This window comes from Berghia stephanieae, chromosome 4 (assembly GCF_034508935.2).
Source record: "Berghia stephanieae isolate SIO BIC M18660-M18661 chromosome 4, UCSD_Bste_1.3, whole genome shotgun sequence".
In the NCBI taxonomy this organism is placed as follows: Eukaryota; Metazoa; Mollusca; class Gastropoda; order Nudibranchia; family Aeolidiidae; genus Berghia; species Berghia stephanieae.
This window is the reverse complement of record NC_088363.1, coordinates 65,134,734-65,194,733: the sequence shown is the minus strand read 5'-3', so window position 1 is coordinate 65,194,733 and position 60,000 is coordinate 65,134,734. Positions and strand designations below refer to the sequence as shown.

Below are 60,000 nucleotides of genomic sequence, written 5' to 3'. Positions count from 1 at the left end.
CCAAGCTTATCTTAACGATTGCCGAGAGTTTATTGTCATCAGAAATCAAATGACGATTTATTTGCCTTTGTTTACCCCCCCCCCCTTTTTTTTTTTTTTAAACACTTTACATGAAACCATTTTCAAACGTCAATTAAAATGTTGTCCTAGCTATTGATACTCTGATGATACACAAATCTATGACTCTGGCTCGATTGAAAATATTGACAATCTTCTTAAAATTTTGATAAATGTTTTGGTCACGTATAGTCATGGATGGATCAGCACAAATCATGTCTTGATGATGATAAGATTAACATTTTACTTGGAAGGCTTAAATATTCTCAATAAAATAAATTAAATAAGCAATAAATATTGGTGATTTGATTTAATCTCATCCTTTATTGACAAATCATGTTATTTATACCATACCATCAAAAGCATGTACATAGAATTAAGAATCTTCGTTATTTAATTCCTACCAAAAAAAAAAAAAATTGCTCAAATTTCATTTAACTCATTTGTTTTATCGAAAGTGGATCATTGCTATTTATAAATAGCCAGTGTAATTGAGATACAAATGGAAATCCCCCTGTTGCTCAGAACAATCTTGATAAACTTATTTTAAACCATAGAGACACATCTCTACCACCCACCCTTTCCCTACAATAACTTCATTGGTTGCAGTTGAAGAACAGTAGTTTATAAGATATGTACCGTCATTTTATTCAAGGCACTGAAGCACTGAGAGCAATGGATATAGTAGAGAACATTTAAATGTTAATGCCTCTAAAAAGGAAAAAATAAATAAATAAATAAAAATTATTATTATTATTATTATTATTATTATTATTATTATTATTATTATTATTATTATTATTATTATTATTATTATTATTATTTATATTATTATTATTATTATTATTATTATTATTATTATTATTATTATTATTATTATTATTATTATTATCTATTATTATTATTAATTAATTATTTATTATTATTATTATTATTATTATTATTTATTATTATTATTATTATTATCATTATTATTATTATTATTATTATTATTATTATTATTATTATTATTATTATTATTATTATCATTATTATTATTATTATTCCTATTATTATTAATGAATTATTTTTATTATTATTATTATTATTATTATTATTATTATTATTATTATTATTATTATTATTATTATTATTTATTATTATTATTATTATTATTATTTATTATTATCATTATTATCGTCATCATCATCATCATCATCATCATCATCATCATCATCATCATCATCATCATCATCATCATCATCATCAATCATCATCATCATCATCATCATCATCATCATCATCATTATTATTATTATTATTATTATTATTATTATTATTATTATTATTATTATTATTATTATTATTATTATTATTATTATTATTCCTATTATTATTAATGACTTAATTCATTATTATTATTTTATTATTATTATTATTATTATTTATTATTATTATTATTATTATTATATTATTATTATTATTATTATTATTATTATTATTATTATTACTATTATTATTATCATCATCATCATCATCATTCGAAGAAAAGAAGGAGAAGAAGAAGAAGAAGAAGAAAGAAGAAGAAGAAGAAGAAGAAAGAAGAGAAGAGAAGAAGAAGAAGAGAAGGAGAGAGAGAGGAGAGGAGAGGAGGAGGAGAAAGAAGGAAGAGAGAGAAGAAGAGAAGAAGAAGAAGAAGAAGAAGAAGAAGAAGAAGAAGAAGAAGAAGAAAGAAGGAAGAAGAAGAAGAAGAAGAGAAGAGAAGAGAAGAAGAAGAAGAAAGAAGAAGAAGAAGAAGAAGAAGAAGAAGAAGAAGAAGAAGAAGAAGAAGAAGAAGAAGAAGAAGAAGAGGAAGAAGATTACAATAAAATACCTAAATAATATAATATTTCTTAATCACGCGGTTTGAAATTGTCGATACTAATTATTAGTCACAATCACAACCGCATCAACTGTCATATGTCGGCCAACTCTACAATCAAGAAGGCTGCCAGATGGCCACAGATATGGCCAATTTGGTCAAAATTGGTCACATATGTAACCTTATTTCTCCTTTTAATCTTTGTTTTTATTCATTTATTTTTCAATGTTTACTAGCCATTTTCCCCAGAATCGATGAATTTTTAAAAGGCATCAGAGTCTTAGTAGTGTTTATCTACGCGAGCTTTATTCGTCCTTTTTTAAAAAATCAAAATTGGCCACAAAAGCCTCAGGAAATCTGGCAGTCCTGACACTCGACTTGCCACTTGAACTTGAAGAACATCATGAAATGGCATTGGGAATGAGAATCGATTGAATGAAAACCCACCTTTAAATAAGACGCCGCGAGGAATTTATCAAAGTATAAATGTAAACTATTGTTATTCTATTGATATCTTATTGAATCGCTTTTAAAACGACACCCTTCTGATTACCACTTGTAATTTGATTGATTGTGACAACAATGACACTCGCTTTCGGATCAGCAGAAGGTCCTGGCTCTGGATTCGAGTCTCGCTCGACACATAGTTGAGTCATTGGAAACGGGTCTTTACTCACATTCTCTCTCCGTATTCGGGAGACATTCCGAAAGCTCCTAGTGCTAGCATTTTTTTCAATTTGTATTTTCACCGTGGGTCTTCTGTCAGGCGTTTATTTTTATTTATTCAATTTGTCATCATATATCTAGATAGATAGAAGCATTTAAAAAACTCTAGAACAAACCTTGAGATGTGAAAGTTTAAAATTTCCTAATTTGACTATTGTTTTGATTTGTGAAGTAGGCTATTGAAAGGTAGTGCAAAGCAGTCATAGGGTTTCTTTTTTCTATTAGGGTTAGCTCGAGGTTGGGGAGCGTTCACATATTACGTCATCAGCTAGGGGGGGAGGGGGGATCTACCAAATGTTGACATGTGTTGACATGGGGGAGGGGGGGGGGTCAGACCCAAGATGATGTCATCAAAACATAGGCAAATTAAGCCTATTTCAAAGTTTGTTCCTTTCAAAACAGCTAAAGATAAATTGCTATGATAAGTATTGCCCATCTCTCAAGAAACAAAATGGGAAAGGGGTATCACTTCTCAAAAGGCGAACTTGCCCTAAATGTTCATTGTATCACTCCTCGATCACAGCAATGAAAGACCATTCACGAAAATGCGGCATACATGAAGAACAGCAAATGGGAGAAAATGATGACGATGAAGATGAAATTGATGATACTATTTATAGTACATTGCCAGAGGTCCAAGGCAGAAACATTTTTGAATCAATTAATTTTATGTTTGGAAATTGAAACAGAAATTCATTCCACTAAAAGACTAATATGCTATAAAATAATTTGCCTCCTATACTATTTTAAATTACACTTTCTGAATTTTTTTTAATAGCACCTGCACCAAGTAGCCTAATTTAAATAATGTTTGTTAGATTTTATCTTTGCAAATTTAAATTTTATGTCCCCATTGTATCGTAAAACATAAATTATCAACAGTTTCTGAAATTAATAAAATGTCTGAATGTGTTTTATCAAACGTTGATAATCAATGTTTATGGTTTGAAAAATGAATAATAAATATTGTGAAATTAAAGTTATCTTTTAGTTTTTATTAAATTAGATGACGTCATCATCTGTTGGGGGGGGGGGGGGGGGGTCAGGTCAATGATGACAAGTGATGACTTGGGGGAGGGGGGGGGGTCTAAAAAGGGCAAATTTTTGATGACGTAATATGTGAACGCTCCCTTGGAGGATATGGGTTAGTTATGTCTTAGTCAGTGATAGGGTGTTTGTTTTTCCTATTAAGGTTAGTTAAAGGTACTAGGCTGTATTTTTTCTTAGGGTTAGATGAGGGAATATTTGAGTTGTTTCCCTTAGCACTAGGAGCTTTCGGAAGGCCTCCCCCGTATTCAGGTGTAAAATGAGTACCTGGCCGTTTAGCAGTGTTGTCTCTGTCAGAAAATTGTAAAATTGCCTTACAGGAGCCATGTCTTTTTCTACATGTTACTACGTGTTGCTGTTGGTCAGGGGCCCTTTGTAAAGCGCCCTGGCCCTGAGCACGTTTAGTGGATATTGCGCTATATAAAAGCTCACTTTTGTTTTGTTTTGTTTTTTTATGCAAGAAATCGTCGACTAACAATACACTAACTAAATCTAGGCAGTTAAATGAAAATTCAGTTTTCAACTGACGGTTTATTATGATGCAGTATACTATCCTATTAATAAAACCATTTGAATTTTGTCTCTAGGATTAGGATAGAGCAGAGTTAAAAACACCACAAAACGTATATATATATGTAACAATATATCAATATAAATAATTTAAAGGGTGGGGGTTTGGGAGGGGAGTTCCTTTTTGTATTTTTTTCAAATGGGACTTTTGCCTTTCACTGCTAGGAACTTGTGGAAAGACCCTAGGCCAGACTATTCAGAATAGCAGTAGCCATACATTATACTAATAAATGCATGAATAGATATATGATACATAAGTATTCAATGGATTCAAAAAATTTGAAATAACCGGGTAGCGGGTGGTTGGATGGGAGCATCACCCTTGAATCATATACCTATGATGTTCGCATGGGTGTACGATCCGATAGTGATGTCGTTTCTTCTTCTCTTTACTAGCCTATCCTGCTTCTTTGGTTTGTGATTGTATTTTTGACAGGGGATATTTTTTTTTCCTGTAAATCTTCTGCCTGTTTGTTCTTGGTTATTTATAATTTAGCTTATGATATCTTTAGGTTATGATTTTGATTTACATTTGTACTATTTTTGTTAGATTGCTTGTTTTTTTTTGTTTCAGCGGTCTCTCATATAACCTCAATTGTGTTGGAAGAGACCTAAAGCAACAAACAAAAAAAAAAATAAAAATAAAAAAAAAATAACCGGGTGTCGAAGATGTAATTTTTTAAAATTTTTTTTTTGTGTGCGTTTTAAAAATATTTTTGAGCGTTTTGTTTTTCATTCCAAATTGTTCAAAGAATTCAGTTCGGGATGCCGTGTTTTTTACATATCTCCATCTTGCTCAACTCTTTTTCATCAACTTCACATAGTATTTTGATTTTAAACTCCAACGTCTAAGCACAGTGCTTATTTTTAGTAAAATGTAAAGCTAAAATAAGATAGAAAGTTCTTGTGTAATAATTTATAATGAATGATGCGCAGTGACTCAGAAGTGAAGTGAAATGGAAATGAAAAGGCTTGTCATGCTAAGCTGTCTACTACACACCTCTCTCTTGTTGAAAAGCCATTAGGTCCAAAGGCCTAATTACATAGAACCACCCCCCACCACATACACACACACACACATTTAAACAAAGTGGAAATGAAATGGCATGTCAATGGTAAGTTGTCTACCACCCCCACCCACCCCCCTTATTGCTGTGTTGAAAATCCAGTCAGTTCCAAAGCATCAACACACGAGCAAGAACATCTCGACTGCGTGATTCTACACCCACACCTCCCCCTCTTTCCTCCCTTTTTGCCTACCAGTCACCCGTTGTCTTCCTTTTCCAGTCTGTGCGATCGTGGTGTTGGCCAAGCCCAAGTGCAGTGATTGAAGTGTTTACCTACCTCTCACCCCCACCCCACCCCCTCATCTTATACTTACGCTCTTTGTTTAATATCGCCCGGAATTATTACGTCTGGCCACCTTCCCGAATTTTTGAAGAAAAATTGAGAGAAAAAAGGGAAGGTACTCTCAAGTTTTTTTTTTGGTTTAAAGAAAGTCCTGCTTAGAAGTATTTCGGTTCATCGTAAGAATTAGTACAAAGATAATGAAGAAACTCGTACAATTTATTAAATTCTTTGCGGTTCATCATATTTTTTGGTTTAGCTTCTTTCGGTTTAAAGTAATTTTACTGTATATAATATATATATATTTACCTTTACCTTTAAAAAGTTTAGATGTGAAATTATTTTTTCTCTTTCATATAGAATAAATTAAATTTATCCTTTTTTTTTGTATATTTGTTCCTTAATTATATATTTTCAAACTATACTTTCAGAGTGTAAACCCCCTCAAAAATGTCATCTGAAGCATCTAATGTATTGCAAGACCCCGCAGTTCGTCGATTTGTTACTGAGGAAAAACAGCGTCAACGTTTTCAATTCCTTATTTATGAGATGACTAACCGCTGCTGGGATACTTGTATGGGCAACCCAAGTACAAAACTTGACTCAAAGACAGAAACTTGTATAAAGAACTGTGTTGAGAGATTTCTTGACACTTCCAACTATGTAGTGAATCGTTTGGAGTCTACCCCTCTTACAACAAATATCACACCAATTAATCAATCTGAATCACCACCTCCTGCAAAAAAAGGATTTTTTTGGAACTAGATCTTTATCCAAATCACATATTACATGCATGTCCTTACACTTTATTGTATGGAATACCTCTTGATTTATAATCGTGTAAGATATTCGGTTCACTGAATTTACCATTAATATCAATCGTGTATAATGAGAGAGCTGAGAAGAATTTCTGTGAATTAAATATATTTGCTTTCCTTTACCCGATGTCTAAGTTGAAGAAATTAAAGAGTGTGACATCTTTATGTGTGGAAGTTGCATGATGTCTTGACTCGGAATAAAAAAGAAATAATCAGATCCTGATGTACAAGATTTAGTTGACTGACAATTATTTGATTTAATAAAAGATTTTTAAAAATATTATTATAGATTTTTTTTCATCGCCTGTCAGTTCTGAAAAATATGCACATATTAATAGTTTGATGTAAAAATAAAAATGAATAAAATGAACTGTAAATTAAAAGAGAATGATATAAAACATCTTTTAAAGTATTTTGATAATTTAGAAATCTATAACCTATATAGTATTGCTCAACTTAATGGAAAAATGAGAAATTTTAAAAATAACATTGATATAATATAATATTCTAAAGTCTTTCCCTAATTGGCTCAAAATGTTGTGCACTTAAAAAATCTTTTATACATGACATAAAATTATATCATGGTCGATTTCTGCTTATTTTCACAAAGAAAAAAAAAATCAAGTATTTTGTGTGCAATCATTCTTTCGAAATGATTGTCTTTTGAATATTCCACCTCAAATATGATGGATGATGAAGCCTGATACTTTGCCTTTAAGAATTTACTTTTACCAAATTTAGTTGACAGTAAAGTGCACAAGAACTAAATATCACCAGTCTCCAGGAATTAAAGTAATGAGTACCGTAATGAAAAAAAAAAAAAAACAGGTAAAGAGAGAAAACTTGAATCAAAAGGGAAAAAAGTGAAAGAATATAAAGGCATGATAACATGTTGATGGTATATATGTGAAATTGCTCAAGAAAAACTTAACTACATGGACTGTGTAATTGAAATAAACTCATTATAATTATATAAGTTGTTCAAAAAAGCGTGGAAAACTACCTTGTTATCAAAGAACTGTATTAAAACTTATGAATCAAATGTAGAAGAATAAGCATGACATACTGAACGAGAAAGCAAGCTTGTGAGTTTTAACCATAGCTTTTTAAGATTAAAATTTCAGGAGGTTTCCATTATTTTTAGCAATACTATTACTATAATAATATTGGTAGACTTTAATAGACTTATAAAGCCCATGGAGCTGGAATTAATTTCTGTCAATTAGACCAATTGTTACTATTTAATTAGGATATTTGTCTATACAAAAGTACTTTCCATCACATTGAACAAACCCAGGGCAGAGGGGTTAGAATTTTTTAATTAAAAAAAAAAAAGTCAACTCAACTCAGAATTGGCACGAGTGTTTGTTTGATTAGGTGTGTGTTGAAGGAGGGGGGGGGGGGGGGGGGTCCTGACAAGGTTAAATCCATCCATTCAATGCTTTTCTCTGAGACGCTAGGGCCTTTGTCCTCTATTATTATTTGACCCCCTTTTTAGTCTTTAAGCAATCTGCACATTTTTACACATTTCATATTTTATCATCTGAGGAGGCACTTTTGGATTGTCTATTACTTTTTCTGTTGCAAAGCATGTCATAGTCAATAACAGTAAGTTGATTCCGCTTTTTGATCTCAAATTCCTCTTTTTATGTATCCTGATTCCTCTTTGGGGCTAGGAACCTCTGATGACCACTACAGGGGCCTCTAATTCTCTTGTCAATTTGACCAATGCGACCAAGCAACGTCAACGGAAAGTGCGACATGAAAGGCCATACTTATTCTAGATTGGCTTGCTTTGTTCGCACACATTTTTGCTCCTTTGGTTACACTCCGCATTGTCACTGACATAAACCACTACCACAACAGCATCATCATCATCACCACCACCACGAGTGCATTATTTCTACTACAACCTCTACCAACACTAGCATCAAAACAAGTACCATGGTTGGGTCTTTTGATCACTTCTTTGGGGTGTTTTTAATTGCAATTGCCCTCGGTATTGCAATTTCTGAGCCTTATTCTAATTTAAAGTGATTGATTACTTATTTTGTCTTGGTTTTTCTTTTGTGTTCCAGATCTATGCTTCTCTCTATTATTATCCTCTTTTTTACTGGCGCTGAAATGACCTAATAGTAATAGTGTCACAAGTGCTGTAAAATCCCTACCCCCTCTCCTGAAAGTAAATCAAAAACAAAATGACAAACAAAAACAACAAACTAGCAACAAAATAGATTGCTCATGGAATATTCTGTTCCCTTTTACAACCAGTTTTCTTTGGTGCTTTTAACTTCAGATCTACATCTTTCCCCCTATTATTCTCTTTTTACTGGCGCTGGAAGACCCAAAAGTGTTCAAGCGCCATAAAATCCCCCAAAACAAATCAACAAACTAATTTATTGAATTCTGATTTAAAAATTAAATTGTTGCTCTTTCTCCACTCTCTAATCAAATCTGTCAACTAAGGGATGGCTGGCCCTGCGTTTTTTTGCACAGCTTCAGCCACAAAATTAGGAAAAATTTTCTGATTTGCATTGCAACCGCAATATCTGCACGTTTTTCAAATTTTTGACAAATTCTTTGATTCTTTTTTTTTGTGTGTATTTTTGCTAAATTTGCGTTCCACGCAGTGATGATGTTGCCATGTGCTCTGAACGTTATGGGGTGCCAGGACTGAATGATGTCCCCATAGATGAAATTTAACATTACACCAAAGAAACTAGCACCAGTTGCCCTTAGGAACAGTCCAACACAAGCACTAAACTTGCAGATTTTTTGGGATTCTTGCCAGGAATCTGTGCCTTCCCTCACACACAGCTTGTGCATGCTGCATGTTATATGTTTTCAACCATCAGCTGTGCTGTTGTTGAAAGGAGTTTTTCTTTGTACAATAAGATTTTAAGTTATCGAAGGAGAAGTTTGGGCCAGGCAACCCTAAAAGCTTTGATTTTTCTTTATTATAACAATTTCATAAAAGGCCATATCCGAATTTTTTAAAAAAGAATTTAAAAATTTGCAAAACGTGCAGATTCTGCCGGTGCAATGCAAATCAGAAAAATTTCCCTAATTTTGCGGCTGCAAGCTGTGCAAAAAATCACAGGGCCAGCTACATCTACCCTAGTTGATCTCTCTTTGCAAAATATTCAGGTAGGTGAACCAAATCATTTTATTCCAGAGCTGGGACACAAAGTCGAAACAGAAAAGATAAAGGGGTAAAAAAGAGGTAGCCGGGTGGTGAACTGAATACTCCACCGGCCCAAAGGGTAACCAACATTTCCACTTTCTAAAGGAAAATACACCCACCTTCCTGACTGGTATGATTGATATGAGATATTGATTTAACCATTAGATGTGGCTGCTGACATTTGATGGAATTTTGTTCCTGATTAAGCAACATGCAATCGCCTTAAACAGTAAAATAAATTTAGGACTGGCCACCTAATGAAGTAGTCACCTCATGCTCGTAATAATGCTAAGCCGCCCGGATTTTGGTTTAACAACTGAATTGTTATAATTATTATTTCTGTAAGTACGTACTGTATTTAATCAATTCAAATGAAAATCAAAGATGATTTTGTTTCTTTGTTTTTGTGAGTTCATGACATTTACAATAATACAGTGGAACCTCCCGATTACGACACCTCCGAATAACGACAACCTCCTGATAACTTTTTGATAAAACCTCCGAATAACGACGTCATTTTGGCGATTTTCGGCAGTTTTCGTAGATATCTGATACTAAAAATACCGAGTATGAGTACTCAAAAGTTTATAAAAACGATTTCTGCTTGAACCAATGAGAACGCAGCTTTTTTTGACGAATCTTGGCTGATATGCATTAATAAAAACCAAGGTATAAATGTAAGTGTAAGCAAGTAAACACAAAATCTTGGAAAATGTGATATTATGTGGTGATAGAAGTAGTAGTAGTAGTAGTAGTAGAAGTAGTAGTAATAATAATAATAATAATAATAATAATAATAGTAGTAGTAGTAGTAGTAGTAGTAGCAGTAGTTGTAGTAGTGTTTTTGTGGGAGGAGGAGGAGGAATTTTGTTTGTTTTAAAGGGTTTTACAGCGCCTGTGACACATCTATGTCATATCAGCGCCAGTAAAAAGAAAAGTGGATAGTAAAAAACATTCTATATTTACAATTGAAATGACATAAGAAAAAGTAAGACAAAGGGGAATGGTTTAAATAGGGAACAGATGTAGATTCCAGGAGCACACTATCAGTGTACTCAGTTCAGATCACCTAAAAGTCTCATCCAGACACACGCACAAGAACCCTCTAAGAGGAATACACTACAATGTTTTGTTTGTTTTGTCAATGTTAATAAAACCTGGTCCCGCGGGCCTTACCACGCCCACTTTGTTCGCCATCTTGGAAACCTCTAAATAACGACACCTCCGGATAACGACATAAAAACTCGGTCCCGTGGCATGTCGTTATCGGGAGGTTCTACTGTATGTACTTGTACTTGTGTAGCACTTGTCAGCACCAATGATAGAAAGATGATCGAATAGAATAATTTAGATGAGGAGATATTCTGCTGTATCTGAGAAAACATGAGGCCGAGGCAACTTGATCATGAGAACAGAAATAGGTCCAAGGGCAGTGTATCCTATCCAGCCTGAAAATACTCAGTAACAGAGAAGTGGTTGTTTTTGTTTTTAAGGGTTTTACACATTTAGGTTATATCAGCGCCAGTAAAAAGGAAGAAAATGGAATAGTAAAAAGTTCTAGAATTACAATAAAAGCACCCAAGAGAAAGTAAGACAAACGGGAATGGTTACAAATAGGGATCAGATGTAGATTCCTAGAGCATATATTACCAATGTACTTAGTTTGAGATCACCTATAAGTCTAAAAAGAAATTGAGCTTTATATAGCGCAATATCCACAAAATGTGCTCAAAGCGCTTTACTACTTGGGGTCCCTGGTCAACAGCAGCATTTAACATGAAGGACGGGACATGACGCCTGTTAGGCGATATTACAATTTTTCGGACAAAGACAACGCTGCTAACGGCCAGGTACTCATTTTACACCTGAGTGTGGTGAGAGAATGTGAGTAAAGAGCCTTTTCCAAGGACTCAACTATGCGCCGAGCGCGATGCTCGAACCCAGGACTTTCCAATCCGAAAGCGAGTGTCATACCACTAGACCACATAGCTACATGTCTCATCCAGACACAAGCACAAGATCCAACAAAGAGGAATACGTAAACTCGAATGCTTACATTTACATTATACATTCAAAATAACATATAATAATAAATAACGGAGAGATGATTTACAAGGAAGACTCCGGCCAGGGCCAGGACAAGACCAAGTACAGTGGACTCCGGATAAGACGATGCCCAGGGGAACCGAGAAAAAAATCGACTTATCCGAAAATCAACTTAACCGGAGTGTAACCAAATGAGCAAAAACGCGTGTGAACAAAGCAAACCAATCTAGAATAAGTAAGGCCTTTCATATCGCGCGGTCTCTGTCGTGGTCATCAGAGGCTTCTACCCCCTGTAGCCCCATAGAGGAATCAGAATACATAAAAATCGGAATTTGAGATAAAAAAAAGCTGAATCAACTTACTGTTATTGACTATGACATGCTTTGCAACAGAAAATGTAATAGACAATCCAAAAGTACTCAAATGATAAAATTTAAAATGTGTAAAAATGTACAGATTGTGTAAAGACTAAGAATGGGGTCAAATAATAATAGAGAACACACAGGTCCTGGCCATCTGAGAGCAAAGCATTGAATGGATGGATTTAACCTTGTCAGGACCCTCCTCCCCCCCCCCCCCCCCCACACACACACACACCTAATCAAACAAACGCGCGTGCCGGCACACACACACACACACACACACACACACACACACGTACACAGGGTTAAAATTAAACAGGGAAGGAAGCTGACCGTACTCAATAATATTATTACCGATTGAAGCCAACATATAAATTGAAGACAACATTAATATAATATTACCAAGGTCATTGACCTCACAAATTGGAATCACCATACTTGGGTCAACCCCCCTCCCAAACATATAATATTATCCGACATCAGCAGCACACACTTTGAAGGGACTAATCAGACACACAAAATGTGTGTTGATTGACCATAGTGGATGCTGACGAAATAAGCTATAACTCAACTTTTTTTTTCACTAGAGATTTAAAAAAACATTTTTTTTCCTCGATTGGAAAGGTGAAAAGCGGAATTGTTGCCTTGAATGTGAAATGTATACCAATTAAGTGAAATTATTCCGCGAAAAGCAGAAGGGTAGGAGCCTCTAAGTCAAGGTCATGCTTCTTGTAAATTGTCGAGACAGAAATAGCTGGTATGCCAATTTCCGATGCGATGATTTTCCCTATTCCGCGATAGGTTTGCCATTGTAGTTGTAGACTTGACTTGAATTCTTGATAAAATTGATACTAATTAAGAGGGCCATTACATAGGATGGCCTGGGATTAGAACCAAAAAATGTAAAATTTGAGATGGAGAAATTAAAACTATTCAATACTGCCCATGTACATTGAACACGCGGATATTCTTAACCACTGAACATTCTTACTGGTAGCTTTTTTAACCAATGGAAATACTTGTTTATTTGTGATTTTTTTGTAGTCATGAGTGATAAGAACATCGACTTAAGCGACATCGACTTATGTGGAGTTTGTTTTTTTTACTAATGTTATATAGGAAGAAGGGGGAGGGACCAAGAAAAAAAATCGACTTGGGTAAAAATCGACTTAGGCAACGTCGACGTATCCAGAGTGCACTGTTTTGTTTTTGTTTTTGTTTTTAAGGGTTTTACGGCGCTTGCAACACATTTAGGTCATGTAAGCGCCAGTAAAAAGGCAGAAAATGGGATAGTAAAAAGTTCTAGAATTACAATTAGAGCACTCAAGAAAAAGTAAGACAAAAGGGGAACTGGGAACAAATAGGGATCAGATGTAGATTCCAAGAGCATACCACCAATGTACTTAGTTTGAGATCACCTAAAAGTCTCATCCGGACACAAGCACAAAATCCAACAAAGAGGAATACACTCAAATGTTTACATTATACATTCAAAATAACATATAATAATACATAAGAGAGATGACTTACAAGGAAAAAAATATCATCTCCCAAAACAATAACTATACATTTGACTGTTTCCCTCCCAGCTAGGACTCCGGCCAGGGTCAGGACAAAACCAAGTAATCTCATTCCAAGACAAAGACAGAAAGCAAGTTGGAAAACAGACACAGGGTGATAGAAGATGCAGTAAGTACCTCCCTGCCCACTATGGGAGGTCAGGATCCCCACCCAGTGAGTGCACTGTAATCTCATTCCAAGACAAAGGCAGAAAGCAACTTGGAAAACAGATACAAGGGGATAGAGTAGAAGACACAGCGTGACCTCCTGCCCTCTATAGGAGGTCAGAATCCCCACCCAGACAGAGAAGAGGGATACATTCTATTACTCAATTGATCACAAATATATATACTAAAAAGACAGAAGAAAAACTTATAAAATAAAAGCATGGCATCATCAATTTTAATAAAGCAGCATGTGATAATCATTGGGTAAAGTAAGCAAAATAACAGCACAACTCGTATCATCAGCAATTAAATTTACATTGAAAAGCATTTTATCGGGTAACGGACAAGAGGGACACATTCCAATAATTATAAGGTATCAATAAATAAAACATTAAACATAAGAATGAGAAAGAAAAAAAAAAAATTTCCTCAAAAAATGGAACACAATTTTAGTTTCCCTCTTGGTAAAGAATTCTAGCCAGAGCCAGGGCAAAATTATATACAAATTACTAAAATGATAAAACGATATTAGCATAACCACCCAACAAGTTAAACAACTACCATTATATTATATTACAATGGCAAAATGAATGGGATCAAGAAAGGAACAGGGACAAATTTACCAGTAAGTCATTTTTTTTATCTTCGAGACCAAATTGAATTGCTGAAATTTTTTTTGAAAGTGCCAACCAGGTACTACATTTGACTTGATACACTTGATCGTACATCAAATAAAGGGGTGGGGACATTAATCTGTCCCTCCAGGAAAATGACAATTTATTTCCCAAATGATGCCACAAATGGTATACAGGGAATTGGTATTCTATTTCGGGTTAGGCATACCTAAAAAACGTTATGATTTTCCAGGGGCATTATTATTCCCCTGCTATTATTAGTCAACCCACTGCCAAACACAATGCATCGCATTAAATACTTCATCTTTGTGGTTGAAGTTGTGTAGTGTGTTTGCATGAGTGTGTGTGTGCGGGGGGGGGGGGGGGGGGGGGGGGGGGGTTATAGATAGAATGCGCTTGGCCAAGGAGTTCACAACATTGCCATCCGGAAGTATAACGGACCAACACACAAACTCTGTGTAACCATGAACTTTTATAGTCTGTTTAATACAGTTTAGTGAGAACAACTCACAAACGCGGATGGCAAAAACCATAACAAAGGCCTGAGTGACGTCATCTGCATACTATATATACGCCCACAAACGAACTTAGTCATTTTTATGGAGTTACAACATTACTACTCTTAATAACTCTTAATCAGCACATTGTATTCTCACCATCAATCAAGGGGGAAATTTTGGATGATAGGATCCGGCGTTGCAAAGTAACTGTATCTGATTACTCAAATCTCAAATTAAGTACATTGATTACTGAGTCTGAGATCACATAAAAGTCTCATCCAGGCACCAGCATAGGATCCCATTAATTAAAAGGGAACACACTCAGATGCTTACAAAATATATTTAAAACAAAATCTAACGATCAGTAACAACGCTGTGAATGGCCCAGTACTCATTTTACACCTGAGTACGGTGAGAAAATGTGAGTCTTTTCCAAGGACTCAACTATGCGCCAAGCGAGGCTCGAACCCAGGACCTTCCGATCAGAAAGCGAGTGTCATACCACAAGACCACATAGCTGCTTAACATATAATATTTATCTCACATTGGGCTCCATAAGATGCTTTCTGTCATGTAGTATCAATTTAAAAGTAAATAAAAAATTTTAATCAAATCAAAATGTCGCACAGTATCAAATTTCAACTCGGGAGAATCAAAAGAATTTTAAAAAATAAAATTTGTCTTTTCAAATGACAATAACAGAGAAAGCTCTAACTTCTGCATTTTAGATATGAAATAAGTAGAAGAAGATGGTCATTACCAAAAAATAAATAATAATAATAAATTTTATAGCCTTTTTACTTAATGAAATTATGAAAGCAGGTATTTTTTAAAAACTGGAATGAGATGGGAGCTCTTTGAGTTAAATTTGACTTTAAAAGGATACCAAGATCAACTTACACACTTAAAAATTATCTTCTTTTTAAATAACTGTGTAGAAAAATTAATAATGCACAAAGACGATACTTGCATCAAATAATATCTTGTAAGACCAGTTATCTAAACTTGAGGATTTCTATAGTGCAATATCCACTTAACTTGCTCAAAGCACTTTACAAGGGGTCCCTAGGTTGTAGCAAAACAGAACAGGCAGGACAAGACATGACGCCTGTTAGACGATATTACAATTTTTATTTTTTTTACAGAAACAACGCTGTTAACATCCATTTACTCATTTTACACCTGAACACAGAGAGAAATAATAATAATAATGCTGAAAACTTATATAGCGCTATAACTCAGAGACACCAGACTCTAAGAGCTTAAATTACAAATTACTTTGGCTGAAACATACTCAATCACACACACATACAACACAACACAAACCAGACGCCTATCTTTCTTCTCATATCAACTAAAATAGTACTGTTCGTCAGTATTGGCCACTACTCACTTCGTAATAATAATAATCATAATGACAACAATCATGATAATGATATCAATACACCCTAGCACGGTTTCCTCGAACTCATTCGAATGTCTCAAATTTTTTCTCTATTATTCTTTGTTATCATTCCATTCCTTCTTTGAACTAATTAATGTAGCAATGACTATGAAAAATGTTTTTTTCTCTTTCTGAGGAAAATTTTTGTCTGAAATCAAAGCCCTATCTCCACTGAGTAAAAATCATTTTGAATTTTGAAAATCCATTCATAAATAAACAAGCTATGCAGTTTCAAAGGTGTCATTTATTTGGATGACCCGCAAAGAGGAAAAAAACGCGAAAATATGGGACGCTTTTTCGGCATTTTTTTCGACCTTTGGTTGTATCTTGCGTAATATGTGGATTAAAATATTGAAATTTGGCAATTTTATGGCAAATTTGATAGAGAATATGATGAAAACATTAGACGAGTTCTAACTTATATATAAACATACACACACACACACACACACACAGAGAGAGAGAGAGGGATTGCGTACGTAAACAAAAGAAATATAGAAGGAAAAGAGAAATTGGACAAGGGGACAAAGGTTACTGATAGAACGTGACTTGGAACACAATAATTAAACTCATGCTGAGATTGTAGATCATATTGCAATCGAAAACTTTTAACTATAATTTCTTAAATTCTTGTAAATTAAACAGTCAAATTATCAGCTGTTTATTGAACCCAAACGCAATGGCAGACGATAAACACCCCTCTGCCAGTGAGACCGCGCAGACATTTTGACTAGTCATGAACTTTAAAACGAGGTCAACCAATCAGAAAGCGCTTTGCCACGACTTGCTCAGCCGCTGTTTGGTGCCAAATCGTTTTGAACTTGTGATTCGGGCTGTAGGGGGGAAAAATGGCTTTGTCTTTTACAAATGAAGAACAAATTAGGATAGTGTTTTGAAAAATACGGGAAAAGTACTCGTCATATTCATATGAAATTTTACAACCTAAAAGAAGAAATGTTCATGTATTACCCTGTCAGCGACAAAACCTACATGCCCAGTAGTTTTAGAAATATTTTACTCCAAAGAGTAAAAATCTATTTTTAACGGTCTTCTGGTAATCGTACAAGTTTTGTCGCTTGACATAATCTAAAATGACCTTTTTTCTAGCTGTGTGCCAACTTTCAGTCATATTCATCGATAAACAGCGTCGTAATTAATTTTTTAAAATAGCATATACCAAACGACTTCGTCCCATATTTTGTCGCGAATTTGGGCACTTCGTGAGCGAAAAAGAGGCCCAAAGATTTGTGCGGGATAGTCCTTGCTAATTAATGTCTACCCCAGACATGGTTTCCTCCAACTAATTTCACCCAGATAATGAAAAAAATGTAATTAATTAACACACACTATAGACATCAACCCCTTGTAACATGTCTTGTAGAAAGTTGTCGTCCTCAACATATCAATAAAGTAAATAAATAATAAAGTTCCCTTTAGTCATCCTCAAGCAGAAATTTGTCTTAGGATGTATTCCAAGGGAAAATTGGAATAACATGGGTGTCAGCCACACATCAGTGCCACAAATTGAGCTAGGGAGAGGTGGCTTGCTGAAGGTCACAAAACGATGGATATTTAAACTAGGTCTCTTTCGGGTACAAAGCAAAGATTATACCACTGAGTCACACTGGCCCACACCCTCCTCCCCATCAATTTGTTATGGCAAGGCAGGGTTTCCTCAACATTTTTGCATGCCCCGAAGAGTTCGAGAAAACTGTGTTGGAGTGTAATATAATGATGTAAAAAAACATTTTTTTGTTGAAAGACGACGATGACGACAACAACAACAATAAGAAGAAGGAGTAAAGTAATAATAATAATAATATAATAATAATAGTAATAATAATAATAATAATAATATATGATGATAATAATAATAACAATAATACTAATACTAATAATGATGACTCTCTCTCTCTCTCTCTCTTCATTCTCTCTAGCTCTACCACTGTCTCAATGATAAGAAACTACATCTTGATCACAACTCATCTTTTAAAATAGTACTCATCATAACAAGGCCTACTTTCTCAGCAACTCTCTTACATCCAGTACTGGAAAATATTTTCTCAATTTCCGGGGTAAACATTAACTCTGCAACAACTTGATCAATGACATCGTTAGGTATAGAATCACGGTGAGTATAAAACCTGAGGGCTACCAAAGAATCTGTGATGCATTGACGAATATGAGGTCTTTCCAGAGGCAAAAAGGGAATGAAAGCCGTCACTAGGTGATTACTTATCACTTGACTGTGCCATAACCCATCTGTGAATCGAAACAAGTATAAAAAAAATAAAAAGAAAGATATTTTTAACCTTTAGCCCTCTCCTTAACGACCATTTTCAGTATTTTCCCAAAATGGCAGGCTTACCCAGCAGAAAAATTGATTTTTTAAACTCAAACAATCTCTCTACAAAACAACTTTATGTTCTTATTAATGGACATGATCTATATTAACTTTCCATGTGCTCAACGTCGGTCACATTGCAAAATGTGCTCAAAGTGACTTACATAGTGAAAAGTGTTCACACATTTTGAACTATCTAACATTACGATTGGTCATTGTGTTCAGCTTGAAACGTGTATGTTTACAACTTTCATAAACAAAGCAGCGTGTTTACATTTGTTCAGAAATGACCAATCATTGGACAGCAACAAATCACGTGATTGATGACTCGGTTGGACGAAAACATGAATATAGATCGCTCCCATTAAACAAAGATCATTGTGATGTGCAAAATAAATCTGAATAAGAAAAAATGTATACTGTGTCACAACAAATGTGACAATTCTGCTGTAGGTTGTAAGGAGAGGGTTAATGGCGATAATGATTATCAAATAATAATTTCTTTCTTTACTTTCCTGATTATAATTTTGCAAATTCCATACTTTTCAACAACAGCATGGACAACTTTTAAAAAATGTTAGTCTGTAACTATTTCAAAACTTATTTTAATTTTTTCAGTCCTCTAAAATATCCTCCATGTAAGTGTAAGTGTGAGAGAGGCGATTTTAAGAAAAATATAAAAAACAGTGCAGCTTCTGCAATAAAACATGGCATGTGTGTTTAGATCACATGACAATTCCAACTTGTTATAATTTAAGTGATTTGATAAATAATACATGTATCTCTAATAATTTGTAAAATATAGTACTCGTATATCAAACAAAGGCAAAAAGAGTATAGTAAGCTGAGCATCATTGCTCATTGTAATATAATGTCTCTCTAAAACTGATGACTTCTATAACCATAACAAAGAATGAAGTATTAGCTTTTTTTTTCACTCAACGCCAGTCTGGATTATAACATAAGATTCCATGAGGCCTCATCTCGGTATTATTTAACATAAAACATATCATAATAAGGGTTGCTTAGGCAATAGCTTTACATACCCTGTAAAAAAAAAAAAAATAAAAAAGAAAAGAGTTTAGGTCAATAATTCCCAAACATTATCATAATTAGGGTCATGATTTACATCAGAAGCAAACGAAAATATATCAATTAAAAACGTATTCATCAAATTCATATTTTAATTTATCGAGCTCCCTATTGACTGAATTTTTAAAATGATTATACTTTTGGAGTCTTCACTTATAAATTCAAAACCATTCCATGTACTTACTTTACTTAAAAATTTTTTTTTAAATGTTGCCGAATAATTGTAGATGAATGTGTTATTATTATACAAATTTTGTAGTTGTTTCCGCAGGTTAATTTTACATGGGAGTACTTATTTGAATTCATGCTTTAATTATTATTATTATCATTATTATTATTATTACTATCATCATTATAATTATTATTATTATTATTATTATTATTATTATTATTAATGTTACCATTATCATTATTATTACTATGTTACTATTATCATTATACGGGCAATATCTGAAATTTTACTTTTAAAAACAATGATATACATTTCTTTTCATCTTCTATCGACTTACTTTGATTTTTGTCATTAATTGCTGAAAGCATGATATCATTTTCAATATCTCGGAGTTCCATTTGTTCACGTTTTTTCCCAGATCTCCAATGCTCCAACATTCGTAGAGAAATCGTTCTACTCCCTGTGTTGCTGGAAATAACAAAAAGTAACAAAATTAATAGAAAGGAAAAAGGAAAAACACAACAATAAAAATTGGTTTCTTAACCACAAAGAAATGTCGATTCAATCATTCAACATTGGTAAAGTAAAAATGATGAGCAACTTAATATTAATAGTTCTGAAAATTTACAGTGTTGGGGTGGGGGAGGGAAAGCATATGGTCAAATTATTTTTAAGTAAGTAATTTCTTATAAACTTCCAACAATTTAACTTTACCATGATACTTATGGTAAACATTTAAGCATTGTCTTATAAAAGCGAACATACTCCTTGACCAAAACAGAAAACAGACAGTGATGATATACAATGTGGTCCTTTTATTTAGATAGGGGTGAGAATAACTGGTATTAAAATATAGGAAAATTATTTAAAACTATTGCTACCCATGTTGCAAATTTCATCACACTCATGCTCCTAACACATTAATATGCCAATCAAAATCAAAAATGAGTTTCACAGAAATTTCAGAAACCATTCGGAACTTAAATAGTTGGAACAAGAATTTCCGTTTACAATCAAAACTGATAACAAAATCCAAACTATAATGGATAACAGCATATTGACATGTGATATGTCAACAGCCAACGTAACCCTCATCCCCTTTTTCATATCACAAGTAGAAACAAAAACACCAAAACCAAATGGAAAAAAAAACAATATCATTTTAGTGGTAGTAATGATGATCATGAAATGGTGGTTGTAGTTGTGGTGGTAGGTATGATGTTGATATAATAGTGGCTGTAGTGGTGATCACTTTATCCCAAACAAAAGAAAACAGCACTCATACCAGGTCCGGCAGTCACGAGTTAATGTTCATCTCAACTCGTTTATTCCAAGCACCATCCGAATATGGAATTCTCAGCTCAAAAATATTTTTTAAATGACCAAATTGAATTTGACAGAGAAACCGATAAAATCAAAATAAAAACCTTGGCACATCCATTTGTTCTCACCATACTCACAAGCACCATCCGAATATGAAATTCTCAGCCCAAAAATATTTTAAATGGCCAAATTGAATTTGACAGAGAAACCGATAAAATCAAAATAAAAACCTAAGCACATCCATTTGTTCTCACCATACTCACAGTCGCGATTATCTTTGATGCACAGAGTTGCGACTTAATGACAAAACAAGACAAGAGGATGATGATGATGATGATGATGATGTAAAGGTGGTGGCAGTAGTGATGATAGGGATGATGATAATGAAATGGTGATTGTACAGTGGTGGTACTGCAAGAAAACAATTAGACAAATAAAAGATATGCTATGAAAAAAGATCAATGGACAAACGATAAACAAGATCAGATATGCAGATGACAAAAGCCCTGTGGCAGAGAATTAGAAAGACCTACAAGATTTGGTGGATAAGATGGTCACTGAAAGTAAGAAAAAGGGCATCAGCCTAAATGAAACAAAAATGGAAACTATGGTAATTGCTGGTTCCTCTGTGACCGCTTGTTGCTATGACTATAACTGGAAAGCTATTAATATGGATAAGTTTTTTTACAATTATCTTTTAGTATGAGTCCCAGGTTATTTAATCAAAACACAGTGCGAGGAGTGCAATAGTAAATTTGCTGTCATATTGTGAAGAAAAATAGGTATCACTGCAAATTTTAGGTGTCGCCTTTAACGTAAGGGAGAAATTCAAACTATGCTAGAGAAACAAAATTTCAACGAGAATGGACTACAGATGGCAATTGGAATTTTTCATTTTTGTCTCATACTTTTCATTTTATGGCATTTAAAGATGGTGCACTTTATCAAGGTAGACCCTGTATCGGGTTACTTTTATCAAATGTCACCGAGTATAAAAATGAACCAAAAATAACGTCAATGACAGAATTAAAAAAGACCTCAACACCATAGTTCCTCAATGGTTATGGATTCAATTGAGATTTGAAACTAACCTTAAAAAGATAAATATAGCTCTACGGTAGTTAACACCTCCCAAGTGTTGATAGTAATCCAAATATGGTTTGATAGCATCCAGCAGCAGGGAAGGCATTTTATCGATTTCATCAAAAATAAACATGGACTGTTCACACATTGTTACATTGCCCTCAATCCAGCCTTTCAATTTCTCCTGGAAAAAAAGAGATTTTCTTTTTCAATGAGGCCAATCTGTCTTAATTGGACAGGAAAAAATTATCATAAAACATGTTCTAAGGTTTCATAAATCTACCCAGTCATGATCATTACCTATATAAAAAAAAACAAAAAAAAACAACAACAACAACAAAAATCACAGCCTTATTTCAACATTCTAACTTTCTCAGCTTTTCTTCTACTCTAATACAATCATATATTTATCTGATTATTATACCAATTTAAAATAATGTTTTCAGTCTGTAAAGATTTTGCATTAAAGAAATGACTCCAAGATTTGAAAATGCTTATCTCATTTCGACGTTTTAAAATGTATGAAGATCATATTGGCCGACTGATGACATGTACACAAGCCATTGAAACTGGCTGCACATATGTTCTGTTTTATTCTGTTAATGCTCTAAATAAATAAATTTATTGTACATTGTTTGCACTACAGGACACCTTTTGATAGAAATATATAAATATGTATTTAGATTGGGTTATGCCTCAAGAGAAGTCTTTTGAAAATTCTTCTTTTTTGGTGTTATGTCATTCCAAGTAAAATGAATACATTTTTAGATAAAGAATGTATCTGCACGAACAAGCTTCCAAGTAAAAGTATGACAATGGGGACAAGTATACAGAGAAAAGAAATTGATCACAGAATAATCTACAATCCAGCAGTTTCCTTGAACTCCTTGGGACATACAAAAATGTTCGGGGACAACCATAGTTTGAGAAAACCGTGCCTCACCATAAGGACTTGATGGGGAAGGGAGGGCAGTGTGGCTTAGCAGTATGGACTTGGCAATGCACCTGAAAGATATCCCTTTCGAAAATGCATCACGTTATGTTACCTTCAGCAAGCCACCTCTCCCTAGCTCGATTTGCAGAGCTGCACTGTGGCTGACACCTGCCTGGGCTATTCCAGTCTTCCCTTGGAATAGACCCTAAGACAAATTTCCGCTTAAGGATGAAAATGAAGGAACTTTATTGTTTACCTACTTTATTGATATGTTGAGAGAGATTACTTTATACATGACATATTATAAGCTGTTGGTGTGTGTGTTGAGCGAGAAGGGGGGGGGGGGGGGGGGGGGGGGGTTGCTCTATCACAACATTCATTTACCATCATAGCCAACCATTTGCAAATCATAGCATGTGGCATTGAAAATAAGAACGAATGGTGAAGTGAAAAGAATAAGTAGAGAGGTGTTGGTTATGCGAAACAGCGATTGAGTGTGTGAGTGGTAGACACACCTGCAGTGAGGATAGATACAAATGATAAATTCGTAACTGTCAATGTCACAGTAAATCATGAGTGGTCGAAATCACCTTTAATTGATTTCTAAAAATTTTTTACGTTGGCTGGTGAAATTAGTAAGAGGAAACCGTGTTCGAGGTAAAATCAATTCGAGGAAGGAATGGAATAATAACAAAGAATAATAAGGAAAAACTTTGGGCCATTTGAATGAGTTTGAGAAACCATGTTCGAGGAAACCGTGCTGGAGTGTATGCATGTCTCTAGTCTGAGACAAAAATAAAAGTCCCCCATCTATGCAGAGGCTAAGTATCCTTGACAAAAAGATACACTGAAATACAAGATATGCTAAAGTCTAACAATTGCATAACATTTCATTTCCCACTAAAAGATGTACTTCACTGTTTCCCATTCAAAAAACAAAACCCAGTCATGGCCAGGGCAAATCCAAAATAGTCTCATTCCAGGACAAAGACAAAGCCACACAGATGGACAACAGATACAGAGTGATTGAGTGACCTCCCGAGTCCAACTAACTCATAAACTGAAAACAAGTAATCTCAAATACCATCCTTCTTGTCTCGGGTTCAGTTTTTTTAATGGTATATTTGTGTTTTTGTTTGTTTTCTTTTCCTTTTCTCTCTCAGTTTTGAGCTTGAGCCCTCACCTTGAAAAACAGATTTTATAAAAATATCATTCCCACCTTTTTCCCTTAAGGTAGGTTAAAAATCCGAAATATAAAAGAATAACTAAATATTTGTAAGTGGTCAATTGGGGAAAGAAATGTATGTGACTTTTTAGAGAAATACTAACCATTTCCTACTTCATCGTTTTAACTATTATAGACAATTTAGTGACAAATCTATTTAGATGCTTGAGTAATTTGATCATCAATTAAGTAATCCTGATTCAAAATAAGTATACATTGTGTATGTCACTCTATGGGGTGTAACTCAAATATAAAAGCAAATGACAGTCCATGAACTAGAATTTGATAAATGATACTATAGATTGTGTTGGTCGTCCAAACCAACTTCTGGTTTTTATTTGCCGTTAAATTTGTTATGGTATATTATCATTATCATTGAGTTATTGCCTTATTATATACTGCTACATACGCTAAAATAATTACACAATTTACCATATCTTACTAATAAATCATATTCCTATTGTTAGTTCACAACATGTGTGCTTTGACGTTATTTTACATAATGTGTAGTTTGTAAATATGTATATTCCTATATTGCCATGGCAGATAACACTGTGACTGATATCTCATTTGTTGAATTTAGAATAGCCTATATTATTGCTTGACGACCTATAAGTGTCTTCCTTGTCCTTATAACAAAATTTATAATAACAATAGCAGTGATAAATAAAAAATGTTTCTCAACTCCTAACTTAGATATGGTTATCAAAGGTTAAAGTAAGAATGGCTTGTCCATTATCTATTTAGTTTTCTCATATCCCATATGCATATAAACCTCATCTAACAAATTTGTCAACCAAAACAAAATTTTAAAAAGTGAGGTATTGAAATTGTAATTCTAATCAGTGACAATGGAGTTTGACATCAAATGATAAGATTAAAAGAATACTTTTGGATCATTTGCAATAATGATGAGTCATCAGAATCAGTTATCTCGATATGAAAAATTGATATTATAAATTATGTGGTGAGAAATACATACATAATAGTTTCAGTAAAACTGTATTGCTGGTTATCATTTATTTTTCAATAATCTGCCCAACTCTAAAGTCATAATTATTTATATACGCCATTTATTCATTTTTGTTACACATAGCACTTTCCAATAGATAACAATCAAATTGATATGCGATGTAATAATCTTATATCAAACAATGGTTAACTATGATTTACTATATTTCTTTTTTTTTTTTTGTCTATACAAGTATTAGATTCCACAACTCAATCACTGCTGGCAATTCAGGAGAATCAATTTTTTAAATCACTTTAACACTTTTCTGAACTTGAGTTGCTTTGGTGTTGTTGGATAACTTTTTATTGGAGTCAGAAGACACCTATGAACTATACAATTTAATTCTTGTGGGTCCTGTCATATAAATCAATAACAATTGTTCAATTATTTGCTTTAAAAATATATTTGGGCAATATGGCTTAATCAGTTTTTACCCTGTCCTAAAGAACTTTGTGGTGACCATTTTCTTTTCTAGCAGACTGCATTTATAGACTGCATTTATAGATTTATAACGAATTTACGAATGAAGGTACATGATCAAGACATCAAATATGCGTTAATAATGGTATCCTGATTATTCATTATGTCTCATAGATTAGTTGATTTTTTTTTCTTTCTTTATTTACTCACAAGAATACCACTAAAAATCTTGATCCAAATTGAGGCTGAGACAAATTGTGCAAAAATTAGAATACAACCAACATTCCAAGAAACATATTGATAAGCAAAGCAAGTTGATTTCCTGAGGCCTGATTGGACATACTTGAAAAACAAATAGGAGGCAGTAATACAATGATAATAAACTGAGGAACCCGAATTTTTGTGTGCAATGTCAGTTTATGCCAAGTTTGATTTAACTCAAACCAACATGTCTACTCACATAGATTATATTAACAATATCATTGACTTGGATTTTTTTTTAAAGTAAAAAGAATCTCAGTGATTCTGAATTTATGTAATGATATCTCATGAGAAAATTGTATGTCATTTTATATGAAAATATCAAACCAATACAATAGAACCATTCACATTTCTGACAACATGATATTTAAAGATAGATGTCATCATAAATGCCATGGAATTAATCTCTATGGTAATTTGTAAAGCCTTATAGGTGTTTTTAGCATATCACATCTACTAGGAATGGAAAATGAGAAGTTATGGTTGTATAAATATATACCCTGCAAATTTCAATCAAAATAATAAAACTAAACCAAATCTAGTGAAGAAAAATGATAAACATGTAAAAGGATAAGTCACCTTATCAAAAATGAGGTAATGAAGCAAAGTAATGAACCTATTTGAAAATCATATGGACCATTGATAAAAACCATTAATGAGAAAAAAAAAATTTTTAATGACTTACTTGAACTGGTAGCTAACGGAATTGAAATTAATTTTAAAACACAATCAAAATCAACCCCGTGATTAATGAAACGATTGCCTCTGAGATTTTATCCAGAAAATGGGGAAAATTTAGAAGGAAATCTAGAAAATGACATCACCAGCCTGCCTACTACTAATTACAGAATTACAAGATTTTGACTCGAATTTCAGAACTTTATAAGCATCTTTAAGTCATTAAAATTTATTGAAAATGTACGTTGATGCCAGCCTTCTAAGGACTATGAAGTGTTTTCTAATCCTTTTGAGGGTAAATTGTTGATTTTAAAAGTTAACTATAGCGACTACAATATTTCTATCTCCTAAAAACTACGAATTTTTAGATTTTCACATAGGCAGGTCTGCAATACTGTTCTTTCAACCTGACTGTGACATAATGCAGAAGGCCCTCTAAAAAGCATACAGAGCAATTTTGCTTAAGATCTGCTCTTGAATTTCGAATTAAAATCTGAAAAGAATAAAAAACTACACAAACAAAACATAGTAAGAAAACCAAAAGATCACTAATAATTCATACAATACCTTATAAAAAGGAACCATTCCTTCATGTGGGAACTCTTTTGTTGCAGAAATTAAATGAACAAACTTGTTGTGAAGGCCATTCTTGTACAAATTTTCCGCAATGATTCGACTCACAAAGTTCTTTCCAACACCAGTAGGTCCATGGAAGGAAAGGACAAGGGCTTTAACGGGATCAGATGTTCTGAGGTGACCCTTGATGTGCCCAACAACTGTTTTCTGTACCAAGTGTTGTCCATGGACTTTAGCATTAAGGTCATTTTCTAAACCTGATTTTAAAAATTCACAAATTTGTTAGCCATCACTTTAAACAAGTAAAACACAAAAACATTTCGTTTTTGACATGTTTGGTTAACTAAAGATGAAAAATAATTTCTTTAAAAATTCCTTCACTTGACATCAAGAGCTTTGATAATCATAAAATATACCTAATGGGCCAAATTCAGGATAACTGAAAAACTAATAACTTCTTAGATTACTGACCAAATCTCATCAATTTTGAACAGTTGGACCAAAGCTAAGCCATCAGCCTTGGCACAATTTCAAAGATAAAGAAAAACACCAAAAAAAACAATGACACGTGATTAAGATAAAAAATAAAAACAAAAACAATTTTTTAAAAACAAAATATTGTCAATCATTAATAGATAAACAAAATCCTCATAGGGAGCTATTCTTCCTCAAATTCATCACTAATGGGAAGTGTATAAACATACTTCATTCATGTTCTTCATTCTCTGCTTCCACTCATTCTCTCAATATTTTCCTATACATTTTCAATTAAAGCTTTTGTTAGCAGTATCTTGACTCACTTGTTTTATTATTACAATTATTTTATAAGGGCCTTAATTTTATTCTTAATCTCCTTAGATTAAACCAATGCCAAAACTGTTTTATTGCTGAGTACGCTGAAAGTAGTTTGCAATCACTATAACCTCTTTTCTTTTTCTGAAAGTTTCCTTGAAAAGAAGGCCAGAGGTACCTACTATTTTCCTTGTAGCTGTTCTAGCTGTGTTCCTATGCCAAAGTTGGATACATAACCGTGAGATTCATATTGGTAAATTAGTTTGTGGACGGTGTAGCAGAGCTGCATATTTCAGTGCTCTTAACAAACGAATGTCAAAAAGTCTGAAAGTTTTTGACTGTTGAAATCTTGAATGTGGGGTAAAGATATTTGTCATCCTTGGTAACTTTAGAATCCTGGAGTCTCCACAAGGGCATAACTGGATGATTGCTTCAGGAATGACACGAAGAGGCGAAAACCATGATGAGCATGCCAAACAAATGAGTCCAAGTTCTTCCATAGCCAGAAACTCATTTTTGCAGCTGCAAGCTTCTCTGGATTTAAACAACACACTCTGGAGTGTCATAACAATATGGTATTCAACACCATGTTTATTGTTAGAATAACTGAAATGTGGTGTGAGTAACTCAGAGTATTTTTGTAAAAGAGCTGAATAGATGTTGTGTTGAGCAAACGAAAGACCTGACACCGACTGAGGAGTGTTAGTGTCAGTGCTATGAAGAGATGTTAAAAATTAAAAAGTTGAGATGTTTGCATTTGAGATCTATGATAAGTTCATGTTGAAAATAAAAAATCAGCGCCCAGAATGAGACATGTGACATCAGCTAAAAGAAATTTGTGTAAAAGGAATACTATAAGAGTTGATTTCAGTTTTAATTGTGCGCTTATTGCACATCTTGATTGATGCTTCATTTGCTGCTGACCTACCAGTTCTTGTGTGGAGATGTCACTGATAGCTGCGCCATGGGATTCCCAAATCCTGTCAGTTGCCTTGGCTAATTTGTTGATGTCCTGAATTTCCAGTATATATTTTATATCTAATGGCACATTAGCTAGAAAAAGGACTCTTTTCACGGTTTATGGTTCATACAGGGCATTAGTTTATAGTCCACTAAGATTTAGTAGCTTGTGGTCACTTTGCATTTTAGATTTTCCAAACGTTCTGATGAGTGCTTTTTTCCGTGTGTCATATATGTTTCCTGCATTTCTTCGGCAGTATTGATCCAGGGTACTTACCACGTAATCGTATTTTGTTTGGTACTGCACGATGCCACGGGTGTTAAATTGGGCTCCTACCCTAGCAAACCAGACTTCAAGGGATTTAATAGAGAATTCTGACAGTTTAACAGAAACAGTACTCACTGTGATTGCTTAGCTTATTTAGTGATCAATAAGCTGCTGAAGGAGTGGAGCGAGAGTGCTTTGATCTGATTAAGCCATGTTCCTGTTAGGGTTACCAATTTAGTCATCAAGAGATTCAGTGTTCAAAATTAATTTTTAAATAATTTTGAAAAAAGAAAAGTAAAGTAAAGTGAAACAGGAGGACAGAAGTCTAAAACTAAGAGCAAAGTCTATCTCCCTCAGTTTGTTCTATTGATCTATTGTGTTGTTATTCTTTTTAATTTGAACGGAAGTCAGCCAATATCTCTTACTTGGTGGGTATGATAACAACTCTGGGTGAGCCCTGCCTACAGTCTACAGTATAGACTATTTGGCTTTTTTCCCCAATTTGTTAAAAAAATTATCATGCAAAATAAAGGTGTTTGGGAATAATAATTCGGCCAGGGTTTCCTTATTCCCAAACATTTCTGGGAGCCAGAGAGTTATTGTCAAACCAGAGACGTCTGGGATCAACGAACGACAGCCATCACCTAACTTGGACTTGGGTCAATTCGATGCAACACTTTATTCCATTGAAAGGAAACATTATATTCATTTGTAATTAAATGTACAAAATACAATGAATGAAGCATAGCGTTGTGACACAATTAGCGACATAGTCTAGCAGTACGATTACTGTTCTAAGTAAATCTAACCTTGTAAATTTGATATTATCCACTCATCGTTACAACAAATTGTAAATTTGCACTTGATAGACTTGACAATACGAAATGGCATACGAAATATTGCTTCAATTGAAAAACCTACAGTTGTGTTGCACAAAGTTAAAAAGACTATAATAAGGGGTAATAAGTGAGTGAATTGGAATGTTTTCATGATGATTCTTCTTCACATATTTTTAGGACTTGTACTTCTCACTTCTCACTTTTCTTAAGGTACTTTCGGTTTTCTTCGAAATATTCACACACAATTCAGATATTTTGTATCGATAAATATTGTAACAGAGCAGTAAAGTTAGGTGCCCCAAACGTAAACAATAACAAGTTGCTAGTGATTTCCGTTAGGGACCGGAATAATTTACGCACAATATAGGTCTCCCAATTTTGTAGTTTGAGTTGTAGGCAATACACTTTCAGTATTGAAAATATGTTTACATAAAATCTAACAGTTGCAGAAATAATAATATAAGGCTAAATTATTATGAAAATCAGGCTCCGAATAATTCTCGTTTTGTTCACACCAGCGCAATAATTTGCTCTGGTCTAAAAATAGATAGATTGTAACTTTTGATAAATTTTAGAAAATTTTACCTTTTGTTCCATAAAATATCCATATCTAGACATTATTTGATGCATGATCGAGTATTTATGAATATGTGTTTCTTTTGCCACCTAACAGTCAAATTTTAAAGGTTATTTTTTTCTATTATTTACATTGGAACGTGAGCTGTCAAGACAGGAACATGTGGTTTGCCACGTGCTTCTCGACCTTTGTTTACGTTTGGGGCACCTAACTTTACTGCTCTACAGGAAAAAGACACTGTTTTGGGTAGGATCGGACCCCACTAGTATTTTTCGATACCAACCCCCAAATTTAGAACTGTACGAACTAATACCCGAAGATAATGTGAAAATTAGAAACAAATTCAGTAGACACGTAATATTTCGACAAGGAATCAAAACAATAACACATAGGTATAAACTTGATTTTAGGTAAATTAAACATAAAATAGAGCATGCAATTGTCTCAGCCATTTTAACACAACATGATTAATACCATGAGACACCAAAGACACTGATTCGTACATAGAGCCAGAGCCCCATCTGGTTATCTCTACTTACTATACTATGGTGAAGTGTAGTGTTGACATCCTGCCCTGCCTTGCCTTTGTTGTTAACTTTGTTTTGTTTTGTTTACACTATTACACTACATTACAACCTTAATTTCATTTAAATTTAGTGTGGAGAACGTATTCATTGTTGTGTTCTACGTTGAAGTTTGCGTTGAGATATATATCCCGTCAATCTCAATAAGACAACTTCTAAGTTTCTGGATTATTTTGAATTTTTGGTTTGGTTGTTTTTATTTTTTTATTTTTTTTGGGGGGGGGGGGGTTGGGTTTTTTTATTTTGTTTTGGGGGGGGGGGGGAGGTAAAGCGCAGTTGCTACGGCGTGAACTTAGTTTGGCGCCCTGAATGGAGTTTGCAGGTTATGTTTACAGCACTCAAGTTTAAGCTCTGTGTGATATTTAAATTTAGTGTTACTGTTACTTGCTAGGTCGTGCTAGGGCTAGGTATTGCTCAGAAAATTTCGCACTGATCGCATTGATTTTGTTTACTGTTGTGACAACAATGTCTAATTATAATAATTGTGATTATGAGAATGACAAATTAAGAAAAGAAAAAATGAAGACATTTTTTAAAAATTGTTAATAGTAAGAAGAGGAATAATGATTATAAGAAGAACAAAAAACAAATCAATAATTAAGCTTAAAAAGATAAAGAAATAAAAAATATTAATAATACAAGTAATAAAAAAGATAAATAGAAGTTAAAAAAATTAATATTGAAAATAAAGTTGTCCCTGTTGGGATTTGAACCCACCACCTTCCAATCAAGAGTCAACCAGCTTAACTTTAACCACCACTCTACGGAATCATCCAACTTGTGGAGATATTTAATGTCTATTTAAAAGAAATTTTAAAAAATATGAATTATCCACTTTTGGTTTAGTTTTGTTATTTAAAAAAAAATATAAATATTGCATGCATATTAGCAGAAAAAACAAGGACCAGTCGACTCCGCTTAATCACACAGCCTCTGGAGTTCGGTTTAGTGTGTTGATTAATTGGAGAAGCTAATAATAGCATCTAAGCCCCAACTTTCATGTGCAGTTCATGTAGGACCTTCTCTTCTGGGTTTTATACGGGCTTATGACCGTCTTATCCAAGACATAGCCTCATTAGAATGTTTGTTTCTTAATTAATATTTATTTCTTTTTAAATTCATTTTTTTTTTGTTTGTTTTGTTTTTCTTTTCTTTCACATGTTTTACAGACAGCAAAATGTGACATTATTGTTTGTAAGAACAATAATCTTGAAGCGTTGATTGCTTTCTATTCTGTACAAACTGTTTATAAACCCGTGTCTCCAATCCCGCCAATGGAGATCATCTGTCAGGCATTCTGCTTTTATATTAAGTGACGTTGTTTGTCCACCATGTCAATTTTTTCAGTATTTGTCAGGGGTGGTTTGTCACATTCCGATGAATCATTCTCATCTTCATTATCTAGACTTAGTCTTTTGTCTGGCTGAATGGAGCTCAGCTCACTGCTAATGGGTATGTATTGTTGTCCATAGTAAAGAATTAATCGAATGTGTCGACTGAAAAGTTGTGTGGAACGGGGATCAGCATCGTTGATTTCTTGTGGCAATTGGTTGTCACTGCAATCAAGGTGTAGTGATTAAGCGGAAATAGTGTGCGATTAAGCAGAGAGATTATATAGAAAAAAATCAGTTATTCAGGAATGTGTAGTGTATAAACAGAATGTGCGATTAAACGGAGTGTACTGTATAACAGATGTTTTCCTTTTTATAGTTTTAGTGACTCTATTTTTGTGATATTAACAAAATTCTGGAGCGATATATAGTGTTACATTAGGTGTTGCTCTATCAAAGCAATATCTACTGTTGTGTTAGGTGTCGCTCTATTATATTTATATGTTTTGTTTAGAGTTATTGCCATTTTAAAGTCTCGGCAATGATTTTTTCATGCGCTCCGTGTCCAAATTGTTTCTTACATTTTCACTCTTTAATTCACACATTCGCCATTTTCACTTTATTTACATTCACTAAAATTTTATACATCCTCATCCCTTAGTATTCACAATTTACACTTTCATTTCTTCTCATATATAGACCCTTTTGTGGTATGTTTAGTGTGGGTTATGACTAAGCATTTTTCTTATGCTCCAGAAAACTGGGAAAGGTCAGGGATTTGACTATTCTCTTCCCGAGTCAGGTAAAGTGTCAAGAATTCACTCATTTTCATTGGGTCTGGGATAATGGCTTGATATAGGATTGTTTTTTTTCGGACAATTTTTAGAACAATATCAACATCTATAAGCTCTAATCAAATATCATATTTGTATGTAATGTGTTTTGAGTCTCTGAACACAAAAATGTCTTTATTTTTTGGCGCTAGTTTCTAAATTTTTATGTATATAATTGTTTTTTTGGCCAGGCTACTTTGTTAACTTTTGTGTACCAATAAGGTCGCAGGTTCAAACCCCACCACCGCCGCGAAAAAATTTTTTATTCTCTATTGTCTTCTGGCACTTTTCTACTCACTTCATATCTTGTTGTTACCAACATAAGTGCCTGCTCCACTCACTTTTCTGAATTAAAAATTCACCCCATACACCGGAGCATACTCAATGTCTCAATCGTTTCTATGTTATATGTTTGTGATGAGAAATATTGGCTATTAAGCTTAACTGCTGGTCAAAATTACTTCGCGATGGTGGTGAACGAATCGGCGATCTCAAGAAGTGGGTGAGAGAGGGATCTAGAAATGACTTTGGGTTTGAAACGAATATTTTTGTGTTCGTGGATAGCTCACACGGTAGAGCCACGCTCTCACCTGCCAGGCGGAGTTGTCGTACCAATAAGGTCGCAGGTTCAAACCCCACCACCGCCGCGAAAAATTTTTTTATTCTCTATTGTCTTCTGGCACTTTTCTACTCACTTCATATCTTGTTGTTAACTTTTGTGGAATAATGTCCTTCCACCATTGATTGTTCTAATTCGTCAACATTAATGTTTATGTTAATAACATGCTTGTTCATGTTAATAACATGCTTGTTCATGTTACCACTGCACTACACACATGCCTCAGTTTGTGAGCGAAGTGGACTTTGCATGTCATGTCATGGTCACTAGGCTGTGCCCTGTCTCTCTCTCATTCATGCTGAGTATGTTGCGAACTGGTTGATGATGGACCACAGGAGGAGGGGGAGAAAAATGAGGTAAAATCCTACCACCACTACTGCAACCACCACCACCACATCATAATGAACACCCCAACTACAACCTCTTCAACTGCATCATCATGATCATTAGCACCAGCTAAGAGCTATAAGAAAAAAGGCAATTAAAATTCCTCAGTTAGGTTTTGAGAAAAGGCAGTTTTGAGAAAGAGTTCTTATTGGGGGTAATTGATGAGAAAAGAGGCAGAGATAAATAGCGGACAGACTGCTATGTAACAGGTCTCTGGACAATAACTTAAGAGATAAAGGGAACAAATATTGATTTTATTAGACGATTAGAGACCCATGATTGCTAAAGCCGGCCACAGACCTGGCACTTAATGATGATGTTAATTATAAATGAAACATCGGTTTGACTTTTTAATGTATTCCAATTAGCAAGATAATCCCACCCTCCTTTTTGTCTCCCCTTTATAACTTTATAAGTACCAGTGGCAATCATTTAGATGGAACAATTACTAATCAGGAAATAGTGATGCAGTGATAGATAAGGTAGAGATAGAGAACATTATTACTGACTTTTTGTGTCGAGAAAAAACTGATGGGGTTTTTTTCACAACTAGTTAGCAAATTGCTGTAATAGTAATACCATTATGTCCTATAAGTATAAGTTAGATTTTTAATGACAATTTTTTTAAATGTCCAAAAAGACAAATTGAATTACATTTTTTTATGCTTTATGCAGTTTTACCCACCCAATTACTTGCTTACTGATCATAAAATGGTGACTGCCGTTTGGGAGAAATACTGTCTCAATTGCACCAAGTCTTGATCACTTAGCTTGCACTGACCTGTAGGTTTGTCAATTTATGCAAATCCATGACTTTGTGCTTGAAAAAACTTCATTCCAACCAATTTTCACTTCAAAGTTTTTTTCCCATCAACTTCAAATAGGGTTAGTTTGGTTTAATAGCTCACCTAAATCTCATGACACTTTTTTCTTGAAGGGATAACCTCTCATCTGTTTATTATTTAAATCACATGTTAACCAAAACCTTATTAAAACATTCCAGATAATTCTACAGTCTGAACTAGAATGTCTGATTCAGAGGATGAAATTGCATTTGCCAGTGCTGATGAAGGTGATTCTCCTACTAAAAGCTCTACTGCCACAGGAGGTAAAGGTCCATAATTATAATGTTTACACCTGTGGACACAAATAATGCAAAGCTTTTTGAAACCAGTATTGATTGGTTTCATAATGCGCAGACAAAAATGGATTCCCGACTGAATAGTGCACTCTTATATGTTTAATTTCATACCAAACATGATGAGCTTTGATACAAGTATCAGGACCAAAATGTGAGAGTATGATAACAATGCACAAAAAGGTGAGCAAATGTGATTAGTATTGTCCATGTTCTTGATGAAAATTGTAATTGTCACTCTTTCGACACCTACAACCCAGCATCCAACAGGACAATGCTCACCGACACTCATCCATCATCACAAAGACCTTAAAAGATTAATACAAAACTGCATCAAGCATATCTAGAACATATTTAGGTGTCGTATTGATAGGCGTTATAACCTTGAGAATCTCAATGTTTTGACAGTAGCATTGGTCTAAGAGTGAAGAGCTATTTCCCAAGTGGATATTCAACATTTTGTTAAGTACGTGAGGCCATGAGTGTTTTCATGCATCAAAATGAAGGCGATTATAGGAAATACTAAAGAAGAAAGAATTTTATGTATGCACCAATTTATTTAATCTTCATTTTGAAGTGATATTCATCTTTTAATTGTTTAAACATTCTGTTGTAAATCAGAACCTTAAATGTTATATACCAATAGATTTCTCTTGATTTGTTATTTCCAACAATATATATATATATATATATAATTTTAAAATGTAAATCATCAGAATATAATCAATACGTTCAATAGCTTTGCATTAATTGTGTCCTCAAATATATGTTGTTGTTCCTAGATTTATATCGTAGCATGTATTTTTTTACTACAGTAGTTTGTGCAGAGGAGCCTTTAAGGCATACAGCTGAGCAGGCATATAGGTGAAATTCACCATTGTAAATGAAAAGTCTCAGAATGCGCTTTGAGTTTGACCTTTATATTTGTTACACATTCATTTATAACACATTTTTTACTTTATGAATACATCAAATGGCTGAATGAGTCACTTGGAGGTGTGAAGACCATACGACACTACTACTACTTTATGAATCAAATCCACATATTTTATCTTCACGGCTAGTAAAACATCTCTCTCTCTCTCTCTCTCTCTCTCTCTCTCTCTCTCTCTCTCTCTCTTTCTCTCTCTTTCTCTCTCTTTCTCTCTCTCTCTCTCTCTCTCTCTCTCTCTCTCTCTCTCTCTCTCTCAGTTGTGTTGCATTATTGTTTTTGTATTATGTCCAAGCGGGTGGTTGGATGGGAGCATCACCCTTGAATCATATACCTATGATGTTCGCATGGGTGTACGATCCGATAGTGATGTCGTTTCTTCTTCTCTTTACTAGCCTATCCTGCTTCTTTGGTTTGTGATTGTATTTTTGACAGGGATATTTTTTTTTCCTGTAAATCCTCTGCCTGTTTGTTCTTGGTTATTTATAATTTAGCTTATGATATCTTTAGGTTATGATTTTGATTTACATTTGTACTATTTTTGTTAGATTGCTTGTTTTTTTGTTTCAGCGGTCTCTCATATAACCTCAATTGTGTTGGAAGAGACCTAAAGCAACAAACAAACAAAATATTATGTCCATCATATGGTTTGTTTTTATATTGTTTGCTTGTTTTTGTTTTGTTTTTGTTTTTTGTTGTCTTTTTTAAAATTATGATTTTTGTAATGTACAAAACAAATCTGATTAAGCAAAATGTTCATTGTATTGTAACAAATGTGACGATTTTCCTGTAGTTGGTAAGTAGAGGGTGAAGGTCCATTCATCAGTACTGATGAATAAATGCTAGTGCTGGATCGTTAGATCTGACAAATAGCCATGGGCCCCATCGAAATGAACTAGTCCTTTTCTTTTACATATTTTCTTTATATTTCGTAGGACTGAAAGATGAAGGTCAGAAATATGACAAAAAGGATGTAAAGAAAGGAGCAAATGCCAAGAAAAGTGGTGGAGGAATTTCTGGAAAAGCAAGAAGTCAAGAGAGTGTTACCCCTGAAGTTTCAGTCAAGAAGGAACCTGAGAATCAACAGAAACAGTCTCAGTCACAAAGTCGTCAGAAGAAGAAAGGAGGAAAGGGCAATATTCAAAACCCACAGATTAAAGCTAAGATAACAACTGCTAATATTAATCCATCCTCTTCTACAGAGGACACCACAGACAATGTGCTTAAAGACCAGCCTACTAAAGCTGAGGTAAATAAAGGAAATAAAGTTGAGAATCAGAGTGACAAATCTCCCTCAGCTAAAAATGATCCAGAAACAGACTCTAAGAGTATCCCAACAAAAATTCCACAGTTGAAGGAAGAAACGGCAGAGGACGTCAGCAAATCCAAGGACACAAAAAACAGTGAAGACCACAATGAAGCTAAGGGTCCAAGTCCTGCTGCAATTCCTGAAAAGGTGAAAGTTCATTTCTTTCATTCATCCAATTACAACCAGAGACTATTTTATATGTTTTAAGATTTTGCACCATCAAACTTGCTTTAATTGACCATAACCACGCTTGTTATCAATTCCAGAAAATGTTAACTTTTGAATTAAAAGATAGCTCTCAGTCTTTTTGTCAGGGAGGGTATGAAAACCAAAAACAGAAAATTTGGTTTAAAGATCTTTTCATCAGCTGGCTTAATGAGGTTTTGAAAATAATTTAGACAAACTTATTTCTTGTCAAGCTTATAACTATTATTTATTAAGCGTTTTTTGTTTGTTTTTTGTATTTTTTTTTTTTTTTTGTGGAATGACCTAGATAAACTTATAGATGACCTTGCTCAAAAATTGTATGCACAATTTTTCCATTTAATCACATATAGGAAGGAAACTGATAGACTGATTTGAATTTGAGCCGCAAAATGATATTTTTAAATGACTGAGTCTAAATTTAAGCCAAGAAAATATTGATTTCTCCCAAAACAGGGGTTGAATTGTATTTTATAAGTCCATATATTGGTGATTGTATATAAAGCTTAAAATTTATTCAGGTCTGAGTGGTTTTTCCATCATGTTGCAATTAATTTTTATTTACAGGACAACACTTCTTTTTCTTTACAGAGTGGTCAAGGTGGGGGTGGTGGCTGGGGCTGGGGAGGATGGGGTTCATCTCTCCTTTCAGCTGCCTCTACATCAGTACAGACATTTACACATCAAATCGGTATTTCAAAATTATTTGTTTGCATTTATCATCTTAATAATAGACCTGCCTACCATTACCAAAAATTTGTAGAAATATGAAATTTTGTCTTCAATTTCAGAACTAAATAAACATCAGTAAAACTTATTAAAATATGAATATGGTGATAGGTTGCAATTTTAATGTTTTCAAAATGTTATCTTAAGCTGGTGAGATTAAATTGTTGATTTTTAAAGTTAACAGCAGCGGTTACCATCATTTATTTTCTAAGAACTACGAATTTTTAGATGTTCAAATAGGCAGGTCTATAATAATGACAAGATTACCTACCATGACTTTCATTTCTTGTGATGACATTTTGCCCCATTATACAATGCAAGATGTGTCATCTTGATATACAGGAGAAACAAAAATCTGAAGGGAAACTATTGGCGTATGCAAATCAACAATGCAAGGCAGAGGATATACAGATGACTGGGTTGCCTGTATATCCAAAAGGCCGTTTGTTTTGTTGTTTTTATTTTTCAATATAGAGATATCTAAAGCCATCTTTTCTATATTGAATATAAGCCCATAAACAATGAAAGGAAGTATCAGGCAGTCAGCTATAAGGTTGAGTTAATCTTTTCTCTAGAGGGTTGGATAAAAAATGGGAATTTAATGCATAAACAGTAACGAGTTAGTATTGGTATATAGATATATTCTTGTTTATAATGCTTGTTTTTCTTGTTTTTGATATAAAAGATCTTTTTTTCTCAGGGGATGGCATATCAACTATAATGGACACAGTGGAGTCCTCACTTGATGACCTGGTAACAGATGATAAGGATAAACCCAAGAAAGCTTCTGAAGCTGATTCAGCTCTAGGTATTGCAATGGGTAGTTTTCATATTTTGAAGACTGTTTAAAATTACCCCTCCCCACCAAACATTTAAATTACTCTCCCCTTGCCTAAACATATGCTTATTGTAATGTTAAGCCTTTTAAAAATTTGAATAAAACACCTGATTATTATGTTATAAGATTAATTAGTATGATATTTAGAATTGTTATTTTTTATCAAAACACAGCGAATGAAATAAAGGAAGATGATGGTCGTATAACGGAGGGGACATCAAAAGAAAATGTTAAAGATGCTGACCAGCTGTGTGATAATTTTGATGAAGCCAAAGTTAAAACCAAGTCAGAAAAATCAGAGTCAACTGAGTCAAATCCCTCGGGTGGGAACTTCTTTGCTAGTTGGGGCATTGCTGATATTGCAAAGAAGGTGACAGACACAGTAAGTTTTTATCATTCTCTCAACTCATATAGTTTATAAGTAGATTTTCCGTTAAACAGTTTGGAATCAAAATGTAAAATGTTGGCGAAACAATGAAAATATTATTGTAACATTAGGTGTAAAAGATCAGGTTACATCTTGAGTCTCATGAGCTCGGAGATGTTTCTTGTGTGTTACAGCAATGTTTTGGATTCCTTACCTTTTTCTCTTCCTTAGGAATATTACTTCTATTATCTTTAGGAAGTGTTTACATATAGTATTGTATCAGGGATGAAAGTTCATTTGAAATTTTACTTCGGATACATATTCCTCTTTTTAAAACATTCAACATATTTGACACTGATATCTGCCTTTCACATTGACATGAAATTATATTTCAAAATAACTTATTGAGTTATCTCTTGCATGAAAAAAGTTGAGGCTATGAACTTTCATCCATGTCCTGAACTTTACACATGTCTTTACCTATGAAGAAGAAATTTTAGTCAGTGACCAGTTACCAGGTTTTGCATAGAGTGTCACAGCTTGTAGTCTTTACTATTTACTAGTATTATCATAGTGCAGCGTTGATTTAGTGAGCACCACACATGCTCATTGGAACAATTTATTTTTGATTGCTAGGTGTTAGCTGGTTATTGATTTGAAATGTTGCCGCATTGTATTCGACTATGATATATACAGTAAACAGTTTCCTTGCTCTGCTTCTTATATTTTGTCATTAAATAGTATTTTATCCTATTTTAATTCTTTGTAAGACATTGATGAATGGTTTAAGCAACTAACACTCAACTCCCAGACATGAAATAGTTTTGAATCTGGTAATTTCTTTCTTTTTTTCAATTGTTTTGTCATAGGGGAAAACTCTGGCGTCCAAGGGCCAAACATTAATGACTGATGGTTTTGATGCAGTTGAAAACTTGGCATCTGGTGGCATTGATGTATTGGAGAGCATTGGGAAAAAGACATACCACACTTTCTCTGAACATGACCCAGCTTTCAAGAAAACCAGAGAATATCTAAAGTCTAGAGGCACCAAACCCAATCTGTCAAGTATTTTGAGAGAGGCAAAGGAAAAGGCTGAGAATGAAGCTGTGCAAGCTAAAGAAAATGAGGAGGCTAGAAAAGTGCACTTTGAAACACAGTTAGATGAATACCAAGGTGATAATATTTTATCTCATATTTTCTATGACTCGCAATACAGTGGTCCCCCCATCTCTCCGGTGACATTACCAGTGTCAGCCAGAGTGGGTTATTAGGCGAAGACAACAGAAAGGGGGGGGGTTATTACTGAAAACTTAAGGGCAGGTTGGTGAAATTAAAATGTTGCTCATTAATGTGTCTGAATAATATTTCCCGGCTGTTTTTAGATTGAGAAATAGGGTATTAGAGGTGTATTTTGGTTGTATCATTTCTATTTAACAAGATAAGAGATTTATTACGCAAGTGTGCCGTTACAAGATGGGTAGTGACCACTGTATTAAAATAATTTTAGAAATTAACTGTTTCTTCGAAATGAAGCTCATCATTTCCCGTAATGTCACTTATCAATTTATAATTACAAACCAATTATCAAATCTAATCTATTTAAAGGTATTGCTCACCTTGAGGCTCTGGAAATGTTGTCAGGTCAGAGTGAGAAGAAAGTTCTTTCCTTGTTGAATTCGCTGTCATCAGAAGACCATAAAGTCATCAAACCGATCCTTATCTCAATCAAGGAAGTCTTTGAGATAGATGAAGAGGAGAGCAACGATCCAGGTTTGGATACAGTTCTTTTTTGACTTGGCATGCCTTGTTGATTTAAATTGTATTATGTTTTTTAATTTATGGTGAAAAAGGATTAATGTGGCTTTGATTCATTTGGTCTATTTTTGCTATAGGGATGTAGAGATAATTCGTGTGAATGTGTAGTAGTGATAGACAGTGTAACACATTCTCTTTCATCTACCACAATGAGACTAGAAGTGGTATAGTTAAACCTACAAAAGGATGCTCTGAATTACAAGTGTAGCCACGGCAAAAAATTATGTGTGTAGTCTTGTTTTACCACAAGAGGCCACAAGAGGAATTGGTTAATTGAACGTCACTTAATTGGAACAATGTCTGTTCCAATTAACCGGTTTACACTATATTACTACTACTACTACTACTACTACTACTACTACTACTACTACTACTACTACTACTACTACTACTACTACTACTACCACTACTACCACTACTGCTAGTACTATTACTACTACTAATACTTTTACCTTTACTCCTATCTCTGTTACCTCTACTACACACATCTGACCCATCATTCCAAAAAGAAAAAAATCTGTCATGTAAAATACAACTAATCACATCAATGACCTAGCAGAAAATTAAAATTAAAATATTACAATCTGATGCCATTTTGTTATACTTTAGCAAAGCAAAGCATTCAAAGTCCACCATCATGCATTGGCACTGGAATTAAGGAGATGGAGAATACGAACAAATTATTCCAATGGATTATGTCCTTCTTGACTAATCAAAGACAGGTAGTTGTGGTGGACAGTATAAGTGATATTTGGTGCCCCTCAGGGTACAGTTCTCAGCCCCCTCCTAGTCATAATTAATGATATGCCAGAAAGACTTGCACTATGAACCCAGCTAAGATTGCAGATTGTTTGCCTTCTATTTCGGAGAATTAGAACAAAACATGAAACAAACAAAAAATTTGCAAACAACAGAAAAAGTGTACATTTATACAGAATATTTAACACCTCTCTAGAATAAGTGAGCAAGGCGAGTAACAATGACTAACAAACTGAATTGGAAAGGTTATGTAACAAAATTATGCACACAAAAAAGCCAACACTAATTTGGGATTTTTCAGAAGAAACCCATACAACAGCAGGAAAGAAATTAAAATTGAACACTGCTTTCATTATACATACACCAGATCCTCAGCACAAATCAGAAATCCAAGACATGGAGCAAATACAAATCAGGGCAGTAAATCTATACAACAAAGAAAAAAAAAACATGAAACTAATTTAGATCAGAAAAGAAATGTGACAAAGTGACAATGTTTTGCATATGCCTAAACGACTAATTGAAATTACCTCTCGATGATATTCAACAAAATAAGGGGAAGCCATCAAAGTTTATGGTTCCCCACGCAAGAGTGGATGCTGACTTGTACCATTTCATACAGTCAAGTATGTGGCAGTTGAATAGTCATACACCTCCTAGGGAACAAGACTGCCAAAGTCTGTGGAAATCTTCAAAATGATGAAGTTTACAGAACACGTAAATAATTGACAGGGTTTGGTTTTTAAAAGAAATGTAATGCTGAGGTAGTTTAAACTAGAGCATTTATATATATGAGGGTCAACTATTGTTTGCAGAAGAAAACGTGGCGACAGACATTTTAATTGCCTGGTCATAAATTCTGTTTAAAAGTAATATATTTTGTTTTGATCTTTTGATGGTATTTGTTCTTTAATAGTGATTGGCAGTTGTGGTATTTGTTTTTTCTTTTTTCTTTTTATGTAAAATGTTATATAATAACTTCTGAAAATTTGATATCAAAATACAGATGACAAAACAGATCAAGATTTCTCATGTCTTGTGAATAAACATTTGTCAGAGCTTAAGCTAGGGACATCATCTGACAAGCTGAACAAAGTTCATGAGATGGTAAAGCAGTGGATGGCTGATTTAGAAATGCAGAACTCGATTGACCCAAAGGTGAGTTTCACAACATACCTATATTTGAGGCTGGCTGAGACAACCCCGAAGGTTGCGGCAAGCTTTGATTCGAGGTGTGAGCCTAAATTGAAGATAATGAGAATTTCTATCAAATTTTTTTGTTTTTGTGAATATTGCTTCTTAAACCATTTGCGAATCGATTCATGATTGTAATACAGATTGAAAATAAAAGTAAATGTGTTTATTTTTTTATTTTGTAATGTAAGATGTGTTCAGTCTCAAAATTCTGATTAAATAGCTAGATTTTTGTAGCAAAACTTCGAGCTGTTTCAGATTCTACCACCACAATGTTTGTACTGCAACCACCATTGAGTACAGACGATACAAGTTATTTTGCATTTTATTTTAATTTATTTGTTTTCCACGTTAATTTTTGTATTGTGCTGATGAAGGGCTTGTACCCGAAACATCCATTGTCTGTATCGTTCCTATAAGAAGCCTCTCCATTTTCACTCTTTCGTTAGTATTTTCACGATCACAGGCTTCAGGCAGCCCCTACCGTTTTCTAGAGTTATAGTTATAAACCCAAGCTTGCCAACCAGTTTGGAATTAACCAAGATTCGCATTTTATGAGAAATTAGAAGAATATGGAAAAATGGAGTATAGGAAACGTGGCATCAGCTATAGAAATTATGGGTTCAAGGGATGAGAAATGATGTGTTATGAGCAGCAGGACAGGTCTTGAGCTGTAAAATGGCACTAATGTCTTCCAGCCTTTTGTTGATGTGAAGGGGAGTGAACTCCTGCACAAAAAATACTCGTATTGATAAACTTGTGTAAATTTACAGGCCATTCACCAGCAAGCAATTCAGTCTCTGGCTGAGCTCACGTCCAAGGGTGTAGAGCAGTTCCATAAGGCAGGAGAATTGGTTCTCATGCAGAGAGATTCAGAAAAAGACTGCAAGGAGAGAGCTCATAGCTTTGCGAGGTAACGGTTACATTTGAATAAGGGTTTGTTTTTCATACTATTCATTTTTTTTTAATATAAATTTCACACCACTTTATGGACAAAAGTAAAGTTGAATTGAATGATTATATAGATTGTGACTGTATGAAGCAAACACTGCAACAAACTAAATATTGGATTCCAATGCAATGTTGAACATTCGAAGTGTTCAGTGTCTAGATAGGTAATACTGATTGCAGAGTCCAGTCTGGAGCAAAAAATTCTGGGTTACAGGCAACGTCATTCAAATTACAATGAGGTCTTATGATTCAAATAAAACCCCCACAACTTCCAAACCAAATTTCATCACAACCACCACAGCATAATTTTCCCTTCCAACACAACCCGCACATCCATCATCATCATCAATATCATCACTTTCACCGTCACCTTTTCACCTATACAACTATCACCATTAATATATTATCATCACCACTACCACATCCATCACCACTACTGGAGCATTTTTGAACATTTATATTGCGCAATATCCACTAAACGTGCTCAAAGCACTTTGCAAGGGGTCCCTAGCCAATGATAATGGCAGCGATCCAATCCCCCGATGTCCGGAGGGAGACAATTACGGGAAATTGGCTGAGTAAGATCCGAGAGAGAGGGAATGGGGATACCCCTCTGAAGCGCATAATGGACGGTGCCCCCGTTTTGAGCCGAAATAAGTCCCAGCAACCCTTGTACACAGCTTCCCTGTCTATGGACAGAGATGCGTATACGAGATGGAAGTCGGTTTGGACGAATTCAATCCCTCGTGGGGGCGGGGACGTACACTCCTCTAAGCTTGGTGAGAAATTGCCAGGCTTTGATACCAGTAAGAGGAGACACTGGGTTGCTGCGAATCGGCTTCGGTCGAGGAGCTGCCTAACAGCAAGTACGCTTCATCAGTGGGGACTTTCCACCTGTCCCACATGTACCCGATGTGAGCAAGAACCCGAAATGGCAGAGCATCTAGTCGAATGGTGTTTTGTGACGATGCTACCAGGCGGGTTTACGACGGTTCACGAATGCGGACCGGACTTTGCTGATTGGGTCGATCGTCATAACATAGTAGTGTGAGAACCTTAAGAGGCTGCTGCTGCCAACAGCAACACTTAACATGTAAGACGAGTCAAAGGACTTAAAAGGCGATATTACAAAAAAAAATTTCTGACAGAGACAACGCTGTTGACGGCTAGGTACTCATTTTATACCTGACTACAATGAGAGTGTGAGTAAAGAGCCTTTTCCAAGGACTCAACCATGTGCTGTTCAGATAAGGACTCGAACCCTAGACCTCCCAATCCACAAGACCACACAGATGCCATCATAATCACTACCACCACTACTACAACCTCCACCACCACATTATCATTGCTACTGTCATGACTAAAATCATCACATTATCATCACTACCACTACTGCTCCAACCATCACCACATCGTCATTATCACCACTGACAACCACTATTTACCTAATCAGTCACAAGTCACACACCCATTACTCCTAACACACCTAACACACTTGTTAATCGCTCAAACACACTACCCAGCCTTGATTGCTATCCTCTGTTGTGTCATTGCTGGTAGGATGCATAAAGTAGACATTTCTTTTAAGTTATGTCTGATTTCTTCTTTTCTTTGAGAGTGGATATGGTTGTTAGATTCTCTCAGTGGGGTACCAAACTTGCAACTTATACCCCCTTTATTTGTAGTGTAGCCTGTTCCAAGAAATTATACCTCATTTTCGGCATGCTTAATTTATATGAATTGTAGAGGCATACATCATTGTAGCAGAGCTCCTGTTGCTTCTGAGGCCATTTTACACAAGTTGCACTGCGCAACTACTACTACTACTACTACTACTACTACTACTACTACTACTACTACTACTACTACTACTACTACTACTACTACTACTACTACTACTACTACTATGACTACTTCTACTACTACTGCTACAACTTCCTCTTACTCCTGGTATAAAAATGATAATCTTTTATTTATTTTTTGTTTTAGTTCTATTGTATATATATCAAATAATAATAAGGAGGATCAGATAACTTAGTTATTGGCCCAAGTGTTGTCTCTTCTATACTTATGTTTTTTTATGACTTTTATTTACACTTATCAGACTGACTGGAGTTTTGTGCCACGAAATAGGAAACCTTGCCACCAAGTTCACAGATTGCCTCAACAAGTCTGTTACTGTAAGCTATTGTTGCTTTCATTGTTGTTTTTGTTATCATTGTGTGTGTGTGTGTGTGTGTGTGTGTGTGTGTGTGTTTGCATGTGTGATTTTTGTTTTATGAAAATGAATGAGTAATTGGATTTTTTTCTACATATTATATGTGGTTTATTTATTTATTTATATTTTATTATTGTTTGTTTGTTTTTTTTTTGTTTTTTTTTTCTTTATTTTTTTTTTTGGGGGGGGGGGGTTGTTTGAAGTTTTTATTTATTAGGGGGGGGGTTGGGGGTTTTTTTGGTTGTAATTTTAAACAAGCATGAAGATCTATTTACCTTTGGTCCTTTATATAACAGTAAAGCTTACTGTCAATTTTATTTTAACCAAACCATGCTTGTAGATGATGATATATATGCCATGCCCTCCATGACACATTTTGTTTTGTATTATCTCTAGGCTGAGAAGGAGGAGACTGATGTCAGAGCTCTTGTCACAAATATATATCTTGAGGTAAGATAACCTATTTTATTCCACCCCTCTCATTGGAAAACTCTAATGCTTTGAACACCTTGAAAAAAAATTTTATTCAACGATTGCAGAAAATTTTCACACATTTTATTGGTGTAAAATTAGGTATAAAAGACAGCTGATTGGTAATTAAAAATAATCTTTTGGCGCGCATGAATACAAATCCAATGTTTTTATTTTTGGGTCAAAGATACAAATTATGGTGAATAGAAGAACGACTACCATACAATTTGATTACAAATAAATAATATATCTTACTTGGAGGGATGGAATAAACATATTCTTTAATTTCTTTGTATTTAATAAACTCGTTATATTTTTATCGTGCAATAACACATACTCACAAGCTCATTGTGTTATTGGGCATGATAAAAATAACTCATTTAAGAAATACAAAGAGATGAAAGAATCATATATTGTCATTATGAAAGGAAATCGAATAACAAGTCAAGCTTTTCACTGATGATAGTGATAGATTTTTTTTTCATTTTACCCTAATCCTAGCATTTGTCAATCAATTTTTTTTTTTTTAATGCATTGATAGAGGCTTAATTTCATAACAGTATTGCGGATAAGAAGGAATCCTTGAAACCACATGTGATATATTGAATTCATTTCATCACTTTATTTTATGTTAAAGAACAGGAACAATTTGTAACAAATGTCTCACTTAATCCAAGTGTAAACGGATATCAGAATTTCTTAGTTTGTGGCAAACCATCCTTATGACCAGTTTGAATAAAAAATTAAATATTTACTTTTTAGAATTGAATAAATTCGGTGTTTCTTCATATATCCATGACTTTTAAAATATTGCTTTTTGTCAACAGGCAAGTAACAGTACCACATACATCCAGGATGCGTTCCAGCTCTTGTTGCCTATATTACAACAGGCTGCCATTGAACACATGATTTTGGCAAGGCAGTCGTGACACAACACTCTCTCCAAGGATTAATTATTTCATGTTTGTGTCTATTGTCTAAATATTGATATGTTGTTGAAATACAGGACCTTTGTATATAAGATATCGGAATATGGTTGAGTGAATATTATAAGAAAAAACGATGCAGTTATTTAATTTGATTTATGTTATACCCTGTTGTGATCATATTTATGTCATTTTTAAAATTCTTTTGGTCATTGGATTGAACTGACTAACCTTAACCTATGAGCCAACCAGGTAGAAAATGATAATTGTTCATTATTTCATTTTATTAATCTTGAAATAAATTGTCAAAAGTTTCTCTCGGAAAAGAAAGGGAGGTACAGAGGTAAGAGAGAAAGAAATCAACGTCTAAAGTTAGATTCCCTGAAATTTTATAGATGATTAAAGTGAAATTTAAAGTTTTGGTTTACAAAAGCAATGATAGTATGGCATTCTAGTTTTCCTTTTTTTCAATAAGGATGGACTACATAGAAATAGCTACGACATCTTATATGATTGCAATCATGTTAATGAGTTTAACTTCTTGTGTTCAGATTATTTTAGGGGGAGAAGATAGTGTGTTCCCTACACAATCATGTCAATCATATAGGAATCCTTTCATGATTTAAGCCTATCTGATGCTTCTGATGGTCACTCATGACTAAACCTCGCCCAAAATCAATTTCATATAAGTCCATCAATCCCCCTTTCTTAAACTTTTGCTTTTGTAGATCAAAGAGGGTGATATTTTGATATCCCAAATATTCCTCTCAATGTTGAATAATATAAAATAATAAGTTTCATGTCAGAAAAATCAAGTCTGAAGTTCCTAACTCATCATTACAATAACATTGATATTAAGAATGAAGAAATCGGTCAACAAATAAAAGAGATGCAAATTATTCATAATATTTTTCTATGATTACAATAATTGTCATCAACGATTTACCATCATCAAAGTTGTAATTTTTTCCCCAAGTGCAATGTCAGTGATTTCCACCCGAAAATAAGATTTTAAAATATTTTATTGGCAAGTTGATAAAAAATCAAAGCTGATAACAGCCAGCGACAATGAAGAGCTTGTCCTTTCATTCAAAGCAACTGGATTTTACTCCAGTCTTGACTGCCCCTCCTATGAATATTTGACTGTTGTCAGTTTTTGAGGCAACAATTTTCTATAAATGGAACGAAAATAGAGTTATCTGTCATCATTTTTTAAAGTTTTATTTGTTATGATATAATGAAATATTTGAGTTTGCTACACTAACTCTTTTTAAATTCAGATTTATACCAGCCAGATTCATGCAGTCTAAATAACATTTTTGGGTTGGTAATACAAATACAAGCATACAATTTAACGAAAATATTTTGGGTATGCTTGATCATGTGAGTATGACTACTCGATAATGTAATTTTATTAAAATAAATTGGTTGTGTAGTTCAACCAGCAAATCACTCTGGATGAAATGGAACTGTGTTTCCTTAGCGCTTGGAGGGGATAGAGCATTGATTTTGAGTGTATTAAGTAGAGTGAAATCGTGGAATTAGATGTTCTATGCATATATTCTATCATTTTTCAGTTATAAGAATTTGCTTGATGTATGAAATTATAAAGGTCATGGACATAGATAATTGTAAAAAGTAGTGGGAATGTTCAATAATGTGCAAAGCCTTTCTATTTGAAACATGTTGTTTAAAGAGATTTTGATGTTCCTCCCGAGATGGACAAAAAAGAAAGAAAGAAAAATTGTGACAAAAATTACAGACCAAAGGATTTACAATGGTAGAATTGATTTTCTCATGGACTTGGCCCACATTTCTCAATTAGAGAGGTTTTGCAGTATACATTTGTATATTATTGTGTGTACTTTATGTTATTGCATGATTAGTGTATTAAAGTATTTGTGGCTATTAACTCTGGAGCTTGTGATCTATGAACCTTTTGATTTTATCACAAAAACACACGATTGCATGAAAAAAATTCCTGACATTTGCTTCTCGTGAAATTGTTCCTTAATTTTTATATCCATCTAAACTGGCTTTTTTTTGTAATGCTAACCTTTATTTCTCCCAATGAGAATAACTTTTGTTTCCAATTGCATAAAAAGAATGCAAGCTAAGATTCAAATAAAACAGGACGTTAGTGATGAAAACGATTTTTTAAATGGAGCATTGTTTACTTTAATTCTAAAGAAGATTGTTAGGTTGACCAATTATTAATTGTATGATGCACTTACACGTATATTATAATGTGATAAATGCAATGTGACAGTTATTCAATATTCTAACACCCCATTACCTCTTTGTTCGTATCAAAATATGGGTATGATAAATAGCGATATCTGACTGATTGATAATATGGTGCGCAAACAAATAATTGATCGTTTTATATTCCATTCAATTTTACCCATTTGTATTCTTAGATTTTCTTAGTTATGAGAATAAAGTGTTGTAATATTATTTTTAACAGAAATTGGTGGCATATTGACCTCAAGGAAGTCCTGATAGGCTCTTTCGGCTCTCGGGTCAATGCAATTCCCGATATCTGTCAAAATTTAAAACAATTGTGGGGGAAAAGAAATAGATTTATCGTCAGCAATATTTCTCAATGTACCATCACAATAACTAGCAATGTACATGTGTTATTGTGATGGATGAATACTGTCAGATTTATTTCCAACTGTTTCCTAAGATCCTAAGATTGAAGAGAAAAGTGACCACTGCTTAGTACATATATCTTTGCTATGGAGAGAGGTTGTACAATAGTACACATAACTCCCCAAGAAATTTGAAATATGAGTCTGTTCCAGAAGCTGAACTTTAAAAGCATGTTATTTTTGATGGCATAAATACGTCTTTATTTAAAAAGCTGGTTTAGTTTCTTAGCATTGCTTTCATGAATTGTGATAATATGGTCAAACCTATTATATAACTTGAATTTAAATACATTTACAATACATTTCAACTGATTTCATTTTATAGTGACACGTCATAATGGTTTTCCAGATTAACTCTTTAGATCATTTAAACAGTTGTCATTTTCCCAAAGCAAAATTAATTTGGTAAAGCAGATAAAAGGTTAAAATAATGAATTAATTATATGACAGATATTACCGGATGTGAGTAACTATGCTGACAAACCTGGCTTTAGCAAAGGTTTATATAGAGAAAATAAAATGGGTTTACTACTGATAGCTTTGAATAGATTTAAATGGCTGATTTATCAACTTGTGGCTCCATTCCATACCGTCGCATCTATTGATGCATGGGCAACACTTCTCTATGGCACCAAAAAGAGCAGGGATAAGAAGGGATGGTATAGTCAGTGATCACCATTTTAAGTTCAACTTAATTGTAACACCATGTAACTCTTGCAAATAGCTGTTAAAGTATAAACCATCTTACAGAACTGGGTGGGGTTCCTGACCTCCCATAGTGGGTAGGGATGCACTTACTGTGTCTTCTATCCTTTTTGTATGTTTTCCAACATGCTTTCTGTCTTTGTCTTGGGATGAGATTACTTGGTTTTATCCTGGCCCTGGCCGGATACCCTAGCTGGAAGGGAAACAGTCAAATGTATAGTTAAAGTTTTGGAAGATGATAATTTTTGTCTTGTAAATCATCTCTCTGTTGTACACTGTATTATGTTTTGTTTATAATGTGTAAACATTTGAGTGTATTCCTCTTAGTTGGGACCTCTGCTTTTGTCGTGATGAGACATTTAATGTGATCTCAAACTAAGTACTTTGATAGTGTGCTCTTGGAATCTACATCTGTTCTTATTTGAACTAATTTCCCTTTGTCTTTTCTTGAGTGCTTTAATTATAATTCTTTAACTTTTACTATCCCGATTTCTTCCTTTTTACTGGCGCTTATATAACCTAACTGCAAGCGCCGTAAAACCCTTAAAAAGAAACAAAACAAAACATCTTACAGAAACCTTGCTAATTGCATCAAATGGGTTTGAATGTAATGCTACAATTATTTTTATTTTCTGTTTCTTCCTTGTTCATTTTTCACACTATGGCAGCTTATATCTCCAACTTTATTTGTTTAACCATTTTAACGATTTATGTATAACATCAATGCTAGATTTGTATCCAATAAATATGTATTTACATGAAAATAGTTATAAAAATAGCACAATAAAATAAAAACCTCGAGCTTTTGAATAGAGAAATATTCACTAAAATTTGCTCAATGCACTATTCAATAAACTTACAGTACTTTGCTTTTTGTGGTCCTACTTAAATATAGGGTTCTTATTGTTAACATCTAGATCCTAACTGGATGACATGATATGGCTGTGAGAGAAAAGACTTACGAATAAGAACTACTGAAATAGCTTTATGTGTTTGAAAAATTTAATAAGTGATTAAGACAAAGACAGGTCATTTTTGTAATTGGGAGAACGGAATTGGAATTGGAAGACGAAATATTGTATGAACTTAATTCTGAAAATAATCATTTTTACCAATTAAATAATGATTTATGCTCTATTTGATATTTAAGTTTCATTTAAAAAAAGAGTTTCTGAAAATAAATAATATCACACGAAAAGCTCTCCCATTTTATTATGGAAACGTCTGTTGAACTAATTAACTAACGATGAGAAATGTATAGCTGATTTCCAGCATCATGAGATCACAAAAATTGTTTGTGCTTTACTAATGTCTTTTTATTCTTAACTAAACTTTAATAAATCAAACAGGAATCAACATAATATCTGCATTTTTAAAACTCCCAATGAAATTGTATAGTTTTACTAATTTCAACTTGTGATTTATCATTTTGAGTCAACATGGAAGTGAATTATTTTGAGTGGGGTTTTCTGACCTCCCAAGCGGGCAAAGAGGTCACATATTATGTCTTTTAACCCCCACATCTGTCTTCCTTTCCATGTTGATCTCTGTCTTTGTTCTGGATTGAGATTGCTCATTTTAAAAAAAAAATAATTTCCTAATCCTGGCAAAGTTTCGTAGTTGGGGGAGACAGTCAAATGTATAGTTTCTTGTATTGAAAATATTGTTTTCATTGTAAATCATCTCTCTGTTATGAACTATTATAGTTATTAGATTTGAATGTATTGATGCAGAAACATCCACCCTTGTGAAGAATATAAGCATCAAGCCATTCCAACTATTGGGTAACCTCTGTATGTAATGGGAGCACGTCTCACCAGTAATCAAGAGGTCTGACATTCGATCAACATTCAAGGCAGACTGATTTTTGGGGATCATTTATTCTTGTATTTTTCTTTCTGTTTGGCCAGGCACTGTTTCAGACACGTCTTTTCAAACCCTTAAACTTTTTTCCTTCATAGCGGGATTCTTTGTTTGTGCCTGGATGGGACTTTTAAGTAATGTCAAAATGTGTACATCTTTGGATTGTTCATGGAATCATCTGTTCCTCGTTTGAACCAATCCCCTTTGTATTGCTTTTTCTTTTGTAGTTTTAACTTAAGTTCTTTTCCTCTCTCATCTTTCTTTTTACTGACGCTGAAATGACTTATATTAGTGTCGAAAGCGCTGTAAAACCCCTAAAAATAAAAACGAAGTGGATTGTAGCTGTAAGTGGAAAACTGTAAAAAAAAATTTACTGATATGTTGATTGTTATAAAGTTGGCTAGTTTTGATCTTTATATATTGAATTGTAATAAAAAGAGGCATTTTGGAGAAGTTTTTACGATGCGAGATTCAGCACTCTAATTTGAAAATGAATGTAGAAAATTTACCAAGCCCAACTTTTATTGCATTCAAATGTACAAATGATCTGGTGTTTTAAAACTGTGATATGGAATGGTTATATATAAGAAAAGGAAGTATCTATTGTAAGCTTTATATCCTATAGATAGATATATGTGACAGGAATTAAATTGTATACAAATAAAAACTCCAAAATTGATTGATATTTAGACTTCATTTTTTCCAATATCATTTTATTTTACTCTGACATCATCATCATCATCTTTGTCACCATATAAACAATAACACATTTATATAAACAAGTTCATTGCATATTTTAAAATTCATTTGTATATTCACTTGAGTATGGATCCTCGAGCACTCTGTCTCATTCAAGTTGCCCTGATTTTTTTCCTTAGTATTCTTTGTTATCTTTCCATTCCTTCCTCAATCTACTTTTTACCTCAGATATTGTTTTCTCAAACGATTTTCACCTAGCAAATTATATTGGCCTGTACCTGAGAAGAACCAGTTAGAGTGATGGAGTGATTGAAGTTAACCCAAAAATGTGCATTTGCATTGAAAATATGGAGTTGATGTTAATCAGTAGTTGTAGTAGTAGTAGTAGTAGTAGTGGTGGTAATAGTCGTAGTAATAGTAGAAGTAGTATTAGTAGTATGTAGTAGTAGTAGTAGTAGTTGCTGTAGTAGTAGTAGTAGTAGTAGCAGTAGTGACAGTAGTAGTATGTAGTAGTAGTGGCAGTAGTATGTTGTGGTAGTAGTAGTAGTAGCAGTAGTAGTAATAGTAGTACAAAAAAACGGATTGTAACGTTGCAATTGGATCAAGGGAAATAATTCATGAAATTCCAGACCGACTGCTTTTGGATACAATTCATTCGGAAGTGTACTTTAAACTATTCTTTACTTTTTAAAATCATGCGTCAGAGATTAAATAAGAAGAGAATATGCATTCTGAAGTATGGAATATCAAAACTACAAGTATAGGGCATTATTTAACAGGTTTTACAGCTTTACCCCAGATTCGCTCGGTTTTTCTGATGATTTCTGATCTAAAGCCTTCGAGTTTTATTCACTTCTCATTGGTTTTTAAGGCATAAACCTATAGTGTTATGAGATTTGGTCCTATTTATGCGTCTCTGCCCAAAAAGACAAATTCATTGCGTATTTTCTTCTCTGGAGCACGATTTAAAAGACGCCACAAGAGGTCGCTGTAACTAGTGCATTAAATTAGTCCTGAAATCAAATAATAGTATTTCGTGGATTATTTCCCTTGATATCGTGGGCTCCACAAACTTATTCCTCTCTGTTTTTAATTCGCTCTACCCCATAGAACTTGTAATAATAATAATAATAATAAAATAATAATAATCACGAAGTCCAAGGTTTGAGAGTTTTTTACCAAGATGAGGGTCTTTTAAATCGACTTGCCGCGAGCGCAGTGAAGGGCGGGACATGATGATGATGGTGATGATAGCGATGATCATGATGGTGATGATTGTGGTGGTGGTGGTGATGCTGAGGATGATGATTATGTTGATCACCATCATCATCATTATCAGCATCATCATTATAGAGGAGAAGAGAAAACCAAGGAGTAAGAGAATATTATAGAATCACTGAATCAAGGGAAGCAATCCATGAATTACGAATATTCGATTTTAGGACAATTTTCATGCAGTGATTACACCGCCCTCAACCGGCATATTTTAAATCGTGGGCCAGGGAATAAATACGCAATAAATTGTTTTCCTTTTGGCCAGACACGCCTATAGACTAGTATGGGACAGGAAATGCGGATTTATTTGTCGTAGAACAAGTTATTTTTTTTAAATGGCATTTTTCCATAATTTTGGTACCGTCAGTACAGGCGCCAACGCCCGTGGTCAGGTCAGAACTGACCAACAGGCACCAGTACCTATTAGTCAGTACTGACCTCAGGCGCTGGTGTTTGTTCGTCAGTACTTACCAGCAGGTACCAGCGCCTGGGGGTCAGTACTGACGAATAGCCACTCCGTATTCTTAATATTATTATTATTATTATTATTATTATTATTATTATTATTATTATTATTATTATTTTATTATCATCATTACTATCAGTATTATAATCATCATTATTACTACTATTTTAATTACTTTTCCCCCTATTACAAGAGCTGTAACCTAACAATAATTGCCTATTTGGACAATAAAGATGATGATGATGATGATGATATTGATTATTATTATTATTATTATTATTATTTTTATTATTATTATTATTGTACCCATTACTGGCATAAAAGCCAATGAAATAGTGAGGAAGATGGTATATTTTTGTTTGTTTTTAACATTTTTACGACTCTTGCAACACATTTAGTTCATATCAGCGCCAGTAAAAAGGAAGAAAATTGGATTACAAAAACATTCTAGATGTACAATTAAAAAAATTGAGGAAAAAGTAAGACAAAGGGGAATGGTTCAAATAGGGAACATATAGATTCCAAGAACACGCTAACAGTGTACTTTGTTTGAGATCACCTAAAAGTCTCACCCAGACACCAAGACAAGATCCCACTAAGAAGAATACACTCAATTTTTACAAATCATATGTTAAATTTTTTTTTAAACAATACATAACAGAGAGATGAAAAAAATATCTCCCAAAACTATAACTATACACTCCGACTGTTTCCCTTCCAACCAAAACCCTGGCCAGGGTCAGAACAAAACTAAGTTATCTCATTCTAGGACAGCATGTACCTCCCTTCCCACTATGAGAGGTCGGGAAACTCACCCAGGAAGATGGTATATGAAGATTTTACTTGCAATATAAAGTTATCTCCCTCAACCTATCAAGTTATTATCTTGAACTTCTTTGGATGTCCCGAGGAGTTTGAGGAAACTGCTTGAGTGTAACAATAATATGTTAAAGTAGTCATGGTACAAAATTCAACAGTATTGCGTTGTGGTATAATAACTGTAGTGTTAGATTATACAGAGATGCCAAAACTCTGGTTTCACTGGAAAAATAAATCCGGTCTGGAGTTGTTTTTTTAAATCCGGGTTATGAACAACTTCTGTCCACTTCCGGTGATATTCTTTGTTTCTAACTTCCACCATTTCCAGTGTCACAACAACCACCACAGCACCATCTCCACTGATACCACAAATCCCATTTCCATCATCATCACTACCACCAATGGCAACGTCACCACACCATCATCATCACCACCACTACTATTGCAATCACCATCAACACACTATCATGACCACTGCCACAATCACCAGCACCACATTATCATCATAATTGTAATTACTAGTTGTAGTGATGATGATGGAGTGGTTGTCACGACTGCAACAACCACCCCGTCATCATCACTACAAACACCTACTCCACATCATCATCAATGCCACTATTACAACCATCACTATATCAAATTACTACAACCACCACTATATCAAATTACTACAACCACCACTACATCAATGTCATCATCGTCATCACGCACTCCCACTACTGCTAGGTGGGGTCCTTTGACATTCCATGGTGGGCAGGAGGTCATTTGCTGTATTTTTTTATTCCTTTATATCTGATTTCCGAGTTGCTGTCTGTCTTTGCCTTGGTATGGCACTACTTGGTTTTGTCCTGGCCTTTTCCGGAGTCCTTGGCTGAGAGGGAAACAGTCAAATTTATGTTTTTTGGGAGATGATTTTTTCCTCCTTGTATATCATCTCTCTGCTATGCACTGTCATATTTGTTGATTTTAATATATTATGATTTTTAAACATTTGAGTTCATTCCTTTCAGTGGGATCTTGTGCCCGGATGAGATTTTTAGGTGATCTCAAAGAACACTGATGGCGTACTCTTGGAATCTACATCATTTTTTAGATTTGATATGACGCCCTTTAGCCCTCTAGCTTTAGTTGATTCGAATTTTAAGATGGCGTCTCTGGATTATCACATTAAGTCCAGGAAAAGAGAAAATATAACCAGCAAAATATGTCAAATCTTAGTAATTATTTGATAAAACGTTAAGGAGTAGGCACCGAAAATCATGGTTATTCATCACAATTTCAGACACCACAAAATAAATTACCAACACATTATCATCAAAGTTAATTTATTATCAAACTCGTCCTTGTCATTATCCTCAGGAATAAAATTGTTATTTGCTTGTCCATTTAGATTTACCTCATAATAGTTTATGACTTTTTTAATTCATGAAAGTAAAAAAAAAAAATCTCAATTCCACTAACAATAACTTTTTTATAGACAATAAAAATGTTTGCTGCCCTTTGGATAAGACATGAGACATAAAGTTATCGTAAGCCCTTCCCACTAGATGTGATAGACCCAGCTACCCAGTAACTACTGGGTGGGAAGAGGAGTAAAAAAAAACTTTACCCAATAGGGATTAAAATTTATGAAACCAATACATACTCAACTGAATTAACATGACCCCCGACAGGGCTCAGGCAATAAAAAAAAATGAGCTTTTATATAGCGCAATATCCACTAAACGTGCTCAAAGCGCTTTACAAGGGATCCCTGGCCAACAGGAACACTGAACAGTTAGGACAGGACATGACGCCTGTTAGGCGATATTACAATTTTTCGGACAGAGGCAACGCTGTTAACGGCCAGGTACTCATTTTACACCTGAGTACGGTGACAGAATGTGAATAAAAGGCCTTTTCCAACTATGCGCCGAGCAAGGCTCAAACCCAGGACCGTCCGATCCGAAAGCGAGTGTCATACCACTAGACCACATAGCTACAATAGCAATATGAACCCATTCCTGAGCAGGGACTAAAGGTACATTAGTCGCTGGATTCTAGCAGGCTCTCGGGATAAACCAAAAAGCGTGCTAGAATCCAAACGTGCCGAAATCCGATGCTCAAAATAATAATAATAATAATTACCATTCTTATAGTGCATAATCATGACGATGTCGTGCTCTATTGTTTTACATTGGCAATAATATGACATAAAATTAAATATTTGTAATAATAATCTGATAACACGCATACTATCAATTGACACATACAAATAAAACTGAGATAATACAATACAATAAGGGGGTCAATGCAAGATATTTCTAATAAAATAAATGATTTTTCAATCTAGATTTTAAAATGGTGATGTTTGGTGCATCTCTTACAGTTTTGGGGAGAGAATTCTAAACTTTAGGGCCTGAATTATGAAATGATCTTTCTCCATACCTTTTCAATTGTGGGTTATTGATACAGAGTTTAGTTGCATCCATGGAAGGTAATGACTCATTATTTAAATAAAATTCGGTCACCCAGCACCAGCATGCCGTATCACACAGCATGTTAGAATCCAGCTAGATTCGGCGAATGCTGTATTGTAGAATAAAAATATATATTATTTTGAACCCCCTGGTCCAAGAGGCAGACATTTCCTTCTCAGGCCATCTCCACCAGCAAGATTTCAGTGATTGCTTACAACTTTACTGCTCTGGAATTGGAAGATTTTAAAGATAGGCCCGATAAAATGGTTCATTTACAGGTGGGTTGTAAGTGCCCTATTAACATCCAAGCCAGCATTCCACAGAAATTGACTAGCATTACACGAAGACGCAGGCCTTCAAATACCAGTGAGAGCTTATATTCTAATATTTTATAATACATGGCATTCAACATCCATGACAGATTTACTCATGAATACCTTAACAAACTACAACGTACAAAGACAATCAAAACCGAATTAGTATAATTTTAAGGATGCACATTTAATTTAAGTTGGGGTTTATTTTTAATTTTTGTTTGGGGGAGGAGGAGGAGGTGATTGTTTTTTCAATGACCACTGAGGCCGCTTCCCCTCCTTT

General features: G+C 34.1%; 3 protein-coding genes and 1 long non-coding RNA gene across 10 annotated transcripts in view; 2 read left to right on the top strand and 2 right to left on the bottom strand.

The window, feature by feature from the left end:
* The first annotated feature begins 2,280 nt into the window (after nucleotides 1–2,280).
* LOC144971038 (uncharacterized) lies at nucleotides 2,281–6,803 on the top strand. The gene is made up of 2 exons (XR_013645062.1): nucleotides 2,281–2,377; nucleotides 6,019–6,803. It is a non-coding gene; the product is annotated as an uncharacterized LOC144971038 (long non-coding RNA).
* An 11,346-nt stretch (nucleotides 6,804–18,149) lies between these two features.
* LOC144971037 (torsin-1A-like) lies at nucleotides 18,150–30,546 on the bottom strand. The gene is made up of 5 exons (XM_078911360.1): nucleotides 30,253–30,546; nucleotides 27,415–27,680; nucleotides 22,326–22,501; nucleotides 20,249–20,379; nucleotides 18,150–18,565 (listed from the first exon to the last, which is right to left on the bottom strand). The coding sequence occupies exons 1-5, from the start codon at nucleotides 30,431–30,433 to the stop codon at nucleotides 18,279–18,281; spliced, it is 1,041 nt and encodes a 346-aa protein (XP_078767486.1). The 5' UTR covers nucleotides 30,434–30,546; the 3' UTR covers nucleotides 18,150–18,278.
* A 549-nt stretch (nucleotides 30,547–31,095) lies between these two features.
* Nucleotides 31,096–54,364, top strand: LOC144971035 (protein NOXP20-like). Of its 7 annotated transcripts, none has more exons than XM_078911358.1 (14): nucleotides 31,128–31,251; nucleotides 33,474–33,576; nucleotides 35,617–35,721; nucleotides 37,618–38,138; nucleotides 38,787–38,886; nucleotides 39,625–39,732; nucleotides 39,936–40,144; nucleotides 40,999–41,302; nucleotides 41,735–41,899; nucleotides 43,710–43,861; nucleotides 44,671–44,810; nucleotides 46,953–47,028; nucleotides 47,463–47,516; nucleotides 48,365–54,364. In XM_078911358.1, the coding sequence occupies exons 3-14, from the start codon at nucleotides 35,640–35,642 to the stop codon at nucleotides 48,464–48,466; spliced, it is 2,013 nt and encodes a 670-aa protein (XP_078767484.1). In that variant the 5' UTR covers nucleotides 31,128–31,251; nucleotides 33,474–33,576; nucleotides 35,617–35,639; the 3' UTR covers nucleotides 48,467–54,364. The 7 variants fall into 7 exon arrangements, with proteins under 7 accessions (XP_078767482.1, XP_078767479.1, XP_078767484.1 ...); XM_078911355.1 differs by having other exon boundaries at nucleotides 31,181–31,251; nucleotides 38,763–38,886; XM_078911359.1 differs by having other exon boundaries at nucleotides 31,184–31,269; nucleotides 33,531–33,576.
* Nucleotides 54,365–58,255: 3,891 nt separating this feature from the next.
* LOC144971034 (uncharacterized) overlaps nucleotides 58,256–60,000 on the bottom strand; it is a 41,570-nt gene continuing 39,825 nt past the window's right edge. The window contains exon 28 of the mRNA XM_078911352.1: nucleotides 58,256–60,000. This exon is cut by the window's right edge and continues 182 nt beyond it. The gene's annotated coding sequence lies outside the window, so the exon portion shown is untranslated.

Excerpts from the sequence above, each read along its gene's own strand:
- LOC144971037 (XM_078911360.1), bottom strand. The coding sequence starts at position 30,433 with ATGAAAACATTCCAATTCACTCACTTATTACCCCTTATTATAGTCTTT. Across the intron at positions 22,502-27,414 it reads GAATGGTTCCTTTTTATAAG|GAGAAATTGAAAGGCTGGAT; the intron begins GTATTGTATGAA and ends CTTTTTTTCCAG. Across the intron at positions 18,566-20,248 it reads AATTAATGACAAAAATCAAA|ATGGGTTATGGCACAGTCAA; the intron begins GTAAGTCGATAG and ends TTCGATTCACAG.
- LOC144971035 (XM_078911353.1), top strand. The coding sequence starts at position 35,640 with ATGTCTGATTCAGAGGATGAAATTGCATTTGCCAGTGCTGATGAAGGT. Across the intron at positions 38,139-38,762 it reads CTGCTGCAATTCCTGAAAAG|GACAACACTTCTTTTTCTTT; the intron begins GTGAAAGTTCAT and ends TTTTATTTACAG. Across the intron at positions 47,029-47,462 it reads GCCTCAACAAGTCTGTTACT|GCTGAGAAGGAGGAGACTGA; the intron begins GTAAGCTATTGT and ends TATTATCTCTAG.